This window comes from Notothenia rossii (genome assembly GCF_949606895.1).
Source record: "Notothenia rossii genome assembly, chromosome: 2".
NCBI lineage: Eukaryota > Metazoa > Chordata > Actinopteri > Perciformes > Nototheniidae > Notothenia > Notothenia rossii.
The window spans coordinates 68,663,104-68,735,192 of NC_136904.1; the positions used below are offsets into that span (position 1 = coordinate 68,663,104).

The 72,089-nt window shown below is 42.3% G+C and overlaps 2 protein-coding genes across 5 annotated transcripts; both read right to left on the minus strand.

Moving 5' to 3' along the window:
- Window positions 1–8,080: 8,080 nt before the first annotated feature.
- LOC307028491 (uncharacterized protein) lies at window positions 8,081–49,466 on the minus strand. Of its 4 annotated transcripts, none has more exons than XM_079663560.1 (3): window positions 47,085–48,210; window positions 14,242–14,350; window positions 8,081–8,373 (listed from the first exon to the last, which is right to left on the minus strand). In XM_079663560.1, exons 1-2 carry the CDS (start codon window positions 47,608–47,610, stop codon window positions 14,295–14,297), a joined length of 582 nt encoding a protein of 193 aa, XP_079519686.1. In that variant the 5' UTR covers window positions 47,611–48,210; the 3' UTR covers window positions 8,081–8,373; window positions 14,242–14,294. The 4 variants fall into 4 exon arrangements, with proteins under 4 accessions (XP_079519686.1, XP_079519687.1, XP_079519685.1 ...); XM_079663561.1 differs by lacking the exon at window positions 8,081–8,373 and adding an exon at window positions 34,629–34,750 and having other exon boundaries at window positions 13,626–14,350; XM_079663559.1 differs by lacking the exon at window positions 8,081–8,373 and having other exon boundaries at window positions 13,626–14,350.
- Window positions 49,467–68,831: 19,365 nt separating this feature from the next.
- On the minus strand, window positions 68,832–71,098 carry LOC307030578 (general transcription factor II-I repeat domain-containing protein 2A-like). Its single transcript, XM_079667080.1, has 2 exons — window positions 69,270–71,098; window positions 68,832–69,100 (listed from the first exon to the last, which is right to left on the minus strand). Exon 1 carries the CDS (start codon window positions 70,968–70,970, stop codon window positions 69,276–69,278), a length of 1,695 nt encoding a protein of 564 aa, XP_079523206.1. The 5' UTR covers window positions 70,971–71,098; the 3' UTR covers window positions 68,832–69,100; window positions 69,270–69,275.
- Between the last annotated feature and the right edge of the window lie 991 nt (window positions 71,099–72,089).

Below are 72,089 nucleotides of genomic sequence, written 5' to 3' on the forward strand. Positions count from 1 at the left end.
AAGAACTCATTGATTTCAGTATTATTTACACACCTTTTAGGTGTGTAAGGAGGGAATGTTAGAAATTAAAATCAATGTTTTATGGCATAATTTAGTTAAAACATACCGTCAGTTTAAATGCTATTTTATTCTGAAAAAAACGGAAGTTCTCGCACAATCTTAATACCAAGCTTTTATTCTGAAAATCCTTCATGACGACATCCGGGACTACCGTCCATTAGTATCATTAAAGTGGCTATTGATGCCGTTAACATTACCGCCGTTGTATTACATATAAAGTTATGAAAGAGATAAGGAGGAGAAAAGGCATGTGGAAGTAAGCAATGAATGTAAAATGTCGAAATCCTCTGTTTAACGCAATATCGGACACAGAAGACCGAGGGGGAAATCCCAGCCCCAGAGAGGAGGAGCGAACAGCCAGCAAGCGGGAAAGACTACGAGAGGGAGCTTTTCTCTCTTTCTCACTGAACAATATTCTGCTTGTAATATTCCCGCGCCTTTTTTAATTAAAGTACCCATTCGATCCTTCTCAAAGACTCCATTGGTCTACTTACTTTTAAAGCTTCTCTCCTGGACGCGAGAATAACGAACAAAGCTATCACAAACTAATGTACTAATGTACTAATGTACAAGCATGACCTTATTTTACCAACTTCACGAGAAGCCTTTTGTTCTACAGTATAATCCTTCTGAATAATTTACACGTCTCTATTATGTTTCAACTTGTATGCTACGGATAGCATTGTTAGCACAGATGTAGCTTCGTCTCGCTCGTTAGCTGAATAAAAAGACCAGTAAGAAATAAAGTGCTTGAATTTCACTTACCGAAGAAACTGCATTCATGGACGGTCTCTTAGAACCGCCAATCAACCAATCTTTATTTTTTTCACACTCTATCCAAGCTGCACATTTGGGGCGGGACACAATAAATAAAGCTTCGCCAGTTTGGGTCCTAACAACTGATCAAGATGGCCAAACGATTCTCTGCTCAGAGGGCCTTGCAAATGATTTTGGAAGAGAGAGAACCATTTGATGATGATGTAGAGGAAGAGGTTTCAGAATGTGAGGATCACATTTCTGAGAATTCTGAGTCTGACAGTGACTTTGAAGAAGAGGATGAGATTGAGCATCAGCTAGTTACACAAAAAAGACGAGCCACAGGACCAGCCGGTCAGCGGGCAAAAAAACAAGTAGCACTTTAATTCATTATGTGATCTTAGAAATGTAAAAGGGCAAATATTAACCATATTTGCTGCTTATATTGCTTGAATAATAGACCCTCCAGAAAAACGCGGGCAAAGATCCTTGATTATGTGGGCTAAATTCCTTGATTATGCGGGCTAAAATCCTTGATTATGCGATTAAACATGCAGGGTTTTTATGTGATTTTATGCGGTGAAATTGCGGGAAGTTGCGAAATATGCGGAAAGTTGCGAAATATGCTAAATATGCGAGGAAAAAGAATAACAATTTTTAAATATTGGGCTATCTTATTTATTCTCTCACACACAACCTGCCACTAACTGCCACCCCTTTACTATTCAATTAAACACATTCAATGTTTATTTATTGTAAAAGCAATTGGGCTATTTTAATCCCCCCCCCCACACACACACACACACACACACACACACAGACACACACTTCTCCGCCTCATTCTGTTTTTATTTACTCCTTCGTTATCTGACCAGCTTCAATCTTGTAGGCTACTCACTTCGTTTCTTGTAGCCCTCGAAAGGGTTTTGGAGGTTGATGAACGTGAGTTGTTTGGCTTTCTTGTCCGCAGCAGCACAAAGCATTTTCGAATGTTTGAATGAATCAAAGTGAGTCGTCACCGTCGATTTTCTCTTATGCTCCAACACACAGTTGCACGGGGTGCAGAATAGTTTCCCCCCACTTTTTGCCCGGTCTTTAGTAGAAATGTTCGTCGGTAAATGAGATGGATTAGATTTTTTCATCTTGGAGTTTTCTCTATCGTGCGAGCTCCACACGTTCACTCTATACAGTGTTGTTTACATTCTGTGATGCGCGAGCTGATGACGTCACGTCAAGACGAGTTAACCTTTTTTTATTTTTCAACTTTGTGTGGAGAAATGCTGGGATTATGCGGCCTTTTAAAAATCTGCGCCATTTTGCTGATTATGCGGTAAATTCTGCGATCGCAGAATCGCGTTTTTCTGGAGGGTCTAGAATAAGGAAAAATGTGCACTCTCTATGGGCCAAGATACAGGTAATTTGGCTCTCAAGAAACAGGCTATTTTTGCTTCATGGGCGGCGGAGCAGCTCTCATAGGAATGAACGGGGTCCTGCCTCCAGTGCTGTATCCAGTTGTCAGGGTGAGTGAAGCAGGCAGGACCCAAATGCAGGAACATATACAGGGTGGCCAGGCAGAGGCTGGGTGTGTGCAGAACTTGCAGCAGAGGAACTCAGGGGGGTCAGAGACGTGAGCGTGGGCAATCGGGGGGTAACTCAGAAGGCTGGGCTCGAGGGTGAAGGAGGCGGTGGTGAAACTCAGGAGGCCGGAGACAGAGGCAGAGGCCGGGCACAAGGAGGGCGGCAACGGGACAGCTCCGGAGGACTGGCAGGATTTGTGACCGGCTGGACCACCGGCGGAATAGGATCTGGCAGGACAGAGTTTGTAGCCGGCGGAACCACGGGCGGGACCACGGGCGGGACCACGGACGGGACAGGAGCCGGCTGGGCCACCGGCGGAACAAGAGCACCGGGAACAGAAGTTGGCGGGCCCCCAGACAGGAAAGGAGATGGTGTTGGAGGAACCCCAAACAGGACAGGACATGGTGTTGGCGGGACCCCCGGCGAAACAGATTTCAGCGGGAACCCCAACAGGACAGGACATGGTGTAGGCAGAACCCCGGCGGAACAGGACACAGTGTTGACAGGACCCCCCGGCGGAACAGATGTCTGTGGGACCCCCAACGGAACAGGTGTCGGCAGGACCCCCAACGGAACAGGACATGGAGTTGGCAGGAACCCCCGGCGGAGCAGGTATCGGCGGGACCCCCAACAGGACAGGACATGGTGTTGGCAGGAACCCCGGCGGAGCACGTGTCGGTGGGACTCCCAACGGGAGAGGACATGGTGTTGGCAGGACCCCCAGCGGAACTCCCAACGGAACAGGATATGGAGTTGGCAGGACCCCCGGCAGGACCCCCGGTGGAGCCCCCGACGGAGAAAGGACTTGAGTCGGCGGGACCGCCGGCAGGACACGGGAAGCTGGATTGGGCCGGAAAGTCGTCAGGACACGGGGGGCCGGAGTGGGCCGGGGACCCGAAATTGGAGGCTGGAACCATTGCTGCTGGGGCAGGAACTTGGGCCGGAAGCATGGCTTCTGGGGCTCTTGCTGGTAGTCTGGACTTGCGTCTCCTTCTCTTAGGAGCCTTTTGGAGAATCTGTGGACCTCCAAAAGCCAGAACGGCTCCTGGACAGGAGCAGGAAATGGGGAAGAAGCAGGGGCTGACTCCAGAAAGAACACACTGATGCGTATGGTGTCAGCGTGGCAACTGGGAGGCAGGGGGCTAGCATCCCTAGCACTAGCAGGACGGGAATCTCGTTTTACCTTGGTGTCAAACAAAAACTATTTTGCCAACTCTGACATAGGTGGATTTTGCGGGGGGCAAGGGGGCTAGTGGCTGAAATATGTTACAGCATTATTACGTCTAAAACTGTTCCAATACAAATATTTTGTATATCAATATTTTAATAAGGTAGGAAACTGGTTAATAATATTGTAGCATGTTCAAGTAACCAAGGGATATAGTAGTTATCAAATAAGTATAAGATGTGCACAGTTATAATACGTTTTACAGTTATGTAATGCACTGTTGTTGGGGGGAGAGACCGCCCCTTCCATATGAGTGTGAGTGTACAGCGGGCCTGAGGCGTGCATGACGGGACGAGTTGTGTTCGTATGTGTAAAATTCATACTCAGTGCGGTGAACGCTGGCTTTATTGCTACTGTATCCGTAGCACCCCACGCAATAGTTGGGACTGTGTACTGACTTCAGTAAAAAAGGTTTGCCCCCCCAAGCGCAAATGTCAAACTCCGCTTATGCACTCAGGTAACACGTTTTTCAACCAGGGCCTCGAGGTAACTTCTCTTTGGGCAATTGCCAAGATTGACTGCCTCTCCTCTCCACTTGAGGCTTACCGATATTCATTCTTAAGGCAAATTCAATTGAGTGTTACCTCGTAAATTAAGTAAGTTAAATTACCCACAAATCTTTGCGCACGGACCAATTTCCAAAATCTTTGGCTGAAAATGGCTGAATCCAGGCAGTACACATTTAAATGTAAGTATGTGCACATGACTTGTGTTTAAAGTGTATAGTCCGCTTTAGTTTTGCCCCGTGTGAACGCAAACCAAACCTTCTGAAAAATGAAACAATGTAACAAACTGTCGTCTGGTGCGCACCAGAGAAGCGGACTATTACGGCCCGTCTACACTACAGGCATAAAAAAATCTTGAACCTGGGCGTGTCTGAAGCTTGACGATTTTTTGCGAGCAACGCGACCAACAACCAATCACATGAATCTCCCGCCCCCGACATACAAAGCAATAGCAATGTTAAAACGAAGTAAACTGGATATAAACTCTCCAAACAGGCGAAAAACCTACCAGTTTCACCCACTGTCTCTGCCACCTCCCTCCATGCCTGGTTCCTCCGGTTTCTATCCCGGTAAATAGTTCTGGTCGGAAAGAACCGGGTGATTTGCTACCGTAATATCTCGTTTGGAATATGAGGAAATGAACTGCGGTCTGGCTCTCCCAGCTTGCACGCGGTTTGATTGGCTGCGCTTGCACTGGCGGGATTTGCATAAACTGGATTTGATTGGCTGATGCCAAGCATCGAGCCTCAAAAGTTGAACATTGTTCAACTTTTGATGCCGATAGATGCTCGTGATGCTAGCAAAGCCATGCCATGCTCCCCACAATGCAGTTCGGCGAAGATTAAAAATCTTCTACGTCACCCCATTCAAGTGAATGGGCGAAGCGTTGAAAGCATTTTTCGATGCCTGTAGTGTAGACGGGCCGTTAGGTTTGAATGAGACCTTGGAGTGTTTTGCAACTAAATAAATAGTTCAAATGAACCTTGTTTTGACTTTGCCTCTTGTTGACATGTGTGGTTTATGCTACAATGTGCACCAATATGTGTAAAGAAGGTTTGCAGACATCAAGTATGATATATGAATACACATTTAATTATTGATTGGGGATGGTGATTTTATGATTTTCTTATGGCTGCTTATCCTCCAGGACTTTTTCAAGGCTGCGAACAAAAGGAGAATGTTTAGTTTAGTGGTTCTGTCCTGGAGAGATGATCATTTTACAAAATACAGTTACTCACTACGCCTTCGATCTTCACAAATCAGTTATGAGTCTTCAAACACATCGCGCTCAATTTAAGGCGGTGCCTCTCATATGACGCACACCTGCACACTTGCTAGCCTGTTCCATTCTTCGTTCTCCGAATGCAAGGAAGGATTCTTGACTAGCCTCCAAAGGACCTGACTCGGAAGAACATGTCCTACCAAGGAAGCGTCCTCGACTTTGAGAAACAGCCCAGTTCTCTTCAAACATCCATGATGTGGACGATCGGATAAAACACTTCTTCTTTTGTTTTAATTAGGGTAGATTATTGTTTGTGTTCTGTTGCCGCTTCCTCGCATGGTAAAGAGTAGCTATTGGTGGCTATTGATAATAAACTTCAGTGGCTGCAGCCCTGGGAGCCCACCCCTCCTTCTGGCCTGCTTTAGCCTACAATATGCCTCTTACTCACCCATTCAGAGAGCAATCTATGTTTAAAGGACAGCAGCACAGTCAAGTGTCCTCAAATGTGTAAGTATCATTCTGTCTAGTCCAGTGTAAGTCCTCCGAAAGAGCAGCCATTAGCCATTAATATGACTAAGCAAAGGGTTTTGTTTGGTTTTTTTCAAAAAAGATCTTTGACCTTGTAGAGTTTGTTGTGAATGGTAAATGGACTGCATTTATATAGCACTTTTCTAGTCTATTAACCACTCAAAGTGCCTTTAAAGCAAATGCCAACATTGACTGACACACACACACACACACACACACACACACACACACACACACACACACACACACACTAGACGGTAGAGGCTGCCACCCAAGGTGCCAACCTGCTCATTAGAAGCAGTTTTGAGGTTCAGTTTCTTGCTCAAGGACACTTAACACCTTTTTCTCTCTATGAGCCTTTTTTTGCTGGGCTCCATATAAGTATAAAAGCTCTACTGAGTCATTTCATGTCTTTCGATACACAATAACATGTTAACGAGCCACTTATGCTTCATTTCGACCGCATGGTAATGGTTTACCATTAGCAAAAGTAGGTCTAGTATTTGGTGCCATCTTTTGGTAGAACCTTTTTCAATGTTCAAAGTGAGCTGAGAAAAGAAACGTCTGTAAATCAGCGAGTCATTTTTTTTAGCTAAATGAACTACCCAGTACAAACACTGTTATAGCCCTTATTTAAATCATTATGTTTTGAATGTTTTAAAATGTTCTGAAAGCCAAATCCACAGATATTTTCCCTCGAATAATTTGACTCAGCCGAGAGCGGGAGATTGGTTGCTCAAGGAAAACTCTTAAGGCCCCAGGTACTTCCTTTCTTTTTTACTTTGTATGTGTAACTCTGAACCCCTGATGTCAATGTTTCATGTATATATATATATATGATGAATGATTTTCATATATTTTCTGAATAAAAAATGTTAGCCAAGATATTGTCAATCGCGGCATGAACAAGGTGGTAGCCTGACCGAACAATCAACATTGCCATCAAAGTGATCCAATAGTGTTCTGTGCACTGTATTTGTGTACAATGTGTAAGTATTATTATGTAATTATGTTGTATTTAAATAATAGACATAATAGACAGCTACACAGGCTTTAACATTCTCAGCTTAATTCTTAGTTGAGTGAGGACATGACAGGATTTCAAAATGTTGTTAATGCTTGTGCTATTTTTGCCCAGTTTTACATTGAAACTATAACAAATATGCACCACAGAGGTCCTTATTCAAAAGACTATAATGTTAAAATGGTTGAATATTTAGGTACATACTGCCTTGAGCAGCATTAGTAGGAAAAACTGAGATGCCTTTTTACAAACGAATCAATATGAAATGTGGTCTTCCTATATTCAATGAATTCTGGCACATTCTAGATTTGGCCCAACACTCAGTAATTGCATTGGATCCACTTGACCTTTAGAGGGAATATCTTCAAGTAATATGCCGTCACGGCATATTGCATACTTGTTTTAATGAACTCAAACTCAAAAACTCAAGGAGAGCCCTTTGACTGCTAACTAAATGTCATCGGACGTCATAAAACACTGGGGAAACTGCATGTCGTGCTTAAGGACTTTTAAAACAAGTTTGTCTTTTCTTTTTTTTTCTCTTTCCTAACTGATGAAGTCTGCAGCAGATGCCGCTTGAGCAACACTGGCCGTTTCTCAATGTCGAGTATACCTGCTGCAGAGCCACTATTTCAAGTATACTGCGTCATCGAGTGGCGCCGAATGCTGGGCATTTAACATGCATTTAAAAAGTCCTTCGGCGCCACTCGATGACGTAGTATACTTAAAATAGTGGCTCTGCAGCAGGTTTACTCGACATTGAGAAACCGCCACAGTCTCACTCCCTGATAGTCCAATAGCGACGCTTGGTCAGGGTCCTTTGGGGTGCAGTTGTGACGCGCCAAGTCTCCTTTAGCTTCATAAACGGACGAAAAAGAGCTTTAAACTGATTGCAATGTATTCCCATTGGCGGCGGTATTTGACGCTCAGGGAAGCACCGCTGCCGTCCATGTTGGTGGCAGTTGAAGGCAATGTGAGCATCCATTCCCATTGGATAACGGAGAATTTTACACCCGGAAGTAAGTATTCTCCTTACTGTCGATTGATTTTACAGTGATATCTGCACTACTCATCAACTAAAAAACACCAGATTATCCTTGTTAATTACACAACTGTGTAAAATGCTTTTGTATTTCTCCCCTTCGATTTAGAGAAACAAATATTTGTTTGGAGTTTAGGATGGCACAAGACACTACACTGCTGTTAGCAATTATTGAACCCTGAGAGCAGGAGAGACTGAAAAGAGTCAAGGGAAGCTTATAAAAGTTAACAGCATTTAATTACACAAAAGATGCGGTGGTGTACAAATGAAATTGCAAGCGGAGACACTCTCCCCATGTGTTGGTCAGCCCAGGTCAGCAGAAGAAGAGATCGATTCTTGGCTTGCCCTTCCTGTTGTCATCTGAGGTCTTCTCCTATTGGCCGGCGTCGTAGGGGGCGGGTCCAATGCGATTCCTGCCTTTTTCTGTTGCTAAATTACATCATTCCGGTGTCTCTGGTTATTTAAACATTCCCTAATAAACGTGACTTCAGCGTCAATAGATGAGTGTTAAACCCTGTGTGTTTAGGGTACAACATCACACCATTTCATCTTCAATTCACGGTTTGAAAACGTAGCATTTTGCCACATGCTAATGCTAACCGGAAATGAAGAATTTTCAGAATAAAAGTGTTAAGTTAATAGTTAGTGTGAACTTCCGTTTTTTTCAGAATAAAACCGATTTAAATTAAATACAGTGTTTTTAATTCAAATTACGCCGTATCAACATCGATTTTAATTTCTAACACTACACTACCCATAATCCTCAGCTATCGGACTACTCCATGCGCTTTGCTTGACAAACCCCGTGATTAGTCCTCAAGCTCTGCGATTGGATGTTGGAGTGGCAGTGCGCAAAGTTTACACCGAGCGTCAAACAGCACTTTGAAATGGACTGAAACCCATCGACGGCACACTATCCAAAACTATCCCCCCCCCCCCCTCCAACAGTGCAACACAATAAAACCGATACACAGTAAAAATAGTGCAAGTAAATACAAAAAGAAAAATAGTGAAATAGTGCAATAGTGCAATTAGAGTCTATATACAAGTGATTGGAATATGATATATTAAATAAACAATTTCTAAGAAGCAGCCAGATTAATGTTATGGATGTTGTTTCAAAGTTCAGGTGTTTAACAGTCTTATTCAGGAGCGGACTGGCCATTGGGAATACCGGGAGTTTCCCGGTGGGCAGGTGCTGTGCATGGGCCGCCCACACCCCCTGTTAGATTGGTAAGTGTTCCGGCCACTCCACTGGGCTGGGCTGGGCCGTTTTGATAGGCTACCTATGTTCTATCTATCAGATAGTTTCACTTTCACACCCGCCCGTAGAAGCTGTCACTGCGCAGTGAACGATCAGGAGTGAGTGACTGAGATACCTAGCTGGCAGTTGCCAATCTCCAAAGCGTAAAGGGCGTTTTTGTATAATTTGTGTATACAGTATTGAAGCGAGCCCTGGGTTCAGAGGGAGGGGCTTGCATGGGGGGGGGGGGGGGGGGGGGGTTGACAGGGAAACGGGGTTCTGGGTGGGTCTTATTGCCTGTGGGATGAAACAGTCTCTGAGTCTGGTGGTTTTAGTTCTGATGCTGCGGTACCGCCTGCCAGACGGCAGCAGACAGAACAGTTTGTGGTGATGGGGGTCTTTTATAATCCTGAGGGCTTTCTTTAAGGTTAACCTGCTATTTTTACTCCACTACATTTATTTTATTTACTTTACAGATTTGGATTAATGATGTGAAATATAAACAACCCTTAAATCAGACTTTAGTTACACCTGAGTAAAATTCAGTGAAGGTGATTGTCAAGTGCCAACAATCCGGAGAGATATTTGATAGTGGATGCTTGAGAAGACTAAACTCAATTTATCTGCAGATACAGTACCTATAAAGCATATTCATTTCTCGTTATTCTCTATTAATAGTTAAAGAGCCTGTGACAGCCTCCCAACAACTGTTGTGCAATGAAATATTGGGCTACTAGTCATCTCGAACCGTTAGTTTAAAAAAGAAGGTGCGATACCGTTCCGATAAATATCAATAATTTCAAACATTGCGGGGAAATTCCTTCGACTCATTTTGAAGTTTTGGGGGAAACCGGAAGTGACGTCAATGCGGGAACGCTTCACTGTGCGGCGAGAGAGCCAAACACGGATAAAGTGTGTTGTCATGCGTAGAAATTGTGAATTACTGAGTTTAGGCACGTTAATAAAGTTTTAATGAAGTTGACTACAGTATATTCATATTTGTCAGTGCTTTCATGTCAATTCGGCGAACATAAACATAAATGATCGTGGTCAAGATGATGATTAAATTAGGATTACAAATCGGTAGTGAGAGCTGCTGAATTTCCTCCTGTCGGATGTGATATAAAAACAAATCGATTATTTTTGTAGTTGTAAACTCAAGTGGATGAAACTACATTTATTAGTGCTTTCATGTCAATTCGGCGAACATATGATACATTAAATGATCGTGAGGATGATGATTTAAAAATCGTTTGTTTGAGCCGGTCTGCATTTCCTGATGAGAAAACAAACTGATTCTTTTTGTAGATGTAGTACACAATGTTGGGGAAATTAATGGATAAAATGCACGGATTACTATTATTATTATTATTATTATTATTATTATTATTATTCCCACTCCGATTGGGACACTAGGTCCACCGTTTCCCCGCAGCGAGGCTCCCCCCGTTGACAGTTTACGTGGGCTGGGCTGGGTGTAGTGGCGGACTGGCCATCGGGACGAATCCGGATGGGCCGTTGCCGAAGTGGGCCGGTCGGATAAGTTACTAGCACATCCCCCACTCCCCCCGTTGACAATTTACTAGCGGTACCGAAGTTGGCTGGTCGAGAGTCCCGGGATGATTTTTAGTCCCAGTCCCAGTATGATCGCCCATATTGACGCACCTAATTCCTAAACTTCTAACAGATACAACATAAACCGATCCTTCAGCCTCATATGAGCTCTCAGACACGTTCAAAATTAAACTGTCATCGCTGTCTGAGCTTGCTGCTGTGTGCGCCATCGTGCGTTTACATGCAGATGCTGGGATCCTGAATGGTGCAGCTGGAGCGCTGTGCCCGCAATGACGTCACACATAATTTGGCGGGACTTGAAGAATCCCCGAGAAGATCCAGAAAATGGTCAACATTGAAGGGCAGATTAATGGTTATCAAAGTACAAATATCCAAACTCAGTTCAGTAACGGTTTTCAAGGGGACAATATTTACTCAAATTGATGGGTTTGGATGATGGGGGAAACTCGTGTCACATGCTCTTTAATTAAAGACTGTATATAATGGCTATTTTGCACATCCCTTTCAAGATTTTCAAAGGTTTATTGACATATCATATACACAACTAGTTATGCAATGAATTAAAAACTTGGGTCACAGGTTCCTCAACAGTGCATTACAAGACATCTATCAATATGTTTGTACCTCCACCATTAAACTGTCATATTCTGCACATTTCTTATTCTATCTACATACATCTTATAAGAGTATAATTAATATACATAATATCGGTTAAAATAAGTGCTTCAACATAGTTAACATAGCAGGAAAGTTGATTGTCAAGTCCCAAAACAAACCATGCAATCTATAAGACTTTAAGTACTTTGTCAGGCTTAATATTTATCTTTAGATACCCCCAAAGCTTTTTGCTTATATGTATTTAAAAGAAGACCTTAACCTAAAGTATTATTCAATGTTTTAATAAAGCCTAATTAGTTTGTCTGTTTTGCACATCCTCCTATTAATATCTGTGTACATCCGGAACTAAACTGTTTTATTCTAGATATAATTTACAGTATCTTCTTGATATTTTCTATTCTATATTTCTATCATTGACCTTCTACTTTCCCCCTATTTTGTATGTACTCTTAATATTTAAATGTTTTCATCAAATATAACACATTCAACAAAACATGCAGCAGCCCTTAGGCAAGGCAAGTTTATTTATATAGCACCGCTCAGCCCAAAGCAATTCAAAGTGCTTTACAAAAATGAAAGGCATTAAGAAAAAGGCATTTTAAAACAGTCATTAAAAAGCAACACAATCTACCTGCATTGCAATTACTCTAAACGTGTAATAACATGCTTTAACCAGTAGGTGGTTTGGGTTAAAAAGCTTTATGTTTACAGTGTTAACACAATAAGTTATACTGCTGTTTCCGGTTTAGTTTACAACGGATATATTTTGTTATTATTTTGATATTTGTAACACAAAAACGATGGAAAAAACCCACAGCAAGACAGAAAAGATGGTCTCAACACGACCCACAGTCTAGTTTAGGGATGCACCGAATATTCGGCCGCCGAAAATTATCGACCGAAAATTATCGACCGAAAATTATCGACCGAAAATTGTTAAAAAGGCCCTTTCGGCTTTCGGCCGAAAGAGTTCTAGCACTGAAAAAATATCACCGAATGTCAGAGAACAGGGTTACGTTGGTAAGCTAACGTCTTGTTGTGATGACGTAATCAAAACAAGGCGACAAGAACGGCGCGCGACCATGCTCGCGGCTGGCTCACAACCAACATGTCTGCCGCTTGGAGATATTTAAAAATATCAGCGAAAGAGGCGCGGATTGCGATTTGTAAAACGTGTTCAGCTGACATTTCTCGAGGGGGTGTAACTGTAAAGACTTTCACCACTTCGGGATCACTCCACCACTTGAAATCAAAACACCCGGACAAATATGCGGAGTAAGATCAAATCACAAGCACTGACAGCGAGAGACTGCCTCTCATGTGCTTGATGAGAAGAGGAACAGACTTATGGCTGATAAAGCAGAGAAGCTAATGTTCATTAAAAAGAACCTCCCACTTTTCCTTAATAAGTAGACAAGGCTGGCTTATCATAAGCTTATCTAGTTCTACATGTCTACTCTATACCCACTTTCCTGAACAATTTTCATTGTGAGTTATAATTCACCATCTGAGGTTATCATTAGGGGGAAATGACAGCAGCACACTGTTCAATATATTGTACTTTCGGTATCTAAATGATACAATGTTGTTTACATTGCTCATGAGGACAGACCACCTTATTTGCAGATTCTTGAAATTGTAATTTAATTTGTAATTGATTGTGGATTTTGTATCCAGTTTTCTCTTTATGTATCTTTATACAATGTTTACTACCGTACTTTGCTTATGAGGACAGACAGCCTTATTTACAGATTCTTGAAATTCAATTGTAATTTAATTTGTAAATAGTTACATTCATGTGGATTTATCCAGTTTGCACATTTGTATGCATGCACTTATAGGTGCATTTGTTGTTGTTGAAGGCCCGGCTGTTACAGTCTTTATTTACACTATTTTGTTGTAGGCCTACTGGCCTAGATGTTTATGCAGTTTTAGAGCACCTTGGCTTTGTTCTGAATGCACTTTGTTGTAGTTATCCTACAGAGAAAAGAAAATGCACTTGACTTGGAATTAATGTACTGTATGCATTCAAAAGTGCTGAATAAATGTTTTATGGACCCATAATAGTGATTATTATTTAAGTTAAGTTTTGCCATAATCATTTATTTTTCCATAATCAGGCAGCTGAACAACATTGGTAAAAAATGTATACATTATATATATATATATATATATATATATATATATATATATATATATATATATATATTCTATTAATCATTTTCGGCCTTTCGGCATTCGGTTTTCGGACAACTGTTTCCTATTTTCGTTATCGGTTTCGGCCAAGAATTTCCCATTCGGTGCACCCCTAGTCTAGTTAATAAAAAACAATAATATCAAAACAAAATATTACTACTAACTTTATTGTGAAATTAAAACAGAACGGTAAAATAATGTTTTCCGGTCAATTCTGAAGCCCAATCTCTGTAGATGAATAAAGAACTAAGCTAGATAATATTTAATGCAGCCGAACCATTTACTACAATGCATTTATGTGATGACTTTCAAAGAGCAAAGCAAGCACTGCTGAATAAAGTATGATTTTATCTTTTACGAAACGTTTTTTTTCATATGGAATGCAGTCGGAGGTCAACCTATCACAGAGCCTGAGGACTAATCACAGGGTTTGTCGAGCAAAGCGGAACGATAGCTGAGGATTATGGGTAGTTTAGTGTCTTCGGCCATCCGAAATTAAGAAAAAAAATGTGTTTTTCCAAATCGAAGGGGGAAAATACAAAAGCATTGTACACAATTTAAACCAATCAATGTTGTGTAATTAACAAGGATAATTTGGTGTTTTTGAGTTGATGAGTAGTGCAGATATCACTGTAAAATAAATCGACAGTAAGGAGAATACTTACATCCGGGTGTAAAATCCTCCGTTATCCAATGGGAATGGACGCTCACATTGCCTTTAACTGCCGCCGACATGGACCGATGCGGTGCTTCCCTGAGCGTCAAATACCGCCGCTGATGGGAATACATTACATTACATGTTACTTGTTAGATGCTTTTATCCAAAGCGACTTACATACTCAATACTGTGGGCAATCCCCACAAGAGCAATTTGGGGTGAAGTGTCTTGCCCAGGGACACAGCGACATGCTGACTGCAGTGGGGTTTGAACCTGTGCTCCCTTGATCCGAAGACCAACGCTCTATCCACTGCACCTAGCACCACATGCCTCCTCATTACATTGCAATCAGTTGAAAGCTCTTTGCGTCCATTTATGAAGCTGAAGGAGACTCGGCGTGTCACAACTGCACGCCGAAGGACCCTGACCAAGCGTCGCTATTGGACTATCAGGGAGTGAGACTGTGTTGGCCTGAGGCATAAGCCAATAAACTGCTGTTCAGGGCCATCATTCAAATGTTATGTGAACTCTCGTTGGCTTCCTTTTGGGGCCAATTTCCAGTACAGAGATTAGGCTTGGCACTAGAATAAAATTGTCTTTAAATCCAGATTAACATGCATTGCCTTTGTCAGCCATGATTAAGAATAGGCATGAGTATAGACTATTCTGAAATCAACTTTAATGATTTCCAAGGAAGGTTAGAATAACTCCATTACTAAATAAAGGCTTACGTTTGATATTTTTTTTAAAAAGGTTTTTGAATGTTTACAGTAGATTGAAACTCTGTGGAGACAAATACTTAATTTGATCTTAAAAAACAAGCAACAAGCCTGCACAATAATTGTAATCAAATCCCTTTACAGAATGTTAAAAGAAAAGATATTAGATAGTTGTCCTGATGGAGCCAAGCCTTGCATACAGTATGGTCAGAAACACAGGGATGCACTACGAACTCATGTTAATATGAAAGGAAAACTTTCAGGACATCGATTCAGTTATGTAAGAGATCAGAGAGAAATATCCCATTAATACAATCCATCGAAGGGATTTTACTTAAAGATTCCTTGTGGAGTTTTCTTGTAAAGAAACAACTACCTTATTTTTCTTAAAGAGTTTTAAAGGGGCCCTATTTTGCTAATTTTCAGGTTCATTTTTGTATTTTGTGCGTGTACTGTGTCTCCATGCTTTAATGTTCAAAAAGCTATTTATTTTTCTCACACTGCCTGTGCTGCAGCACCTCTTTTCACCCTCTGTCTGAAACCAGAGCCCAGTCTGCTCTGATTGGTTAGCTGGCAGGCTCTCTTGTGATTGTTCAACCGTTTGTAGATTTCCAGCCCCTTAGCCTGTCACATACAGAGTTGGGTGTAACTTTTATAATTCAGTAATCACAATACAGTTACTAACATTGCCCCGACACGCGTTACTTCGTTACTTTTATAAAATAATCACACTCACTGACAGACAAGAGGGGTTTCCGCCGCAGGTTTGTATACATGTAGGCCTATGTAATCTGCGTGATAAGCACGTCCACATCTCCACGTACAGTGCTGCATAAACATGGTTGAGTCTTTTCATCTGTAAACTTCCTCAACGGGGCCGCTCGCTCTCTTTTCTTGATTGCCCTCTCACGGGTGAACAGTTTAATGTCCCGCTTCATTGTAGGAGTTCTGCCATGTCTCTACCACTTTAGTTTGACCATCTCTGTTACTAAGTTATGGAAAACTAAATAAATAAGTAATTAGATACCTTACAGTTACTGCGCTCATAAAGAATGATAAGAATAAGAATAATGCGTCTTTACGTTTCACAGACTGTTAGCTTGTTGTGGTAGGCTGGTAGCCTATTTTATTAAAGAGCATATCAAAAGAAAGACTTGTGTTATGTCTTCCTTAATGCAATAGTAATTGGGGGTGCAAGTGGAGTCTCGCAGAGGCAAAACTGTGACGCGCTTACACTGTAGGTGCGCCACAGTCTGCGTGATCTGCCTGTAGGGAGGGGCGGGCCGGCCCTGCGAGTAAAGTAACGAGTAAAGTAACGAGTAAAGTAACGAGTTACTTTATGTAGACCGTAAGGAAGTAGTGTAATATATTACTTTTTTTTTTAAAGTAATATGGAATATGTAATATATTACTTTTTTTTAGTAACGACCCCATCTCTGGTCACATACAATATGTTTGAGCGTTAGCCAATAGAAGCGTGGGTGTTACACAATTATTTAATTATGTTACAAAAGTAACCAAAGGACTCCAATCGATCAGGGGAGCTGTAACTCCCCCTGGAGGGAACTTTTGGATTTTAGCCTTTGCAGACAATTTAAATACACAAAAACCTATATAACACATGACAGGAAAGGGAAAACCACAAGAAAGGCAAGAGTTGGAGGAAAAGATCCACTAATTTATGTCTTTATTCTTATGTAAGAAGAGGTCATTCATAAACACATAAATGGAGAGAAAAAGAACATTACAAAAAGTTATTTAAATTATGTTACTATCTGGGTGCAGTTGTGTAGCGGATATTTCTTTCTTCTTTGTGTTTGTAATATTTCCTCTATATATACTGTATGGTGCCAATCATTTTCCATCAATGTCAGCTAAATTTCCTTCTCATCTCACATGCCATTCTTTAAAGCATTCATTGCGCTAGGAGAAAAGAGCATTAGTTTCATGATGTTGACCTTTGACCTTTAGAAAAGTCATTGTCATTCCCATCACATCCACAGATCTCTGAGTGACAGGGTGCATGAGTTAGCTGCCAATGTGTTCAAGATGAAAAACAGAATGCATTCCCGTTGCACATTTCTCCCTGGTTCCATGAAATGAAGAATGAAACATGGCCTGTTTATTGAATAAAAGCTTCGATGCTTGTGGCTAAGTACGCTTGCGATCTTTCAAATTAAACTGATGGATCGTGACAGCACGTGGCATAACAGATTTGGGATGTCAGTGTAGAGGCTCGCCACCGCCATCAGACGAACAGTTTCCATAACAAAAACTCGTAAAATTATGATAATGATTGGGTAGTGTAATAAAATCTGTATATATCAAATCACCTTTTGTATTGCCATGCTGTGCTGCGGGTTATCGGTAACTATAGCAAAATGTAGAATAGGAGGGATTGAGCACTTGAAGCACTGTATGTAGAAAGGAAGAAAATAAATTATAACAATTCCTATGCGAGTGAAATAAAAATGTCAGCTATTATTTTTGTCATGGTGTGCGGGCTGCAATCACAGCTCCTTTTTATGAATGCCAGACCTCGAAGATATGAAGTGGAAAGGTTTTTTTCTTTCTTATATAACATCCCATATAATATTTTTATTGTGGCAGAAATAATAAAAAACTACAGTGCGTGTTTGACATGGAGTTAGATCACTCTCAATATCAAAAAATGCACACAGAAGGACTAACAAATGTATTTGTGACTTATATATAAATTACTCTAAATATATTATTATACTCTACAATATTTAAGAATAGTTTATTGAACATAGAAATTAGGTTCATTTGGACGTTACACTACTTTTATTACAAACTTGCATCTACAAACTGCTTTTTGCATGTAGTATTCTCAAGATTCAAGGTTTATTGTCATAACATATACACAACTATGGTGTACAGTATGTAATGTATGAACAACTTCGATTGCAGATCCCTCAACTCTGCAAATATATAAAAAAAACAGTCTCATGGCCTGTGGGATGAAGCTGTCCCTGAGTCTGGTGGTTTTAGTCCGGATGCTGCGGTAACGCCTGCCAGACGGCAGCAGACTGAACAGTTTGTGGCTGGGGTGATGGGGGTCTTTTGTAATCCTGAGGGCTTTCTTCCTGAGCCGCTGGGAGTAAAGGTCCTCCATGGATGGCAGCTCCGTCCTGGTGATGTTCTGTGCAGTTTTCACCACCCTCTGTAAAGCCTTACGATTGAGGGCGGTGCAGCTGCCGTACCAGGCCGTGATGCAGCCAGTCAGGATGCTCTCTATGGTGCACCTGTAGAAGTTGCAGAGTATCCTGGAGTCCATGTTGAACCTCCGCACTGAAACATTGCATGATAATAATTATATGTAGCCAATCAGATTTCCTTTCTTTACAGTCAGTAAAAGAACCCACTCCCACCAGAGGCCTGTACTATGAAGCAGGATTTTCGCTTAACGGGCTAACTTCAGGGAAAACTCGGGGTTTCCGGTCCTACGACGCTGGTTCTCTTTTTAGCAGGCTAGATCTCCATGGTAATTTATGCTGAGCGGCTAACCTGCCCCAGGTTAGGTTGCAGGCTAAGAGATCAACTCAGTGAAAGCACCACCTGTTAACAATTCAGAGCTCCGTGTGCGGAGTTTAAAGCTATCAAGTCATATTACAGGATAGAGGAAATACAGAAAAAATGCCGTTGCAGCAAAGACGGCCGGCAAAAATCACCAACTGTGTGAACGTGAAAATGAATAGAATATCACCTCCCATCTTCAGAGCAATCTGACGATTATAACATTAGCGTTAAGAAAGCTTACTTAAATATCTGCCACAACATAAATAACCTGATCAAAGTAACATTAAGTACAGTCCGCGGCACTGTGAGTGCAGACGTCGATGTGTCCCATTATTAGGGATGCACCGAATATTCGGCCGCCGAAAATTATCGGCCGAAAATGGTTAAAAAGGCCCTTTCGGCCGGAAGGGTTCTAGCACCGAAAAAATATCACCGAATGTCAGAGAACAGGGTTACGTTGGTAAGCTAACGTGTTGTTGTGATGACGTAATCAAAACGCGGCGACAAGCACGGCGCGCGACCATGCTCGCGGCTGGCTCACAGCCAACATGTCTGCCGCTTGGAGATATTTAAAAATATCAGAGAAAGAGGCGCGGATTGCGATTTGTAAAACATGTTCAGCTGACATTTCTCGAGGGGGTGTAACTGCAAAAACTTTCTGCACTTCGGGATTACTCCACCACTTGAAATCAAAACACCCGGACAAATATGCGGAGTAAGATCAAATCACAAGCACTGACAGCGAGAGACTGTTCAGCGCTGCCTCTCATGTGCTTGATGAGAAGAGGAACAGACTTATGGCTGATAAAGCAGAGAAGCTAATGTTCATTAAAAAGAACCTCCCACTTTTCCTTAATAAGTAGACAATGCTGGCTTATCATAAGCTTATCTAGTTCTACATGTCTACTCTATACCCACTTTCCTGAACAATTTTCATTGTGAGTTATAATTCACCATCTCAGGTTATCATTAGGGGGAAATGACAGCAGCACACTGTTCAATATATTGTACTTTCGGTATCTAAATGATACAATGTTGTTTACATTGCTCATGAGGACAGACCACCTTATTTGCAGATTCTTGAAATTGTCATTTAATTTGTAATTGATTGTGGATTTTTTATCTAGTTTTCACTTTATGTATCTTTATACAATGTTTACTAGTTTGCTTATGAGGACAGACAGCCTTATTTACAGATTCTTGAAATTCAATTGTAAATACTTACATTCATGTGGATTTATCCAGTTTGCACATTTGTATGCATGCACTTATACTGTAGGTGCATTTGTTGTTGTTGAAGGCCTGGCTGTTACAGTCTTTATTTACACTACTTTGTTGTAGGCCTACTGGCCTAGATGTTTATGCAGTTTTAAAGCACCTTGGCTTTGTTCTGAATGTACTTTGTTGTAGTTATCCTACAGAGAAAAGAAAATGCACTTGACTTGGAATTAATGTACTGTATGCATTCAAAAGTGCTGAATAAATGTTTTATGGACCCATAATAGTGATTATTATTTAAGTTAAGTTTTGCCATAATCATTTATTTTTCCATAATCTGGCAGCTGAACAAGATTGGTAAAAAATGTATACATTATATATATATATATATATATATATATATATATTTCTATTAATCATTTTCGGCCTTTCGGCATTTGGTTTTCGGCCAACTGTTTCCTATTTTTGGTATCGGTTTCGGCCAAGAATTTCCCATTCGGTGCACCCCTACCCATTATCATTCATATCACATCATATCACATCATAATGTATCATATATTTCCTTATCATAAACCTGTTAATGTACGCATTCAAACACTTTTTCTTTTACCAGCTGTATTCACCTTGCAGGTGCAGCTATGTGGCTTTTATCCTGGATAAAATGTTTAAGTCATGGATGTTTAAAGTTTAACTTCTTCAAATTTGACTAATATTAAAGTTCACTTTTCTTTCAGGAAGTATGACGCTGCGCTGTCAGTGCGCTTCTCCATGTTTGTGATTGGTCGAATGCTCCAAATACCACCCCTTTCATGTGAACACGCACCTAACTAGGCACGGCTGGCTTGAGCGATCCACTTGATAACCAGCGTCGTAGGACCGCTTAGCGAGAGCGCGTATGTTTTGGATTAGGCCAACCGGCTAACTCAAACATATCCAGGTTATGTTGAACCGGCTTCGTAGTACAGGCCTCTGGTATGATTTAATACATCAAAGACTGCGAGGGAGCTAGGAACAGGGCATTACCATGAATCCCAATGGTAATGACCCGCAGCATTTTAATGTTTCTCATAAGCTAAGTTAAATTGACACAACATGTATTTCCTAGCTAAAATTGTAATAAGGGTTCAATGCCTTTGCTTGCAGTGTAGATTTTACATTTAACTATTTGGCAGAGGAATAGTTACCAGCCAGTATTTGTTTGATAATATGACAACTGGCAAATCATAGCTAACATTTGCTAACATTTGTGTTTGTTTGCCTGGTGATGATAATAACAACAAATATAATAATAATATTAAAACATGTTATTTAATTACTTTTTTACTAAGACGCAAGATAAAACTTATTTTTTTTGATGGAGCCAATTACTGTATATATCACTTACCAAGTACAGGTGTGCATCCTTATGTGAGCATTCATTAGGGCCCGAGAACGGGGCGCTAGGACCCAACGGCGTCCTAGCACGAAGTGCGACGAACCTATTGTTGGTATTATTCTTATTACTCCATTTCGGTATCCTGTTTTTGAGGGCTTTAGGTTGTTTCAAAAGCGGTATAATTTTGCACGGATTCCAGGATCGTTGAAAAATTCAATATTCTGGAGTCAATGTGTTCAAATTGTCCAACATGCTCTCTAGCACCACCTATGGCCATTTCCATTTTTGGAAAGATGTACAAAGTCGTACCGTAACTCCGAATGACCTGACATTTTGGACACATATTCGGGTGGACCTGCTCTACATATAATCTCCTTGAACCCCTAAGCTCCGCCTACTTTATTTATTTTTTAATTAGCATAATTTTAAAAACAGTTAAATATTCACTTAAATTTCAAATTGTTGTTTTTCAACACCAAACTTAGTATACAGCATCTGTGGAGGGTCAGACATATTACCATAGGAAATGAGCATGTTCAGTTGATAAATATGGCCGTCATTACAACGTGTTTGCAAAAAGGCGGGGCTTAGATAGAAATGCTCATAACTCATCAACAATGTATCCAAAAAACACACATTTTGGTGGTAAGGTTCAATATGTATTGGGGAATAGGCACAAAAAGTAATTTTCATTTTGGACTCTAGGGGGCGCCAAAAACATGACGAATGTATAACTCAAGAACTGATAGACGAAACCATTTTTTTTTGTTTAGACATACTCTGGGGTTGAGTATGAACTTATATTTAAAGTGTCGCAATGAATGACAAATGTGGGCGTGGCCTGTATCTTTTTTTTATGACTATGTGCTAAAATGTGCTTCGGAACGCAAAACTTGGGACACACGTCAAAGCCCACGACCTTTTCGAGAATGTATAAAAAAAAAAAAACAGCTCAGTAGCGCCCCCTATTGTTTGGTAGTCACATATAGTTTATCAGAAGTTCACGAATTTTGGCACAGACATTCCTCATGGAGTTGCGGACATATTTGTAGATAGCTTCCATTAGCCTTGACCTCCAAAAAGTCGGCCATTTTGAAAAATGTGCGTTTTTCATGCATTTTAAGCACATTTTCGCAAACTCCTCCTAGGGAAATGATCGAATCCAACACAAGTTCAGCCCATATCCAATGTGATACTAAATTGCGAAGGAATAGTTGATCGCTCGAACGTGTAGCTCGTAAGCTAACGGAGAATGTTCAATATTCGACGATTTACATGCCACAAATTACTCCAAATTACTCAAAACTACTCGCATATAGTTTTTCCAATATTCACGAAACGCGGTATACACATTGCTCTTATGAATCTGGACATATTTCAACTTGCCTTTAATTAGCCCCGCCCCCCCAAAACTCGGTAAATTTCAAATATGTGCGTTTTTCAAGCATTTTAAACTCCTCCTAGCGAAATGTTCGGAAAAATTCCAATCCAGGACAAGTTAAGCGCATATCCAATGTCATGCTACATGGCTGACTAAATACTTTTTTTCCCCACTGTAAGTCCAGCCATGCGTCACGCCTCTTTTAAACATCACTGTTGGCTGAAATCGTCTCCGGAGAATACTTCAGTGTACCCTCGGTTATAGCTCCTCCAGAGAGACTCCTCTCTCCTCTAAATCAGTGTGTCCTGGGTTACGGCTCCTCCAGACAGCCTCCTCGATAATCGATCCTCGACGAGCATTAAGATAAATGTTTTTTTTTGCTTTGACGCGGCGCGCCGACATCCATTTCCGGGTCGCTGCCGGAGGATCTGGTGCTGAAGTTGAATAGTCCATTTAGCTTAGGAACCTTCCTAACGGAGTGAAATGACCCGGAAGTCCCTCAGTGGCAGCCATGATAAGTGCCGTTCGAATTCTCTATGATAGGAAAGGAGGTTTCAAACTTCCTTTATAACCTCCTTTAGCTTAGGAACCACTGAACCTCCCTTGACGAAAGGAGAGGAGACAATGCTGCCCCACAATGCTTTGCGGCCGCAGCATTTGCCGTCACACAACTGTCGGCCGCTCACGGAAACAACCGATTATGACCAAGAAATGATATCATGAAAGTTACGGTGCTTATTAAGCATTTTAAAACATGTGGTAAGTTGCCAAAGTGCTTTGTTTTGAACGTTCATCAGTATTATAATCAAAAAGAGAAATATGAAAGTTAGTTTTTACTGAAATGATCAAATAAAGTCAACATTACACAGTCTTTACTGAGCTGTGTGGGGTTTGTTCAACTTTTAAAAGATGTTTGAATGGTGATACACAATGATAGATGTTAATGACTTACGTTTATAATAAATACATCTGTATTGATTTTAAGATATTTTCATAGTTCATACAATCATACGTATTGGGATCATTTGTATTAATGTGGACCGGAGGGAGAGGGTGACGAGCATACGTTTCACTTTCCTTTTTTATTTCAATTCCAACTTTGGTCATGAAGAATATGTTTATCTGTTGTCCCCGTTCATAAAGCATAAAACAACAGCATCAGAGTACGGTGCAGTGTCTCTAGATGAGTTTACAGTAGTCCGTCGTTCTTTTTAAACATCCATGTTGTAGTCCGCTGTATAGAAAACTATAGGTTACTTACGTAACCCCAGTTCTCAGAGTAACATGTAGTGAGATGTCTCACTATGGGATGCGCCTAATCGCGGAGCAAACAGAAGCATCAATCTCATTACGCCAATCCTGATTGGCTGGTGATCTTGACGTCAGCGTCAGGGAATCCACCCCCTATAAGTAGCTTGCGCTACGTCGCATGCGTCATTCAAAATAAGCACCTCTTCTCGCTTCACCATAGCAAGGAGGGCCGTCTGGTGAGACATCTCACTACATGTTACTCTGAGAACTGGGGTTACGTAAGTAACCTATAGTTCTCATTCATTACATTACATTGCATTTAGCTGACGCTTTTATCCAAAGCGACTTACAATAAGTGCATTCGACCAGGAAGATACAACCTTGAAGAAAACAGAATCATATAAGTACATCAGGTTTCATAGAGCCAAACATTTCAAGTGCTACTCAACTGGCTTTGGAAAGCCAGCCTTTTATTAGTATTTAAGTGCTTTGTTAGTAATTCAATCGCTCGAAGTGGAGTCTAAAGAGATGAGTTTTCAGTTTGCGCCGGAAGATGTGTAAGCTTTCTGCTGTCCTGATTTCAATGGGGAGCTCATTCCACCATTTTGGAGCCAGGATGGCAAACCCACGTGTTTTTGCTGACGGGAACTTGGGTCCCCCTCGCAGTGCGGGTGCAGCGAGCTGTTTGGCCGATGCAGAGCGGAGTGCACGTGCTGGGGTGTACGGTTTAACCATGTCCTGGATGTAGGAAGGGCCAGATCCATTCACAGCATGGTACGCAAGTACCAGTGTCTTGAAGTGGATTCTAGCAGTTACTGGAAGCCAGTGAAGGGAGCGGAGGAGTGGTGTGGTGTGGGAGAATTTAGGAAGGTTGAAGACCAGACGAGCCGCTGCATTCTGGATGAGCTGCAGAGGTCGGATGGCACATGCAGGTAGACCAGCCAGGAGGGAGTTGCAGTAGTCTAGGCGTGAGAGAGCCTGGACCAGAACCTGCGCTGATGTCTGGGTCAGCTGGGGACGTATCCTCCTGATGTTGTAAAGCATGTATCTGCAACAGCGAGTTGTTGCAGCGATGTTTGCAGTGAAGGACAGTTTGTTATCTAGGACCACACCCAGATTCCTTGCAGTCTGAGTCGGGGAAACAACAGAGGTGCCGATGTTGATTGTTAGGTCAAGAGTGGGACAATCTTTTCCCGGAAGGAAAAGCAGTTCAGTCTTGTCAAGGTTGAGCTTGAGGTGATGAGCAGACATCCACCGAGAGATGTCTGCTAGGCAAGCAGAGATGCGTGCGACGACCTGGGTCTCTGAGCTGGGAAAGGACAGAATTAGTTGGGTGTCGTCAGCGTCGCAGTGGTAGGAAAAACCATGCGGGCTAATGACAGACCCGAGCGAGTTTGTGTACAAGGAGAAGAGGAGGGGACCAAGAACAGAGCCCTGAGGGACCCCTGTAGTTAATTGACAAGGGTCGGACTCGGACCCTCTCCAAGTAACCCTGTAGGTGCGGTCTTTGAGGTATGAGGTGAGGAGGGAAAGTGCAGTGCCTGAAACTCCAAGTTCTTGGAGAGTGCGAAGAAGGATCTGATGGTTCACCGTGTCGAATGCAGCAGACAGGTCCAGAAGGATGATTACAGAGGAGAGGGAGGCTGCTTTAGCAGTGTGCAGTTCATCAGAGACAGCAAGGAGAGCAGTTTCTGTTGAGTGACCTGCCTTGAAACCAGACTGGTGCGGATCCAGAAGGTTTCATTCATAACACTCCGTTCGAGGTCTCACTATGGGATATTGTAGTTCCCGTATTGCCAGACGAGCTTATCTCGAAATTCACCAAACCAACCAGAACTTAACAGGTAGAGCTCTGACTCAACAAGGTGCCCAGCACTGCTCGGGCCACACTAGGAGCAGAGACGTCTAGCCTGTAAAAGCGGACAAAAGTGAGCGGCGAGGACCAGCTCTCTGCTGCACAAATGTCTTGGATGGAAACACCCTTGAACAAAGCCCAGGATGTAGCCAGACCACAAGTCGAATGAGCACGCAGACCCAAAGGTGCCTGCAAACCCTGACTCGTATAGGCCAAAGCAATTGCCTCCACAATCCAGTGGGAGAGCCGTTGCTTAGTAACGGGCATGCCCTTCTGAGGGTTAGCCCAGGACACAAAGAGATGGTCATTATGACGAAACTCTTTTGATCTGTCCATATAAGGCGTAAAGCACGGACTGGACACAGCAAATTCGGCTGCTGTTCCCCGGAGGGACACAGCGGCGGAGGAAATGCCTCAATGTCAATGGGGTTACATGAACCAACCACCTGAGGTATAAAGGCAGGGTTGGGCTTCAGTAACACTCTCGTTTGCCCTGGGGCGAACTGAGTGCATGAAGGATGTACAGATAGCGCATGAATGTCACTGACTCGCTTGGCGGATGCCAGGGCCAGTAACAGCACTGTCTTGAGTGACAGGTGCTTCATGTCAGCTTCTTCCAGGGGTTCAAATGGGGTTAGAGTGAGCCCATCTAAAACCACTATCATGTCCCATAAGGGCACTAGTGACCTGGAAACAGGGAGGAGCCTGCGAGCTCCCTTCATAAAACGGCAGACCAAAGGATGTTGGCTGGCCGTCCTACCCTCAAAGCCCACATGGCATGCAGCAATAGCAGCCAGGTAGACTTTGATCGTGGAGTAAAGCTCTGTGTTTTTCAATTAGTTCCTGTAGAAATGATAAAATCACTCCGACAGGGCATTGAAAAGAGGTGTGCCCTTTTTGAAGGCACCATTCCTCAAACACCCTCCACTTACAGTCATAAAGAGACCTGGTAGAGGAAGCTCTCGCACTCTGAATAGTGTTTATCACCTTCTGTGGGAGACCCACTGTATTCAGATTGTACCACTCACGGGCCAGGCCCATAGGGCCATGCGCTCCGGGTGTGGGTGAAAGATCGTCCCCCCCCGCCTGAGACAGTATGTCTCTGCGTAGGGGGAGCTGCCACGGCTGACCGCACAGCAGTTGATACATCTCCGCCAGCCAGTACATTGCAGGCCAGTGCGGAGCTATCAGGATCATTGTGTGGCGCTGTTCCCTCACTCTGGCCAGAGTTGGGGGTATCAGAGCCAGGGGTGGAAACGCGTAAAGGAGGACCGGAGGCCAAATGTGCGCGAGCGCATCCACGCCGAATGGTGCGTTTTGATCGCGCATTGAAAAGAAAAGCTGACAGTGAGCATATATGCCATAAAGCTGACAGTGAGCTATATGCCATACATTTTTGCACACATTCAAAGTAAATATGTATTCAGTATGATAGCTGTCTAACAGAAGTTAAATCCATTTCTCACTTATTCTGACAATGTACTTAACCCCAAATAAAAGAACCCAATAAAAACAGTTGTTAAATAATAGTGAAGTCACGTTGTAATAACAATAACTCATCTCTCTCTCGTTTTATTTTTGAGCTTTGCCAAAAGCCACTGTGTCAATGTTGTCCTACTTGGGTTGCCGTCCGGAGTTGTCCAATATGGCGGACCATCTCGCACATGCGCACTGCAGATCGGGCAGAGCTGCAGATCGGGTAGTGACACTGGCTTCCAAGCCAATATTTCAAGGATGCTACGTCATCGAGTGCCGCCAAAGTACTGTTCCAATCTCCAGGATACTTGGAATTCCATCGAGGCCGCGTCCTTGGTTTGGGGGAAATTTCGAGGCTGCACATGAGTAGACTTCGCGGAGAATGTCTGAACCGACGCAGCACACATTTAAATGTAAGTATGTAGTTAGGTAGAACACTTTGTTACATTTGTTATCACCAAAAATGTGTTCCGTGAAAGTAAAGCAAGTTCATAGACATCGTGAGGTATTTATTTTCGGTACGGTTTATGTTGAAACCGTTAGAGAGAGTGGCACACTTGTTAGCCTGTTACATTCTTCTTCGTTTTCCGAAGCCGTGCGGCTTGGAAAGGAAAATGACTTGGAAGTACGCTACTACCAAGCCAGCATCCTCGAGATTGAGAAACGGCCGGATTCTCTAAAGTACCACAGTCTCTTCTCCTAAATCCTTTTGAATTATCCTATCCACTATCCCTTAATCAGTTCCTAACGTCTAACCCTATCGTCTATTCCTTGACCTCTGAGTGAACACTCAGAGGTCAAGGAATAGACGATAGGGTTAGACGTTAGGAACTGATTTTTGGATTATCCGACCGCAACCTGGGAGTCTGGGACGCGCTAATTATACAAATGACAAACGGCTCATTTCGGAGGACTCGCGCACGTCTGCTTGACGCCGGGACGACCGGCTGCCCTCCCCGACAGGCACACGGACTCGAAGACCCGCTCATCACTGCGCAAACATCTGTGTGACCACAGTTTTATTTAATATTGGGACTGATCTAAAAGCATAGTTTGATCAGATGTGATATAAGAAATAAAAATGTCTGTACATTGCATGGAATACAGATGAAGAGGAAGGACAAGAAAATAAAATAAATATATATAGAGCAAATCAATCAATCAATGTTTATTTATATAGCCCAATATCCCAAATGTTACATTTGTCTCAGTGGACTTCACAGTTTGTACAGAATATCTGTATGACAATACGACACCCTCTGTCCTTAGACCCTCACATCGTACAAGGAAAAACTTCCAAAGAAACCCCACAGTTTAAAGGGGAAGACGTGCAATAGATTCCGTGTGTAAATCGAAGAGATAATACATTTTACAGCATAGGTAGACCCATAGCCGCGGGAAGTCATTTTTCTCAGGGGGTGCTGCCAAAAGTGGGGAGGGGGGCCGCTTAAAAAAGAAAAGAAAAAATGTGGTGCAGGGCCGGGCCCGGCTGTCAGCGATATGAGCCGCATAAATTGTTTTTTAAAGGCGAGACACAGCAGGCAAAAACCTCGTTTTTCATGCACTGGTCAATTTTGAGATTTAGTGCTATTTTGATTCCATAACATGTTTTCTTTCAGGCTTTTGGAAGGAAAACGTACGAAATACACATTTAAGTGTTTATTTTACTATAGTTTGTTTATTGGCGTCAGTAGATTTCTCCTAAATTCACCAAAAGTTAGCATTCTAACCTAACATAAAGTACCGCGACCGCTGTGTGCACCATGTCAACAGAGATATCCAGTGGCGGCTGGTGGAAAATATTTTTGGTGGGGCTGTTGATATAGTGAGTAAAAACATTTTTTGGGGGAGAAATGACCCCTTAAATTGGGACTTCTGGTGATGTAATGGCCCAATAAAATCGTGGTTCTAGGGCCAGGAACAACCAGGCTGAGTCGGGCTGAGTATGCTAAACTAGAGAGAGAATCGCGGGCAAGGGGGGCTACAACTACAACAAAATGAACATATTTGACCGTGATTTAATTGTAATACACGTTTCAAAATGATGCCGAAGTAACAACATACTGATACCAGATAGTAAAAACCATGAATTAAGGCTTTGACATGTCTGCAGACAGATGGCAGGCGAAAAACCTTTTAAAATGCGTCTTTTCTAATGGAGATTTGGCTAAGCTAACGTTGTAAATGCTCCGACCGTCCACACTCACAACAACGGCCTATACAGACATAAATAAACCAGCGACTGTATTCGCCATGACACAGACAGTATGTGGTTTGTACTTGTTTAACTTTTGTCTAGTTTCTGAAGAGATATGAAGAGCTGTGAGCTCTGAGTGCTAAGAGCTAACAGCTGTGTTGTTTTTCTGGGGAGCTCATTGAAGATGACGTCACGGCTCCGCCTACACTGCGTTACTATAGATACTACCCCAGTTCCTCACGAGTCTAAAAAACAACTCACGTCAACGCACGTAAGCAACGTGGGCGCCAACGTGGGCGCCAACGTGAGCGCTCTCGTGACCAAAATATTTGACGGCGCTGATTGGCTGAAATTATGTTTCGGCGGCACAGTTTACTATTGAGACTTTTGCAACGTGCTGGTTGCTGCTGTTTGGCTCGGGGGCAGCGCCCCGTAATGATAAACTAATGCCAAGGGCAAGGCCAGGCAGGAAACATGTGACTTATCAGTAACTTTAGACATCGTAACACAATTTTAAACAAGATTTTATTGTAGATTATACATTTTACTGATACCAATTGTATGATATTTACCTTGTTCATTAAAAATAAAAAATATAAAATATATATATTTTTTAAATATATATTTTTTTAAATATTTTTTTTTAAATGTAATATTGTTTTTAATTTTTTTTTTTGTATGTGGGAAGAGGTGGGGCAGCGCTCCTAGCGCCCCTATGGGCCGGTCGCCACTGGAGATATCGTTGGAAAGCTCCGTCTCTCTTGCACAATCTCATCGGATCCAAATATGGTCATTTCCTTTGTATCAGCAACCAATCGTGAAAGTACAAAAGGGTCTTAAACCAAGAAACGAAATCTCATTGGCTGGTGTCAACTTCTGACAACCTGATTCGTTCAGATGCGTCACGTGGTGTGCTAAAACACTTCCTGGTTAGCTTTCCGCTAGAAATGTAAAACTCAAAATGGCAAAAGAACGGCGAAAAAAACGTTCACAGAGAAGACAACAACAATTGTCATTTGCATGAAGCAAGATTATACAAAAAACAAATGACCCCGAACATGAAATACCTTCACGGAGTGCGTCGAGGCGCAAGGAGTCATCCAAAGAACAGGAGGGTTTAGCTAGCGCCACACTGCAATCTTTAAGGTCGTTTTCTCCAAATGAGTTTTTTCTCCTACTCTGAGTCCGAAATGTCCACTTCAGTTGAACTTACATACTCCAAACCTTTCAGTTATATTCCTATCAATATTATGAAGGCTTTTACAGAAGGGTTTGTTCATATGTCATTCATAGCCTGAATTATATAAGATGTTATACCTAAAAACATGGTGAAAATTTATATTTTAGGGCTGTTGACAGTATTTTCTGATTTCTGGAGTGTTAAAAAGAGATATCCGAAATCCCTTCTGTAAAAGCTTTAGATGCTAATATGACTACAAAATGAAACAATTATTTTGAACCTGGCTTTATCCAAAGTTCAGATTTCGGTTCCTGAAATGTGTTAAAATATGCGCATATTTAATGAGATAATGGCTCATTTGCATATTCAGAAAACTTGTAATACAAGAAACAATTGGCTTATTGTAGGTAATTAACTGGAGAAATTTCTAGCTGATATCTTGAAGTAAAAAAAAAGTACCCTATTCACCAGGGGTGTCTCGCCTTACTGTTAGGCTTAATAAACCATTATAGACCTACATCACTTAGCAACAGCTGCACATGCCCACATGCTAACTATGGGTCTTACAAACCTACATAACATTACAAATAGTCAGACAATATTATTTACAATATTAATAAAGCTATTAATTCAATTTTAACTGATTGACAAGGCAAAACACTGTACAGCGACAGCATCATTAAAGGAAAAATATCGTCTTACCTTGTGTTTGGGCTTCACAAAACTCCAAATGTAGCCTGGGGTGGCACTAATGAAGACCCTCATTAGAGCAGATACATCCACATTGTCCAAAATGTTACTATGGACATGCATCAAAGTCAGATGTGTCAGTCTCTTCTGTGTCATATTACTCTCAAGGTGGTGGGCTGAGGAGTAGCTGGTGGTCCACTCTTTTTATTGGGTTGTTTGTTGGAGAAAAAAATCTAAAATCCTTTTTTGCGCCATCCTAGAAATGTGTCACTCTGCAGTGTGTGTGTCGCGTCAATTACGTCACTCTCCCACGACCTAAGACCTAGATAACTCGGATTTTATTTATTTGGAAAATAAATTCAATACAAATATATACTATGACTATTATATGCTACTGTATACAGCTAATTTTATTTTAAGTAAGATCATAACTATTTTATGTAGTTTAATCATTTTTATTTAGGTGGTCACTCAGTTTTTAAAATGTACACCACTCGCCAACAGGGGGTGCTGCAGCACCCCCAGCACCCCTACTTCCCGTGGCTATGGGTAGACCAAACGTTTGGAAATACATGTGTCTAAAATAAGAAGATGAATCCATGACAGTGTTTCCCCTATATACAAATAGTGGCAGCGCAGCGCCGCTGCTGAAATATGCGTGCCGCTGCTAGGGGCCAGCCAGCCAGCCAGGGAGTTCACTTTTTTTTTAATTTAATTAAAATAATAATAAGTGGCGACCCTTTTTTCTTTTTGATTGTTTGTTATGTGGTTTTGTAGTATTTTTGTTAATGTATGTTCAATAAAGGTGTATTTTTGCTAAATCTTGAGACATTGCCACTGTATGTATAGGGCGCCAGACAGGGACGTGCACAGACATTTTGCGGGGCAGGAGCTCAAGTGAGGAAAAAGGGCACTTCCCATAATAATTTATAAAATACTTACTGACACATTTATTTTAATACCCTCACACTCACGCAATTGTTTAATACTCAACATAATTCTACTAACACTACGCACAAGAGCAGACAACAATCACAACTATGAAGTTACTGTTTAAGGACATTACAGGCAAACATTTCGTTTTTTCATGTACTTGTACATTTTGGTCTATTTTGCTTCCATGTCTTCTTTCACTAATGGAAAGAAAACTTCCAAAAAACACATATAAATGGTGTTCGTTTTACTACCTCTCTGAATCAATCTATAGATTTAAAGCTAATCTGCATATTTAAACATAACATTTCTGGGGAAAATACTGACTTGACTATCTGGGTATTTTGTGAGGTACGGAGCCCTGGAAGGTTCATAGAGAGAAAAATAAGCGTCAAAAGCGTGGCCTCAATTTAAATAAAACGAGGCCACGCTTTATTAACTTTTGCGCACGCTTTATTAACTCGTGCGAACGAGAAAGTAAAACGTGGCCTCGTTTTATTTATTTTTCTCTCTATGAACCCTCCAGGGCTCCGTAGTGAGGTGATATGTGTATATTTTATTTTTGTATCCTTTTCCCCTGCAATGCCTTGGTAATTGCATGCAAATTGGCGCAATTTAATTAGGCTATATGTAATGCCTAATTTGCAATATTAGATACACATTTTACTGTATTCACCTGTAGTGTCTCCCCTTAAGTACAGTACATCAGCCTACCTACGCCCATGATAAATTGCCATAGCTAAACCTTGAGCTAACTAATCCATTAGCCACCACCTTAGTTAACTATTTGTTTTTTGGCTTTTGGCTAAGCTCTGTAAACTAGAGGCACTGGAAGTTTACTCATTTGTTCATCACCACTCACGTTCAAACAAGCCAAGAAAAGCAGGCATAACATGGGACTGTGAGGTGGGAGGTGCTGCTACCTGTCTGTCTGAGGTGACTGGCGATGACTGTCCGCACTGCTGTGCGCGAGACGTGGAGGGGGTAGGGTAGAGAGAGCATTTGTTATTCAATCAATATATTTTTGGAAAGGGAAACTCTATGCAAACAGGAGTAGATATATATTCATTTATTAAAAATAAATATTTAAAAAAATTAAAAAATAACTTTTTCTGGAGGAAGAAAAAGGGCAGGGGCTCAAGCCCACTTTGATGTCTATGTGTGCACGTGCCTGGCGCCAGATCTGGGGGGCGCTGCGCTGGTAGCTCTGGGAGGGGAAAAAACATTTTTGACTGTTGGCGCTCATCCTAATTTTCGGCCTTGATGTAACAACATTCATAATTAAGTAAATGTAACACCCTTTTCACCCCGGTTACACTTTTCATTTGCCCTGTACGATGGGCACTGTAAGTGATGAAAGTGGGGGATGTTGGCTTATCAGGCGCCCGCAGCTCACAGCTAAAGTGCGAGCGTGGGAGCGAGCGAGGGAGAGAGAGAGAGGGCGCACCGGTACCGGCGCTGTTGTTATTAGAATCTATTGCTAGCTGCGCTAACGGATTTAAGAAGTAGATGTTTCTACAACCAGGATGGAGGAGAGCTCTCCTGTCAGACTGAGAGGCTCAGTGAGGTAAAGGACTCTCTCAGTGTTTAGATAGTTAATTTTAGTCTAAAGGCCCTGACACACCTACCCGATTTTGGGAGTCAGAGGCCGCCAGAGGCAGTCGGGCATTCGCGGCGCCCCACTCAGGTTGGTGTGTCCCGCAGCGTCGTTGCTTTACGGCACATTTTCACACCTCACGCGGTGAAATCACTCTGATTGGCTGTTGCCTCTTTTGAATGACGAATACACACTACCGCTGCCTGCTGGTAAAGGACAGTTATTGCCACTCGTCGACTGAAGGCTTTGCGGTGTGTTCGTAGGCGGGCGACGTAGCCGACGTAGCGGACGTAAAAGTCGTGGGACGCCTTCGGTACGCGTTCTTTGGTCTCAGGTTGGTGTGTAGCGGCCTTAAGTCATCTCAGTGGGTCTCAAACGTTTTGACCACAAATTATGTAAACACATATTTCCAAGGCACTCCTTTATAATTATTAGGATAAATAAAAACAGGTTTGAAATCATTCCAATGTATACTATAGGAAAGTAAACCAAAAATATCGTTTAAAGTTGGAGAGATAGAAAAATATGCATGAATAAATAAATGTTAACTAGTTAAAATAAGATATGAATGAACAACAAAAATAAAATAAGTTACATTTATTTGTTATTGGCTATGGTAGGTTATTGGTTATGTTCATATACTTATTTGATTATTAAAATGTAAACCGATCTTTTTCATATGGGTGTTTTAGAGTTGTACCTACTAGATCAGGTCTGCGTCTATCATTTTTACAACCCAGTTTAGATCCTACTTCCGCATTACGCAAGCATCGACGCAGCGTTACGTCACAGCATAAACCTGGTGTTACATCCCTATGGTTACATCACTGCCTCACGCGGCACACCCGCGAAATCTGAATCTGACAAGCGAAATACCGTTCTTTTAAACGCCGCATAATATACAATATAATAGTGCTTCTTTGTCAATATGACTGACGACCACACTTATGCATTGCTGAGGTAATGTTAAATCATTTAATACCTCCTGCAGTTGATGCAAACAGGTAAGTGGATCATGCAGTCAACTTGGGATTGTATCCTGGGACTTCAGCATTCAGCAGTCCCCTGTTCCTACCTCACCCCTCCCACTGTCCCAGCCTTGACCTGGTGAGACATATACACCAATTCAAAAGCATGATTATTACACAGTCAACCCTTATTCAGAGTGCCTAATAAATGTATATATTTATTTTACAGTGCAGATTTTGGCGTTTTTGGGACCATCGCACATGTGTGTAATAATAATAATAATAGATTTAATTTGTTAGCGCTTTTACAGGTGCTCAAAGACGCTTTACAGATAATAGTTAAGAGAAAAGAAAAGAGAAGAAAGGAACAACAAATAAATATATAGTTAAAGTTAAAGTCAAATAATACAAAAACAATCACACATTAAAAGCCAGATTGAAGAGGTGAGTTTTTGTGAGTTTTTTTAAGGTGGTGAGGTCGGTGTAGTCTCTGATGGGTTGTGGGAGTGAGTTCCAGAGGGAGGGGGCAGCGACGGAGCAGGCTCTGTCCCCCCAGGTCCGGTGATTGGTGCGGGTGGGGATGGATAGGAGGTTGGCTTCTGATGAGCGGAGGCAGCGGGAAGGGGTGTGGTGGTGCGGCAGGTCTGTGAGGTAGGGGGGGCCTGATTGTTGAGGGCTTTGTGAGTAATGAGGAGGACTTCGAAGTGGATTCTTTGACGGACGGGGAGCCAGTGGAGGTTCTGGAGGATGGGAGTCATGTGGTCTCGGGAGCGGGTGTGGGTGAGGAGGCGGGCAGCAGAGTTCTGGATATGTTGGAGTTTATTGAGGAGGTTGGATGGTATGCCATAGAGGATGCTATTGCAGTAGTCGAGTCGTGAAGTGATGAATGCATGAATCAGGGTTTCAGCAGCAGAGGAGGAGAGTGATGGGCGGAGACGGGCAATGTTTTTGAGGTGGAAAAAGGCGGTCCTGGTGATGTGATTTATGTGGTGGTTGAATTTGAGCTGACTGTCTAAAATGATTCCGAGGTTGCGGATGTGAGGGGGGGGAGATAGAGTGTGGCTGTCAATGGTGAAGTTGAAATTCTGGATGTCTTTGATACGGGATGGGGGGCCGATGATGATGATGTCTGATTTGGCACTGTTCAGTTGGAGATAGTTTGTTTGCATCCATGCTTTTATTTCTGAGAGACAGTTGGTGAGAGTGGAGTGTGTTGTGGGGGTGATGGTTTTTGTTGACATATAAAGTTGGATGTCATCGGCGTAGCAGTGAAATTGAAGGTTGTGGCGACAAATTATTTTGCCAATGGGGAGCATGTAGAGGATGAAGAGGAGGGGGCCAAGCACCAAACCCTGGGGGACGCCTTGGGACAGAGGAGCAGTGGAGGAGGTGTAGTTGTTGATGTTGATAAACAGATTTCTGTCGGTGAGGTAGGATTTCAGCCAGGAGAGTGCAGTGTCAGTGATGTTGAGTGATGATTCGAGGAGGGACCGCAGGATGGTGTGGTTGATGGTGTCGAATGCTGCGGTGAGATCGAAGAGGATGAGGATGTTCAGGTTGCCGGAGTCAGAGGAGAGGAGGAGGTCATTTGTGATTTTGAGAAGAGCTGTTTCGGTGCTGTGTTTTGATCGGAAACCGGATTGAAATGGCTCGAAGAGGTCATTGGAGCTGAGGTGGGATTTTGGTTGTGAGGCAATGACACGTTCAAGTATTTTTGACAGAAAGTGGAGATTTGAGATGGGCCGGAAGTTGGACATGATGTCAGGTGTGAGTCCAGGTCTTTTGAGAATGGTTGTGACAGCAGCCAGTTTGAGAGAGTGGGGAACTGATCCAGATCTGAGGGAGGAGTTAATGATGGTGGCGATGAGCTGGGAGATGGCAGGGAGGCTCTCTTTAACAAATTTGGAGGGCATTGGGTAAATGTGTGCAGGTGGAGTTAATTCCAGTCATGAAGTGGGACAGTTGCATGGGGGTCACAGGGGAGAAGTGGGACAGGGGCTGTAAGGTGAAGGGGGGGAGCCAGGAGGGGAGATGGGGGGTGCTGATGAGGGTGTCAGATTTCTGTAAATGTTGCTGATTTTGGTTTGGAAAAACGAAAGGAAGGAGTTGCACTGTTCGGTGGTGAAGGACGAGGTGGCGTTGTCACAGGGTTTGAGAAGTTTGCTGATGGTAGACAAGAGACGCTTGGGGTTGCTGGAGCCAGACTGAATGAGTTGTGAGTAGTAATTCGACCGTTACTGTACTGCTGGAGATAGTCTTTGTAGATTTGAAGACGGACTGTTAGTGTGGTTTTCTTGTGTTGGCGTTCAAGTTGACGTTTCCTTGATTTCATTTGGCGGAGTTCGGGGGTATACCAGGGGGCGGAGTGTATGAAAGAGACATTTTTAGTTTTTGTGGGGGCAGTTCATTGAGACAGAAGGAGAGGGTGCTGTTATAATAGTCCACAAGTTCAGATGGGTTTTCAGAAAGTGGGGGGGGGGGAGACAGACATCTTGCAGGTAATGGAGGCAGTGATTGCTGAAGGTGAGATGGATTTGAGGTTTCTGTAGGTTATTGTGCGTTTTTGCTTTTGGGCGGGGATGAGGATGTTGATGTCCATGATGATGGCCAGGTGATCAGAGATGTGGAGATTGAGGCAGGACAGATGATGGATGGTGAGACCAGTGGAGCAGACCAAGTCCAGGATGTGACCACGGCTGTGTGTTGGGAAGTTGATGTGTTGAGAGAAGTTGCAGCAGTGAAGGGTTTCCTTAAATTCAGAGGCATATTTGCAGGTCGGGTCGTCAACATGAATGTTAAAATCACCTAAGAGGAGAACAGATGGGGATATGGCAGAAAGCTGAGTGAGAATGTTAGAGAGGTCGGAGAGAAAGGAGGGGTTTGACTTCGGGGGACGGTAGATGATGGCTGTGACCAGGGGAGTGGGACCAGAGAGTTTAAAGATCAGGGGCCGTATTCACAAAGGATCTTAGGGCTAAAAGTAGCTCCTAACTGGCGAATTTAGGAGAAACTCCTAAACATAATGAGCGTGTCAGTCTTAAATTTAGGACTCCTAATTTTATTCACGAAGAGCAATTCACAAAGTATTTTAGGCCTAAAAGTAGCACCTAAGTTTAGGAGAGCTTAAAAGTCCTCGAGAGGACTCCTAACTCAGTAAGACCTATTCACAAAGAATCTGAAAATGGCTGCGAGACTAAATGTTTTGGAGACAATGGAAGACTGTGAATTGATCAAGAGATATAGGCTAAATCGTGAGGGTATCAAACTTGTTGTGGAATTAGTGCGGGATGCAATAACATCCCCGACTAACAGGAATAACCCGATTAGTCCGGAAATAAAATGTTTGGCAACACTGCGATATTTAGCAACAGGGAAAATGCAACTTTGCAATGCCGACGATTTAGGAATATCGCAACCATCAGTCAGCCGTGCCATAAACCAAACCATCAACACGCTCTCTCGACCACATATCATCCAACAGTTTATCCGGTTTCCTTTGGACAATCAACAACTACACAGGATCAAAGCCAACTTCATGGCAATTGCAGGTATGCCCGGTGCGGTCGGTGCTATTAACGGGACGCACATAAAAATAATTGCGCCATCAAAAGATGAGGACGTGTTCGTCAATAGAAAGAAAGTACATTCCATCAACACGCAGATTGTTTTCATTCATCATGATAGGGAGGCTTGAACGGCGGTATGGGCTGTTATTGAAAGTGTTTAAGTGCTGGAAATATGCTCATTGGATAATAGTTTGCGGGGTGCTTTTAATTGCCTCCTTGATTTAATGCAATTTATGTCACGGTTTGTGAAACAAGCAGGACCCAAACGCAGATTTAAACTGAAACTTCCTTTATTTCAAGGCTATGAGATATATGTACAATGACAAACAGAACACTCACCGCAGAACTAGTCTGGGAACAAGACGAACCGACCAAGACAGACAGACAACCCAGAACTTAAATACACACAAGACTCAATCACACAACAACACACAGGTGAGGAGGGAGGAGAAAACACAGGGGCCCAGGTGAACATAATCAGACAATTAGACACACCAGGGAAACTAATGACAAGAGGAAAACACAGGGGAAAGGACCGGACAATAACCCAAAGGAAAACATGACATGGAAAACAGCAAAAACACCCAAACCTACAAAACTATAAACGTGACATAACATGAGAATCGTGACACAATCCCCCCCTCAAGGGACGGATTCTAGACGTCCCAAAAAAACAAAAATCCAGCAGGGTGGGTGGAGGGGGTCTGGAGGACGGGTCTCGGGCGAACGGCCCGGGGGCAAGGCAGAGTTCAAAAAAGGGGGAATTCGGGCGGACGGCCCGGGGGCAAGGCAGAGTTCAAAAAGGGGAATTCGGGCAGACGGCCCGGGGGCAAGGCAGAGTCCATGGAGGGAATCTCAGGCGGACGGCCGGGGGCAAGGCAGAGTCCGAGGAGGGGTGAAGACCAGACAGGTCAGGAGCCGGTGTCGGCAAGATCCCCCATGGAAGAGGACACAGGACCGGCAGGACCCCCGGCAGGAGAGCAGTTGGCGGAATCCCCAACGTGACAGGACATGGAGTTGGCAGGACCCCCAGCGGAAGAGTAGTCAGCGGGACCTCCAACGTGGCAAGACATGGAGTTGGCAGGACCCCCGGCAGAAGAGCAGTCTGCGGGACCTCCAACGGCTCAGGACATGGGGTTGGCAGGACCCCCGGCAGAAGAGTAGTCTGCGGGACCTCCAACGGGACACGACATGGAGTTGGCAGGACCCCCGGCAGAAGAGTAGTCTGTGGGACCTCCAACGGCACAGGACCTGGGGTTGGCAGGACCCCCGGCAGAAGAGCAGTCTGCAGGACTTCCAATGGCTCAGGACATGGGGTTGGCAGGACCCCCGGCAGAAGAGTAGTCTGCGGGACCTCCAACGGGACCAGACATGGAGTTGGCAGGACCCCCGGCAGAAGAGTAGTCTGCGGGACCTCCAACGGCACAGGACATGGGGTTGGCAGGATCCCCGGCAGAAGAGTAGTCTGCGGGACCTCCAACGGGACCAGACATGGAGTTGGCAGGACCCTCGGCAGAAGAGTAGTCTGCGGGACCTCCAACGTGACGAGACATAGAGTTGGCGGGACCCCCGGCAGAAGAATAGTCTGCGGGATCTCCAACGGCTCAGGACATGGGGTTGGCAGGACCCCCGGCAGAAGGGCAGTCTGCGGGACCTCCAACGACACTTGAGTGGGTTGGTTCGCCAACAGAACCCGGGGAGCTGGCGTCGGACGGACAGCCAACAGGAGACGAGGTGCTGGAGTCGGCCGGTATGCCGACAGGACTCGGGGAGCTGGCGTCGGACGTACAGCCATCAGGACACGGGGAGCTGGCGTCGGACGGACAGCCAACCGGAGACGAGGTGCTGGAGTCGGCCGGTACGCCTACAGGACTCGGGGAGCTGGCGTCGGACGAACAGCCAACCGGAGACGAGGTGCTGGAGTCGGCCGGTATGCCAACAAGACACGGGGAGCTGGCGTCGGACTGACAGCCATCAGGACACGGGGAGCTGGAGTCGGCCGGTACACCGACAGGACTCGAGGAGCTGGCGTCGGCCGATGAGTCAGCAGGTGACGAGGAGCCGGAGTCGGGACCATGGTTACTGGAGCCGGCACTGAAGCCGGGAACATGGCTGTAAGGTCCGGTTCTGGAGCCGGAAACATGGCTGTAAAGTTCAGTTCTGGAGCCGGAAACATGGCTGTGTGGGCCGGCACTGGAGCCGGAAACATGGCTGTAAGGTCCGGTTCTGGAACCGGAACCATGGCTCTTGGGGCTTGAGCTGCTAGCTTGGCCTTGCGACTCCTCCTCTTAGCAGCCGCCTGAATACTCCGTGGACCTCCATAAGCCAGACGAGTTCCAGAATATGACTCCTGGACAGGAGCAGGAACTGGGGCAGAAGCATGGGTTGACTGCAGACGGAACCCACTGAGGCGTATGGTGCCAGGTTGGGAATTGGGAGGCCGGGAGCTAGCATGCCTGGGGCTAGCAGGCTGGGAATCACACACAGGGAGGATCTTTGGAATCCAGCCAGGTAAGAACTTCACCATACCTGGTTTCTCTCTAGCCATCTGGCGCGCCTCCGACAACACAGCCTCCCGCTGCTGAACTCCGGGTGCTCTCTTCCATCTATCCGAGCAGTTAGCCAAAAAAAAGGAAAAATTTAATAATTCCAACTCGAACGGATCTGCTGGACCCATTTCTTGGTCGGTTCGTAGTGTCACAGTTTGTGAAACAAGCAGGACCCAAATGCAGATTTAAACTGAAACTTCCTTTATTTCAAGGCTATGAGATATATGTACAATGACAAACAGAACACTCACCGCAGAACTAGTCTGGGAACAAGACGAACCGACCAAGACAGACAGACAACCCAGAACTTAAATACACAAAAGACTCAATCACACAACAAGACACAGGTGAGGAGGGAGGAGAAAACACAGGGGCCCAGGTGAACATAATCAGACAATTAGACACACCAGGGAAACTAATGACAAGAGGAAAACACAGGGAAAAGGACCAGACAATAACCCAAAGGAAAACATGACATGGAAAACAGCAAAAACACCCAAACCTACAAAACTATAAACGTGACATAACATGAGAATCGTGACAATTTACGTATTTTTATTGTTTGCTCTCTCTCTTTAACGTGCATATACAACGTCATTATCGTGGTCTGCACAAACTTGTCATCATGCGTGTATTCTGCTAACTGCACTGTCCATAACTATTTGATAGGAATACATTTCTAGCCAATCAATCAATCAATCAATCAATGTTTATTTATATAGCCCAATATCACAAATGTTACATTTGTCTCAGTGGACTTCACAGTTTGTACAGAATATCAGTATGACAATACGACACCCTCTGTCCTTAGACCCTCACATCGTACAAGGAAAAACTTCCAGAGAAAACCCCACAGATTAAAGGGAAAAATGGGAGAAACCTCAGGGAGAGCAACAGAGGAGGGATCCCTCTCCCAGGACTGACAGACGTGCAATAGATGCCGTGTATAAATTGAAAAGATAATACATTTGCAACATAGGTAGTCCAAATGTTTGGAAATGCATGTGTGTATAATAAGAAGATGAATCCACGAGGATATCCATCCAGGACTTATGATCCAGGACCACAGCCACGACTCAAGATCCAGGACTCGCAATCCATGACACAGGACCGCAGGATCATCCATGACTCCGGATCCCGGCGTATATAGACACCAAAAAGAAAGAAATTTGGGGAAGCTGGGTTAATCGGAACATGAGAGTACACAGGTATAGACAGAGAGAAGGAAGAAGTAAGATGTCCCCCGACAAACTAAGCCTATATTAGCAAAACTAGGGGCTGAATCTAATCAGCCCTAACTATAAGCTTTATCAAAAAGGAAGGTCTTAAGCGCACTCTTAAAAACGGATAGGGTGTCTGCCGTCCGAACACAAACTGGAAGCTGATTCCACAAAAGTGGAGCTTGATAAGAAAAGGCTCTGGCTCCCATTGTACTTTTAGAGACTCTAGGAACAACCAACAACCCTGCATTTTTGGAACGCAATGCCCTAGTAGGACAATAGGGTATAATGAGTTCTTTAAGGTAAGATGGCGCCTGCCCATTAAGGGCTTTGTAGGCGAGAAGAAGAATTTTAAATTCTATCCTGTGTTCTATAGGGAGCCAGTGTAAGGCAGCCAGAACAGGAGTAATGTGGTCCCTTTTCCTAACTCTGGTTAGTACACGAGCTGCAGCATTTTGAATCAGCTGAAGCGACTTGACTGACTTCTTGGTACACCCTGATAATAAGGAGTTACAATAATCCAGCCTTGAAGTAACAAATGCATTGACTAGTTTCTCTGCATCGTTTTGAGGCAAGATATGCCTGATTTTTGCAATGTTACGTAGATGGAAGTAGGCGGTCCTTGAAATTGATTTTATGTGGGTGTTAAAGGATAAATCCTGATCAAATATAACACCAAGATTCCTTACAGTCTCACTGGAGGCCAAATTAATGCCATCCATAGTTAATATATCTTTAGATAATTTGTTTCGTAGATTCTTCGGGCCAAGTACAATAACTTCAGTTTTGGTCGTGTTTAACATCAAAACATTTAAGGTCATCCACGTTTTTAAGTCCTTGAGGCAGTCTTGAATTTTATTTAGATGATTAATTTCATCAGGCTTGATTGATAAATATAGTTGAGTATCATCCGCATAACAATTAAAGTTTACAGAATGATTCCTTATAATATTGCCTAACGGAAGCATATATAGGGTGAACAAAATAGGTCCAAGCACTGAGCCCTGTGGCACTCCATGGCTAACTTTGGTTTGCATGGAAGATTCATCGTTGACACGTACAAACTGAGAGCGTTCAGATAGATAGGACCTAAACCAGCCTAAAGCAGTTCCCTGTATGCCAACTAAGTGCTCTAGTCTTTGCAATAGGATATCACGGTCGATAGTATCAAATGCAGCACTAAGATCGAGCAAGACAAGAATAGAGACAAGTCCCTTGTCAGAGGCTATTAGAATGTCATTTGTGACTTTAACCAGAGCTGTCTCTGTGCTATGTTGTGTTCTAAAGCCAGACTGAAAATCTTCAAATAAATCATAGTTTTTTAAGTAATCACACAGCTGTTTTGCGACTGCTTTCTCAAGAATTTTTGAGAGGAACGGAAGATTAGAAATAGGTCTATAGTTGGCTAAAACCTCTGGATCGAGGTTGTGCTTTTTAAGAAGCGGTTTTATCACTGCTACTTTGAATGATTGTGGAACATAGCCTGATAATAAAGACATATTCATAATATTTAATAAAGAAGTGCTAATTAATGGAAAAACTTCTTTTAACAGCTTAGTTGGAATCGGGTCTAAGATACACGTTGATGGTTTAGAAGAGACAATCATTGAATTTAATTGTTCAAGGTTTATGGCTGAAAAGCATTCTAGTTTACTATCTAGTGTAATATTAGAACTTACGTTTCCGGGAGCTGTTGATAACACTATACTGGTCAAAGGCAAGAGGTCATTGATTTTGTTTCTAAGGAGTAACAATTTTATTGTTAAAAAAGCACATAAAATCATTACTACTGAGTGCTATGGGAATAGAAGGCTCAGTCGAGCTGTGGCTCTCTGTCAGCCTGGCTACAGTGCTGAAAAGAAATCTTGCATTATTCTTATTCTCATCTATTAATGAAGAGTAGTATGCTGCTCTCGCTTTACGCAGTGCTTTCTTATATTCATTGAGAGTAATATGCCAAATTAAACGAGATTCTTCAAGTTTAGTGGAACGCCATATCCTTTCAAGTTGTCTCGACTTTTGCTTTATTTTGCGGGTTTCGGCATTATGCCATGGAGCTAATCTATGTTGTTTTATTTTCTTCTTTTTCAAAGGAGCAACAGAGTCTAATTTTATTCGCAGCGCATCTGTAGCACTATCAACAACATGATCAATTTGGGGTGGTGTACATTTTGTATAAGTTTCCTCCCCTACATGCAGACATGCTATCGAGTTAAGTATTGGTGGAATCTCTTCCTTAAATTTGGCTATAGCACTAACAGATAGGTTTCTGCTGCAGGAGCTTTTGGCTAATGCTTTGTAGTCTAGTAACAGTACTTCAAAAGTTACTAAGAAATGGTCGGATAAAGCAGGATTATGCGGTTCGACTAATAGTTGCTCAATTTCAATACCATAAGTCAGAACAAGGTCAAGAGTGTGATTATAGCAGTGGGTTGGTTTATTTACACTCTGACAGAAACCAACAGAATCTAATATAGAGTTAAATGCAACAGTAAGGCTATTTGTATCATCGTCAACATGAATATTAAAGTCACCTACGATAATTACTTTATCTGTTTTAAGTACCAAAGCTGATAAAAACTCAGAGAATTCTGATAAGAATTCTGAATAAGGACCTGGTGCACGGTACACTGTAACAAATAAGATTGGCTGCAAAGTTTTCCAGGTCGGATGCGTAAGACTGAAAATGAGGCTTTCAAAGGAGGTATCATTTAATTTTTGTTTAGTATTGATAAGTAAACTTGAGTCAAAGATTGCTGCAACTCCACCTCCTCGGCCCGTGCCTCGGGCAATATGAGTATTGATATGGCTGGGTGGAGTGGCCTCATTTATGCTGACATATTCTTCATGTCTCAACCAAGTTTCAGTGAGACAGCATATATCAATATTATAATCTGATATTAAATCATTTACCAGTATTGCTTTAGATGCTAGAGATCTTATGTTTAAGAGACCACATTTAATCTTCCTGTTTTGTTGCACTGTAGTAGTTGTTACATTTACTTTTATTAGGTTATTATGTATGACACCTCTATTAGGTTTTACCTTAAATTGTCCTTGGCCAGACACACACACCGTTAATATTGGGTATTTTATTGGGGTCGGGATTCCTATGGATGACTGCCTAGGAGAGAGCGCAGAGAAGCGTGTAAGACTGCGACTCTGCCTCCTGGTCTCAACTCCAGTTTGTCATGGATTAAGTCCACAGAGCCCTGAAATGTTTGCCGAAATGAGATTTGCACCTTCCAAAGTAGGATGAATGCCGTCTCTCTTAATCAGACCAGGTTTTCCCCAGAAGGCTGTCCAATTATTCACGAAGCCCACATTGTTTGCTGGGCACCACCAAGACAACCAGCGCTGAAATGATGACATGCGGCTATACATGTCATCATTGATCAGATTGGGGAGGGGACCAGAGAAGATTACGGTGTCCGACATTGTTTTAGCATAACTACACACCGACGCCACATTAAGTTTGGTGCATTCTGATTGGCGTAAACGAACATCATTACCACCGACGTGAATAACAATCCTACTGTATTTACATTTATTTTTAGCCAGCAGTCTAAGATGCGCCTCAACGTCGCCCGCTCTGGCCCCCGGAATGCATGTGACTGTGGACGCTTCGGTCTCTAAATTCACGTGTCTCATAATAGAGCTACCAATAACCAGAGTTGGCTTCTCAGCGGGTGTCTCGCTGAGTGGGGAATATCTGTTAGATACGTGAACGGGTTGGTGGGGACCTGCGGGTTTCGCGTTATGCCCCTTCTGAACAGTCACCCATTCTCCCTGCTGCTCGGGAGTTGCCGGGGGACGGCTAAGAGGAGCTACCTTTTGCCGGTCCGCACCGGCTAACATGGGCTTTTCTGTAGCTGAGTTATTTTCTAAGATGCGGAGCCGGGCTTCTATGGCTAAGATTCCCGCCTCCAACCTAACAACTATACTACATTTAACACATGTATCGGTACCAGTAAAGGAGGTAGGGGAGTAACCAAACATGAGACAGTTAGAGCAGGAAATAGCACCCGAGGGTGGGGAAAGAGCCATGGCTAGCTATCAAGCTAAAGTAGCTACCGTTAGCAAACCCGAAAAGAGTGTAGGCAACTGTGGAGTTACAGTCGCTAAGAGAAGGAGAGTTTGTGAGTGCTTAAGCTGTAGTAACGTGTGATTACAACGTCAGGCAGTTGCCGTGATCAAGAGTTTTAAAACGATCGATTAAGTTAAGATAATAAGCTATCAGCAACAGAACAGGCACACGGGATACCCGAAGATGACAACAACAACCGGAAGTTACAACATGCTTACCGCAATAGTGGTCCGTGTAGAAAAAGTGTATGAAATGAAGATTGATGCAGGGCACAGAGAAAACCTGACATTGACACAAAGCTTGAAACTCTGTAGCCAAGGATATTTCCTTGTTTTAGTGGGCTCGTTTGTGGGATGTTGCGGATGAGTTTCACCGAGACCGCCTGCTCTGAACAACCAATCACCGTACTGACCGCTTCTAAACTCATGCACGAGAATCGACGTAATCCATAGCAACGGCGCGTCACTCTTAGTTCACTCTTAGTGATTTATCCTTAGTATGAGTAGGTCTCAGCGGCTTTGTGAATAACTTTTAAGAAAAAACTCCTACTTAAAATGTTTTAGCGCGAGTTAGGAGCACTCCTAGCGGTAAGATAAAATGCTTTGTGAATACGGCCCCAGGTGCTCAAATGAAGAAGCATCAGGGGTGGGGATTATGGTAGCTTTTATTTCCTTTCTGATAATAGCAGCTATACCACCACTCCGCCCTTGTGGGCGAGGTTTGTCAATGTATGTGACTCCTGGTGGGGTGATTTGATTTACAGAAAAATAGTCCAGGGGTTTTTGCCAGGTTTCGGTCAGATACATAAAGTCCAGGTTATTGTCTTTAATGAATTCATTCATAATGTGGCTTTTATTGTGGATGGAGCATGTGTTGAGCAGGGCTGCTCTGAGGTGACGTTGCATTGGGGGGGGTTGTGTGGACCGGGGGAGTGGAAGGACATTGGTCCGATTCACGTGTTTTTTGTTGTGATGGCGTAGTGTGGGCGTGTGACAGGACCGAATGGACGGGATGGAGTGTGGAGACGTGGAATGAAATAAAAACTTACGGCCAGAGCCTCTGTGTGGAGGACGGAGTTTGCGGAGTATTTCATTATCTGCGAGGATGTCCATGCAGTCCGGAGGCAGGCGGTTATTAAAGGAGTGGAGATCTGACAGGGAGTAGAGCGGCGGCATGATCCCGTGAAGTGGCGCTAGCACGGAGCTAGCTAATGCTGGGGACCCGGGCAGCAGAGACCAGGAGCCGGATGACCGTGGAAGAAGGAGCGGCGTGAGTCCAGATAAAATGAGAGTGATAATCCACAGCATATCAGGAGAAGGATTCCAGTGGTTTCCGGAGGAGAATCGTAGGAGGGGCTGACAGCCTGGTGCAGAGTGGGAGCAGGGTGACCAGCCTACTAGCTTGTTAGCTAGCTTGATAGCCACCGGCTGTAGGCGGCAGGGAGAGACGATGTCAGCGGGGAAGCCGGCTGATTGCAGCGGGATGGGAAGACCCACACGAGCCGTGGAGTTAGGGTGGAGTTGGGGTGGAGACAGAATTGTTAACTCAGCAGACTTCAGGGAGCCGAGGAGCATCTAGGTAGCAGCTGCTAGGTCCGATAATGCTAGCTAGCTAGCGGGCTAGGGACCGGTGAGCAGGAAAGAGCCAGCAGGTAGGAGATAACAACACAAAGATCTCTGTCGATTCGATATAGAGATGCTGCTATTTTTGCTGATGACTGACGTTTCAAAAGTAGAGAACCAGACAGGAGAGGTTCTGATCTGGACTAAAGAACAATATTTGGGGCGGAGGAGCGGCGAATGAACAACGCCAGCACCCTCGGCGACCTGGGGAAAAAATCCTGTGTAAGAAAAAAAAGTGTAAGTAACAAGTATGCTGTATAATCTGCAACAACTGTCAGGTGGTGTTATTGATTATCTTTGCAAAAGAGCCCCCACCAATATTGATTTTGAAAAATATCTTTTAATTGAAATATGGGAGCAAAAACAAAAGGGTAGAATTGATCATACCATATTATGTTATTATTGCAACTGTTTTTATTATATTGTGTTGTTTTGTTTATATATGTACAGTATATATATGTATGTGTGTGTGTGTACAAATGAATTAATATAAAGTGTATATATGTGAGTGTGTGTATAAATGAATGAATACATCTGTGTGTATAAATGAATAAATACATGTGTGAGTACATATAAGTGTTTGTTTATATATATATATATATGTTTATAAATTAATAAATGTGTGTGTATATATATATAAAATAGTATAGATGAAGTACACAGTAATAGACATATAAGTGTGTGTTTATATATATATATATGTTTATAAATTAATGAATGTGTGTATGTATATATAAAATAGTATCATTAAATAATGCTGTCAGATAAATGAAGTACACAGTAATAGTCAAGGTTATATTCAATATTCTGCACTTACACCAGCTGATAAGATATTTAAACGTCTTTTGTTTGTCCTGAAAACGACATTTGAGGATACACACAGGCTATTTATAGATGATAAAACACCAGTAATACAATCTCAGGACTCTTCGATATGGCTTTGATTACAGGATGGTTTACTTTCAGTCAACAAATCCTTTGGAAAGACGAAAAACCACTATTCAATATCCTGCTTTAACGCGACCGCTATAACTGCCGAAGATGAAGTCTATGACGCTATCGCGCAGAGCTATGTCGATCCTTGCGTAATGCGGAAGTGGGCATGGTTAAATCTAAACTGGGTTGGAAAAACGATAGACGCATCAGGTCTCTAGTAATTGTGTGCTCAAAGTGCAACAGATTGAAGTATTTTACTTTAAAATGTTCAAAAAAATCTTCCCGGGGGGGCACACCCCCGGACCACCTTATAGGATATGACGTCCACCCCCCAATTCAAACATATTCATACTATACGGAATATATTTGAAGCCATTTTGACGTATATTACCTATGTCAATAAGTTTCTGTTTTTGTAGAGATTTTTCATTTATTCTTTATAAAATCTCGCCTAGGGCAGCAAATTGGCTAGAACCGGTCCTGGTACTAGGCCTCAAGAGCCTTTCTTGTGCTGGCAGACACATAGAAACAAATTGGCGGGGCGCACTTCGCACGTGCACACACTAAACAATTCCATGCGCTCCACGCTCACATTATGCTGGGCCCACGTGCCTTAGCACCGCTGCTATGACTCCATCCTCGGGGAAACACTGCACGAGGATGTCAACAATCCTGTGGGAGCCATCAGGGAAGTAGTATGATGAGAGTCAGGCAGGACCACAGTGACAGGTTCAGCCACGACTCGAAGTCCAGGACTCAAATCTAGAACTCAGGATAGAGGATCCAGGACACAGGATCCAGGACTCAGGATCCAGGACTCCGGATCCAGGACTCAGGATGCAGGATCCAGGAAACATGATTCAGGATCGAGGGCACAGGACCGCAGCAACAGGATCAGCCACGACTCAGGATCCCGACATGGATAGACACCAAAAAGAAATTTGGGGGAAGCTGGGTTATTCGGAACATGAGAGTACACAGGTACAGACAGAGAAAAGGAAGAAGTAAGGTGTCCCCCGACATTCTAAGCCCATAGCAGCAAGACTAACGTGTCTACCGTGGTGTCTACGTACATGGACTCCCTTAGGATAGGTTGAGGGAAAGGGGTAGCAAGTAAGAAGTAAGAAACAGAGGTGGAGACCCAGAATGTTTGCTTCAGCTGAGTGACAGTTCTCATACATTTTTATATTTTATCTCCCGAGAAATCGAGTCCAGGCAGGTGTCAAAAGAATACGAGTGAAGGAGAAATAAGTGTGAGGGTGGGGGGAAGTAGGAACTCCATATGCAGGCTAAATGCACTGAATTGCTAAAGGACTTAACCACTTCCTATAAATGTTTATTTATGAGATTTAAGTCTCAGTGGGTTGCCCTTATATGTTCAGACAACAGTCCCGCCCTTTGTATGCCCTCTGGTACGGACCACCCTATCGACATGACAACGCCTTTTGTCAATTATCGATACGGTGAAAGTTGGTTAGTTTTAGCCACAAAACTACTTGGTTATGGTTATAATGACTACTTGATATTTAACCTGATACTGTAGGCTCAGAGGAAATTGCTTTTGTTTGCTACAGGGGAATAACTAACACCAGTGTTATTTTGGTGAGCTTTTGACCATCCTGACCAAAGTAACAGGGAGGGTGCCAAATCCGGCAGCCATAACTAGCTGCAATATTTAGAAAGCCCCCTTTAAAGGGACAGTTCAACCGAAAATGGTAACTCTATAGTACTATAAACCAATTTATATATTTTCTTTTTGGTGTGAGTTGTCGAGTGTTTTCGAGATATCAGCATTATATATCTCTACCTTCTCTTTCATATAATGGAACAAGAAAACAATCCAATATGTGTAACTCAAAGCACAAAAAACAACATTAAAATAACTCATTAGAATTGCCTCTTTCCAGGAATTATGACACAGTTACTCAAATAACCAGCAGATCTTGTGTTTAGGAGTTTCAGGAACTATTTTCTTTCTGCTGAAATACAACCACCAACCGTAACACATCTCCTTATGGTTAAGAAGCTTGTGACAGCATGAGATGAAAACGATAATGAGGTTCTTCTCAGGTGAGCTGAACTTGGTAACTAACATAAAACAATTAGATTGAAGAATAGCACTGCAGTTAAGAGGAAATATATTGTATTTTTTTATTTTGGACTGAACTGTCCATTTAAGGTTAAGAGGCAATTAGGGTGATAAAAGTAACCAATGTTGACTCATCCTTCCACCCTGACCTCTCTCTTCTACAAACTGTGTGCCTCTATAATAACGCCTCATTATCTCCCTCTTTGCTCTCAGTGGTGATAAATTCTATGGCCACTATAGGGCTTTGTGATTTGAATGTTAATGTATGTCTGACATTTTTCTTACGAGGACAGTCTTGATCATAAAACCCCACTGTGTGTGTATGAGAAAAACTACGATTACTAAATCTGTTTTTATACTGGAACCAACGAGTAAATGGCATCCTCGTGGATCTTATTACATTGTTAAACATTTTCAGATGTATTGGGATCAACCTATGAATTGTACACTTTACTAATTAATGTATGTATGTTCAGGTTGCGTTATGCTTTGTATTTCCCACAGCAATTATTTTTCATTTACATCCAGCTACGTATCCGTAAACCCCCGAACGGAGACATAAGACCACGGATTCCCCCCTTTAAACGCCTCATTGGTTAACTTCATCAGTTCCGCATCAGACATACATCTTTGCTTCCAACCAAGGCTTCGGTATGCTGGTGAATAACATGGTTTCCTTCATGAGGAATTCTACCGAGTGTAAAAGTATTTAGTTCATTTCAATTTATGATCATTGCAGCAGACCATGAAAATGTGCCATTGACTTACAATATCAGTAAAATGACTATAATATTATACAAAAAGTATGAATGGCAAGTGCAGAAAACATCGGTTCTTGCAGAGCATAATAGTAACAGAGTACAATGTTGTAAAATGCTTCCCTTCATCTTTGTCACGTCATTGAGAGCAAATGAAATATATTTTACTTTGATCGGCTCTCGCATGAGATTTTTGAGCACCTTTTAAAATGATGTTGCTCTGCAGGGAGCCTTTGAACATGCCCGATTCATTCCCGGTAAGATCTCAGAGTGAGAAATAGCAACAAAGCTGCTATTGACAGGAGGAGCTGCTGCTGAATTTAAGAAAATGTCAGGGCTGTCAGGAATCAAAAGCATACTCCTCTGTTTGTGGAAAAAGACAGGATTTGGCTTGAAAGAGTAATGTTCCTTATTGTGAGCACTTGATCTTGCACAGTAATCAGCTCTTGTTCTGTGAAGGAGCTGCGCATAACACTTAAAATCCTAAACCTTCAGTACTTTCTCATGTAGGTAACTGTTATCAAAAAAGACAGGGATTTTTTTTTACTTTAAATTGGGTTTCACTGGTGAGAATACACTGATGAAATACGGACACATCAGTGGACTTAAACTTGGGTTTCGGATATAAATCAACAGTAATTAATTATACACTTATCCGGCTTTTGCTGTACCCGAGACACATCAAAGTCTGTTCGTGATTTAAAAATGTGTCTGTGAACACTACTGTAACCAAATCCAAATGTTGCTAGGTTCCTTAATAGATGGATTTGCACTCATGCTGTCCAGAACATTTTATCAGGCCATACATAATATGTCAGACTGCTTTCAAATGGCCAAAATTATTCAAAGTTCAGACCATAATAATAACCTGATATACTAACAAATTCACAATATGTTTGTTTGTCCTGACCATAGAATCAAATAAAAGGCTGAAATTCTAAATAATAATCTAATAAAAATAAATGAATATTGTTATTTTGAATTATTTTATTAAGAGTAGAAGATTGGTTTGGAGTTCATCCCTCCGACAAATGCACTTTGTATTTTGACCTAAATGTCTAGACGGTTGTGGAGCCTCAATGTCCGAACATCAGCAGTTCAATTTACTGATCTGTGCGGGCACATATATATACTTGTTAGCATGAATGAGTTTTCCACAAAGGATATAAGTGTGTATCTTTAATGCAATCTGTATCAATTTGTATATCCAACTTATATCAAAGTCAGGTTTTTGTATGGTGGTCCTGAAATCCCATTTCACTGCAAATAAAAAAAAATAAAAAAAATAATTTAAATAGACATTGTTACAACTTATGATTCAGACTCCTGAGTCCTGACACATTACAACCGCTGATGAAAACAAACCCAAGTGTTATTTAAGACGTCAAATAATAATAAATTGAAGTTTTCTTTTTAAGCTCTCACTGAACTGCTGAATGAAATGAAATGATGACTCCTATAATTAATTAATGTTAAAACCACTTTTAATTGTGATGCATAAATTAAACCGAATTCATGTACAGATTAAAATGAATATGTTCTGAGAGTTTCTAAGAAAACATGGCAATGTAGTCAAAAAAGAAAATGAAGGATCATAGTCACAAGTTCTCATTAAGGGTGCATTCACACCTAATAGAGCTCCTGCGGTCACGTGACTTTTGGTTATCAGCCACCATTTTGGCAGTAAACATGACGACCGGCGCCAGCGTTTTCCTACCGTGCGAGTATACATCTCATTTTAATTCAAGTGAAATTCGGCTTTATAGTACAAAATTAGAAAGATTAAATATAAGCGACCCATATAATGCACCCGGTGTGCTTTTCAAGAGCATAACCTCCTGCTCTGAAGACGATGTACCCGACTTGCGCTACGCGGACATCCACAGCTATCTTGTAAGCTTTCCATCAGTGTACTCAGGAGACTCCCTCAGAGCTTACAAAAGCTTGGAGGCTTACAAATGGTGTCAGTCCGGCTTCGTAAACAACATTCAACTGTGGAGTCTTACATCCAAAAACTTCGGCATCATCACTGCAAGGGTAAGTATTAAATTATTCCAGTTTGATAGGCAGTGTCACGTTAGCATTGTTTGTTTATTAGCTTGTCTAGCTACGGCAGTGTCACGTTAGCATGTTTGTTTATTAGCTTGGATAGCTACTGCAGTGCGTCTGAAACTAGTTTGTATTTTTGAACGTACTCAACCAAAGTGGCTGGCGTTTTTAACCTTTATTTATCTATTTTTGTAGCATTGTACTGTATTCCTTCACCCACCTGATATGAAGTGATCACTGCATAAGCGAAAGCAAACGGCCGGGGGGTCCCATCTTTCAGTCTTGTTCAGACGGCTCCTGGCTCTTTTAATCGCTGCGATCCACTTTTCCCTCCTCTCCGCGTCTTTTGGAATGCGATAATAAGATACACCTTTCTTCTTCCCACGCCTATTTGTGCAACCTGGTGCACAGCAGTTATCCACCATCCTCGACAGTCTGCCAGTGCCTGCCAATGAATTTACTGACGCGATTACTGCCAAAATGGCTGCCCCCTTCGTTTCTCGTCACGTGACCAGCATATGTGACATCATCCGCAGGAGCTCTATAGTCGGCTCTCTGGTGTGCACCAGACCACAGTTTGTTACATTGTTTCATCTTTCAGAATGTTCGGTTTGCGTTCACACCAGGTTCACACGGGCAAAACTCAAACGGACTATAAACTTTAAACACAAGTCATGTGCTCGGAAATGCTGTTCAACCATTGGTCAGACATTAAGGGGGTAAAAACGCAAATCCCGGCAATTTCTAGTGGAGCCTCCGCCATGGAGCATCAGCATATTCGGCAGGTTATTCTCATGCTGCTGTTAATCTGGAGATCAACAGACACTAGCGGCCCGCGCATATGATTATATAATCAGACAACGTCCGTTAAAAAACAGCGGAGAAGTAACGGGCAGAAACCCTCTTTTTTACGCAGCGGTCCAGACATAGACATCAGACGGCGACACATATTCAGTTGCCAGTTACTTTGGCATTAGGGCAGGGATATCTAGATACTTCCCAAGGTTTGACATAATGAATTGTGCTACTTTTAAAGCAAGCAACGATGTTTTTAAATCTGTAATCAAAAAGCTCCTCAAAAACGCTATCGAAGCAGTTCATGCCGTTGCTACGTTAGTTCAAACAGTAACAACGGACTATTTTTCTTAGCGGATGCATGTCAATTTAAATCAAAACTTACAACTATTTTTCAAATCAATAAAATAATTTTCTAAATCCACAAAAGCATTTCAATTAATATTGGGAGTCATGTCGTTACTTTGTTGAGAATGTGGCCATGTAATAAGCGGGATAATGTGCAGCCGCGCGGTCATTATGGGGAAAATAACACCGACAGGCTGATCAGGAGCCCAACGTGAAGCGGAGGGATCTAGATTGGTAAATGGTAAATGGACTGTACTTATATAGCGCTTTATCCAGTCTTTAAGACCCCTCAAAGTGCTTTACATACTACATGTCATTCACCCATTCACACCCATTCATACAGAGCAGTGTACCTTACTCTATAGGACCTAACATTCATACACATTCACACACCGTTGGCCATGCCATCGGGAGCAACTCAGGGTTAAGTATCTTGCCCAAGGATACATCGACATGTTGACTGCATGGGCTGGGATCGAACCCACAACCTTCTGGTTGAAAGACGACCGCACTCCCTCGCAGCCACAGTCGCCCTGGCATGTTCTTGTTCATGAGAGACGTTCTGCAGTAAGGAGGGGCGTTTCACCGACGACAGGTGTTCTTACTTTTATGTAGCTGACGGAGAATTTTTACTTTACACAACACTGTTCAACACTTAATTCTGATTTACTCTTTAACTAAACAACCGTGGATGTCTTGAAAGACTCTTTCGCTAAAGATTTTTGAAGATATCCGCGTTCTTGTGACACGTAAATACTGCGCTTCCTATGTTTTGGTGCGGACTGCGTTCACACCAGCAATGAACCGCTCCAGAGTTCGCAAGCAAGCGCTCCGAGACCACCTATTTTAGCGGACCAGAGTCCGGTTGTTTAGTTCATTTAAGAGGTCTCGGACTGTGTTCACACCAACCCAAATGAACCGCACCAAGCGGCTAAACGCACCAGGGTTCGATTCAACCGGACTATACAAGGCAGGTGTGAACGCACCCTAAATCAAGAAGCCATTTTGCCCCAACATTGGATATTCATATCAAGTCTAATGGAGGACTTTGGATGTTATCCTTTCTTGCTAACATCGATCCAGGATGTGTGATTGTAGAGAGTGGGTGTTGGTTGCAGAAAGGAGCAGAATGTGTGTGCGTTATAGCTTTGGCATGTACAACGAACCTGAGGGGAAACAAAGCAAGTGCACTCGCCTTTCTCCAACCTCTACCCAATTAAGCGGAATGAAAAATCCATGAGCGCTCATTAGATGGGTTTACAGGTGGCTAATGAGCTGATATTTAAAACGTGTCACATGCAGTCTCTCCATCTCTCTCCCCTTTCTCTCTTTTTTTTCTATCTTTGGCTGCCCTCCAGGACAGAACACCAGAGGGTCCACTGGGGTGCCAATACTGCTCTGCATCAGCAAAATGTCAGCCAGGAACACACACTCACACACACATACACACACAGGAGTCTGGTGAGGCTCAGGATAGGGGAGGCAAACATTGAACAACTTTATTCTTTTGTTTAAACACCACCAAAGACATCATTCTGTTTATAACGTTCATTTTATGCGCCAACTGACCAACAATAAAACACAGCACAGGAGCTAAAGAGGGCTGGGTTGTTAATACAAAATAAAACGAGATATGAGAAGGCTGTGGCACAGTGGAGTTGTGCGCTGAACTTCGAATCAGGGGGTAGCAAGTTCGAGTCCCACTGCAGTCAGCATGTCGTTGTGTCCCTGGGCAAGATACTTCACCCCAAATTGCTCCTGTGGGGATTGCCAGTCGCTTTGGATAAAAGCGTCTAACAAGTGAGATGTAATGTAATATGAGGATGCCATGCTAATATAATAAGGCAGGTTACTTATTGTTTACATTATACAACATCAAACAATCTGGATTTAGAATGATCAAATGAAATGGATACACAAGGCTTATGACAACAAGCATGAACACAAAACCACTTTCTGACGCCATACACAAAAGGCAGCTACAGCTGTTTTCTGCAAGCCTCCCTCTGCTCATTTTGACAGAACATAGTAAGAGCTCTGATAATGCTACACTTATTATACACTTTGAAACCGTTACAGCCAGATATTTGGAGTTGCTGGATATAATGCATCATAGCCAAGCACCGAAAAAGTGCAACTGGGTGTTAAAGAGGCCATATAATGCAAATGTTCAGGTTCTACTCATGTTGACATATTTTAATGTTCAAAAAGTGCTTTTTTCTTTTTCGTACTGCAGAACGTCTTTTCACCCTATCTGAAACTAAATTATGGTGGGAACTTTAGGATTTTAGCCTTTGCAGACAATTTACATGCAAAGAAAACCTATATAACACACTACAAATAAAAACCTAAAAAGCATGAGAGGACCTTTGTGTTGTGTTCGAAAGCTGTTACCGTTCATGGTGTTCACGGGCACATTTTGACCCATGATTTATCTCAGTCCAAAACAGTCAAATATAATGACTATCATCCAATATTGTTTTAACTACATCATAACTAGCTTATAATGCATTCATAACCGTACAATCCTGTTGTTATTGTATTTTATGGCCCCAAAATACATTACACCACATATTGCACACGTGCATGTGTGTGTTCAGGTTCATGTGTTAGTGTACATATTCTTTGAGAAAGAGAAAATGGTGAAGCAGTCCTGTCTCTCAGGCCTGTCCTTTTTTTAACAGAAATATCAAAAAACATAAAACATATTATTGCAGAGCAAGTGTGTTATTTAAGAAAGAGGTGTGTTTGTTTGTTCAGGGGCTATAGATATAATGATTTTTTTTCTATTAATGTGTTTTTTTTAATTCAACACTGTACTTCAAAGATAATCAGGTTATGAATAAACCGTTCTAAATTCATAAACATTGAAATAAATGTATTATTCAAATAATATTTAACTGTTATCAAAACTTAGTGCAACTGTAGAAGCTTGCTATTTTTGGTTGTCTCAGTGCAAGAATCACTTTTAAAATGTTTTTTACAGTGTTAGAAATTAAAATCAATGTTTTATGGCATAATTTAGTTTAAACATGCCATCAGTTAAAATGCTGATTTATACTGAAAAAACCTGAAATTCTCGTGCACAAACAGTTAAGCTTTTATTCTGAAAATCCTTCATCTCCGGTTAGCATTTAGCATGTGGCTAATATACGATTTCCTAAAGAGGTGAATTTAGTAGTGAAATTACATGGAGTGGTGCAAACCGAAACCTACTGATTTAACATTACAACTACAGATGTCGGGATACTACCATGCTGAATATTAAATGAAGGTACAGTTTATTTCAATACATTATTGTTTACAGACGAGAGTAGCATGTGACAACATCCGGAATGACCGGAAACCAAACCAGCCGTGAAGTATTTTCTGTATTTTTTAGAGTATTGATTACAGCGTTTAGAATGTGTTACATGAAAAGTGATGAAAGAGAATATGAGGAGAAAAGGCGTGTTAAGCATAAATTGAATGTGAAAAGTACCAATCCTCTGTTTAAATGCAACAACGGACATTAGAGACGAGGCGAGCCGGCTGGCGGGAAGGAGCCAGCAGAGGATATATATAACAGCACCGGACGAGGGATTCTCTCTCTTCTCTTGCTCATGAGAGCCGGATCACAGCTGTTTTCTGCCTGAACAATATTTTGTCTGTAACACTATCGCGCCTTTTTTAATTAAAGTATCCCATTTGAATCTTCTCAGAGACTCCATTTAGTCTCATTTTAAAGCTTCTCTCCTGGACGCGAGAATAATGAACATATTTAACAATTGGCGACCCGGCCGACGTGATCTCGTTTCACCGGGAGAGCAGTTGCAGTTTTCAAAGGAGCTTGAACAAGGCTGGCAGACATACACTAGGGCCCATACCGAAATGTAAAGAAGTACCTGTTTATTCAAAATCTTCAATAGATTACATAGTGAACAATAGGTGTCTTTTGTTACGTTTTAAGTTAACGTGAATGGTTTTAGGCCATTAAGCAGTCGGGACTGCTTGAGGCAAAGACACAGCCAAAGTTGGAAGCTGAGGTTATTGGAGTGAGTGTTTGTGTTAACAACAGTGTGAGGCTGTTTTAAAAAAGTCATTTTTCGAGGAAAATGCCTGAGGAGTTTGAAGCTTTCAGTGGTTACTTTTTTCTGTTTTCAAAAAGACATTGCATGTGGATTACGACGAGAAGTGCGACATTCGTGCGTTAGATTGACGATATTCTTCTGATTGTGTGTGGATAGCGTCCCATTTTGTCCCATAATAGCGTGTTTAAACAGAAGAGATGACCATACTGGCTCTTAAAGTCAAAACATTTACGTACATGGGTAGAGGGCTATGACGTAAGGGTATAAGGCCCATTTATCATTGTAAACTAAATAGAAATGTTTAAACTACAGTGTTGTGTGTTGAATTTACTAGACAAAATATCACCCCACCATTATTTCAACTCCACTGTGAGAGGTGTTTTTTCAAATCCCTTTGTTCTTCAGGTCAAAGGTTGGAAAACCAGTTGTCATCTTGTCTTGACCTCATGTTCACAGTGAACCACACGGCAGTCGCCATTTCATGAAATGCTAATTGAAGTACTCTGTTTGCTTTAACACACTGAGGCTAGGCATTCCATCTTGTAAAGAACATCATACTTCTTGTCAGAGTTAGAACTATTGGAAGTACTTCTGCTGGTAAAAGTGTATTGGCTGGTTTTGGGATATTCTTGGTTGCAAGTGTGTATTGGCGGTTTTGTGAATATTCTTGTTTACAAATGTGTTTTGGCGGTTATGTGCTGTGTTGTTTAACCATAGTGTAATGTTCTTCCTATTTTAAAGATATTTTTAAGGAAAATAAGTTTCTCCTTGTTAAAAACAAGTCAGTTTTGCAACAGCTATTCCCTAGTGGATTAAGCTGGAAATTAAAATAGCGCACTCTGGTGGTAGTACAGAATTATTACACAAATAGAAGAAACACCATAACATTTTGAAGTATAATTTTAAGTGTTATAAATAAACACATGCTTGATCGCCAAGATAGAATTGCAAGTGGTTTCTAATTATAAGATAAGAAACTTTACATAATATTTTTTCAAACACCAATTTATTGAAGCTAACACAAGTAGTGATATTGGCATAATTTCATACACTTCGGAATGCACTGTACACAGGAGATTTAGATTTGAACCAATATTCATATTTCAAAGTCAAAACCATACACGGTACAATTTTTATTTTAACATTTCATATTTTAATTTTACATAATTTTTATATATTAATGAACTTTATTAATATTTTACCTAAAACTTAAAAAAAAAAATCTATAGCTTAAAAAAAAAAAAAAAAAAAAAAAAAAAACCTTGAGCAACTTAAAAAAAAAAAAAAAAGATTTAAAGTTCGGACGAACAGCAACGAAGGTGCTAGTCAGAAGATTAGTGCTTCATCTTTGATAAGTTAATAAATAATTAGAGAACATGTCACCAAAACAAACTAAGTTGAGACTAGACGCAGAGCCAGGCTCAACAGCAGATATCAAGGGCAGATGCTATAACAGCTCCAAATCTTAGACAAAAGACATGGAACCACATGGAGAAACTGTTGGAACAGTGGCAAATGAGAGGACTGTTTCCAGCAGATGATCAGCCTGGACCAACGAAAGCCGATAGAAAAGCTGTAGTTGAACATGAGAATGCTGAATACCTACAACAGGAAAAAGCATGGATCAAAGCCGGACAACCCTCTTGGTATGGACTTGAAAACATTGCTATGAACAGAGCTGAAAAAAGAAAAGTTATGGTTGCAAGTCTGGTATTCCATCTGGAAGATGCCAGCCAAGGATTGACAAACAGCTTACATGTGGTAGAACTCAGCAGAAGAATAGAAAAGGAACTCAACAGAAGAATGGAAGAGCAGCTCAACAGAGGAATGGAAGAGAGGCGAAAAGCAGATGAAGCACATAATGACATTATTGAAGAGAGACGAAAGGCAGTTGAAGCCCATAATGACATTATTGAAGAGAGACGAAAGTCAGTTGAAGCCCATAATGACATTGTTGCAGAAAGACAAAGGGAGGAAGATAAATACCAACAACTTGTGGCGGAAAGACGACAAGAAGATGTAAGATTCCAGGTCATGATGGCAGATAGACAACGGAGAGAACAAGAAGAGCGAAGAACCGGTGCATATACCTCCATGCCATTCATAGCGGCTGGAAGAGGAGGATTTCAATACCAACCATGGACTCACAGGGACATGGAAGCATTAGTGTCAAAGCTACCTCCATTTACGAAAGGAGGTCAGAAGTGGGTGAATGATCTGGAGAGATACACAGCCCAAGACCACCTGTGCTTGGGAGACATCAGGGCCCTGCTCGGACGGATTGAAGGACGACTTGAAGTGAGAGCAATAGATTCCAAGGCCAAATGCACCAACTCTCCAAATTACATTTCCTTCAACAAAGTCAGGTCGAGGTATTGGGCTGCCATTCAAATCTACCCAACAACACAGAGTTTACATGCCCTCAACAGCCTGAGAAAAGAACCGGGGGAAGACATGTATGCCTTCCTGAAGAGATGTGAAGGAGTGTGGGAGGACTGCACTGGAGAACGACATGACGTTTCACCGTCTGTCGTAATGCTGTGGAAGAACGCGGTCATTAACGCCCTTCCCCAATCAGTGCAGGCAAGCCTGGGAGATATGGTGGCATTAGACGCTATACCCATTGAAGAATGTAGACAACATCTCATTTACCACGATATAAAATACCAAGCAACCCAGAGGGAAAAAGACGAAGAAATTAAAACATTACAACTAAGACTCTTGAAGATACAAATAGCTGAGAAAGATACCGAAGCTAATTAAAAACAAGAAAGCGGCAAGGCAAATGGCAGCTACATCAGAGAAGGCAGGGCAGATACCTCCAACAATTCAAGCTCAGGAAGAACCAGAGAATGCAGGGCAGACATCTCAAACAGTTGAATCTCAGATAGTGCCAGAGAATCAGATGGAGAACCAACAACCAGGAGGTTTCCGAGGAGGCAGAGGCAGAGGAAAAGTTCTCCGGTTTGAGGGATGCTACATATGCAATCAGCTGGGCCATTGGGCTAGAGATTGTCCACAATAACAAATGAAATACCCACCACATGCACCAAACAACGGCCCACAATGCAGTTTCCATGATGCCGACGGACGCAGGGGGTCCCAGAGATGTCAAAGACGTACAGGATTTCCAAACATGAACCAAATGCCACTGACAGCCTGGTATCAACCACAACAATGAGGAAGCTTCGAGGACCAGACCATCAGGTGATGCATCTTCAGCACTAGAGTATTTTGAAATCCAGCTACATGGAGCCACATATGTCACCACAGGAGGGAGAGGTTGAATGTTATTTAAAAGATAGTGAGTAGAATATTGCATTTACACATAAAGCATGCACAGAGTAGTAGAAGATTAAGACATAGTAGAATATTTAGCAGACTATTTTTGTAATTATAAGAAGGAAAATACATTACGAGTGATGTTGTTCCCCCACACAGAAAACTATTGTGTCCACACAGCTAGTGAGGTCAAGAAGACGGGCTTCCACCCAAAATATGCAAGGGGCGGCGATACACCTGACGTGAAGCTGTCCAGACCTGAAAACAGAAACTCGATTCTGCTGTGGTGAAGTCTGGCTACAAAGGGAGGTGTTCCAATAGGGTCGCTTGTCTCAAACCAGTGAAGAAGTCAACAAGAACCCAGCTGAACTAGAGAGTGACTGTTGGCGGGAGAACTGTGACGGAGCGACAGAGACTGGCCCAACATTTTCCAGCCAGTACATAGATAGACCCCGTCAGAAGACCGGGCCCGTCAGAAGACCGGGGCTGTGTTTAAAGGGGAACTTCATTTATTCTTAGCCAGAAGTGCAGTGTTTAATCAAACAAATTATGTGATCTATGGAGTCAGATTACATTTTTCTCATAAACACAATTTTATAATCGGTCTGAAGTATCTGTTTTAAGGCATGAGCGGCAGATTAAATAACATAACATTGATTGAGAGCTTGGATGAAGAAGTTGTAGGGTTTTTACAACAGTTTCAAGAATCAGTCTTTATTTATTTATTCTTGAGTAACTTTACTGATTTATAGTGTAGTGCGTAAGGCAATATCTCATTTGAGTGAGGGGCACCAGCCCTTCATGCAGGTCACCCTCTGTGAGAATAGTTCATATTTTCCCTCCAGTTTGGAGAAATATTATTTTATCATATGTTAGTTCAACAGTGTCAACCAATCCTCTAATCCTATAATTATTGAGACGCATTAGCGACATCAGGGGTATTGTTTTTCGTAGCAACAAATGCATAATACCATGACAAAAGCCATTATTGAAACAAGTAAACTATTAGAAGTGCTAATGGCACATTTTTTGTGAATATGCATTTATACCATCAGAAAGCCATACATCATACGATATTTGTGTACGCCTTGTGGGTACACGGAGAAGTTATAATTTATTTAATCCAACGTTATGTGTTTTACATGTCCTGTTCATAATAGGGTAATCATTGCAATATTAATTGAGCATTTTCTGCTCAAAGGAGGGAGTGTCATGATTATACAGATATGTTGATTTCAGTGACGTAGTTAATAAATAATAACATGTAGTCAACAATAGGTCTCATAACAACAAGAGGTATGCCGAAGCTTGGGCCTTCTCCAAGGACGGAGTGGTCCAGTTTTAGATATTAGACAAATAGAAGTGGATGAATATGTCAGAACTCTGAGTAATATTATGCAAGTTTTGTCTACACAGGCTAGGAAAACTACAGAGATACCAGACGAGACACCAGAAGAGACTCCTGTTCGGCCAGGTGAATGGGTGAGGGTGAAAATCCACAAAAAACAGTGGGCTCATCCCCGGTGGACGGAAGTGTGAAAAGTTGTAACAAACTTCACACGCGCTCCGGTTTAAAGGTAAAGAAAAAGGAGCAAATTGACACCACCTCACACATTGTCACCCTTCACTGGCAACTTCCAGAACATTATTGGGAGTTAGGACTGATTTGGCAGAGCTGGAACAAAACAATAAATAGAAATAAGATAAAGATAGAAAAAGCTCAAAAGACAAATTGTCTATAGATTTTTATAGATTGTACATTAATGTGAAAACCTATTTTTTGTTTTACATCCGAAAAAGAGTCAAATTTTTTGTATATGTTATTTTTGTACTCATTATTTAAATTCTGTAACGGACACAACCAGGGATAAAATAGAGATGATGACAAGAACAAAGCCAAACCAATTGTAGGGTCCCCTAGGGATAAGAGCCAGAATAGCATTGTCGATTGTGCTCATTACACTTGGCACCTTTCTGGTTGGAAGGGGAGTACAATATCAAGTAAAACATGGAACCATTAGTTCACTCATAAAGAATGCCCACATCACTAACGAAACTCCAGCTGTGTTTCAGAGACTTTCACTTATCCCCAGAGCCAAAAGATCAGCTGAGCAACAAAAGGAGGAGTTAGAAATACTCGTTCCCAAAGGTGAGGCGGTTATAATCAAGAAGATTCACCCCCCCTACATGCAGTTCTTGTATCAAATGATGAGATGGGTTTAAGTGATCGGGATATGTAAGTGATGGGGATTTGCAGATTAGGGAAATCTTTAAATACACTGGATCCATGTTTTAGTCTGTACCAGAAACACCCCCTGTTAAGCTATGAACAACCAACCGGTGACCTATCTGAGCACAATTATTGAAAATGATTGTTAGACACAGGCTACTAACCCACAAGTACAGCTTTGTATGTACAAACTCTATGAACAAGATTCCCCAGCAGATAGTGGCGACATTGCAGATATGACCAGTCACAAAAGTTACTAAGGTTCTAAATAACAGTGGGATTAAAGTGATGGAGAAAATATGGAGACGTTCTTTTATAGTGTGTGAAATATGTGGTGCTTGAAACATGTAGGTATTTAAATGTATAGAAGAAAGTGGTTTCCTGAAAGAGTTAATTGGAGTAAACATGTTACAGTGGGTGAAAGCAATGTTTAGGGATATGGTAAAATTATTAGTAGACATGAATTGTGTTTAGATGACATTTAACAACTAAGATGGATAGTAAGATTAGGAAAATAGAGTGGAAAAGGTTGGATTTATTTTACCTCGGTGTGTTAGAATTTAACTATACGTAATGCCTCCCGAGATCTCTCTCTCTCTCTATCTATCCGCCTGTCAGACCGCTACGATGCCATCGTCCAAACAGACAAAAGACCTCACCACGGAAGACTCCTCCTCCTCCATCGAACAGACAGAGAAGCAGAGCTGAACCATCTCCTCCTGAGGCATCCAGAACTACAGGTGACATAAAAAGGCACACTCTCATCGGTCCCCCACAGGACATGAAGTTCCAAGCTGAGCCACAAGATTTGGGCACAAGAGCAGAGTGTGGGAAATGAGAGCGGAATACGCCCTCCATGCAACCAGTAGAGACTGTAAAGGAGGAGATGAAATGCAAAGCAGATGGGACACTGAAAAGGGTTACAGCGGAAGGATCCAAGACCAGATGGACTGAGGAGAAGGTGGACGGAGGAGAGGAAAGGACGGAGGAGTTGGCATGGTCCGGCAGAACGTGAGGGGGTCGTGGCTTGACAACCAGAGGGGGGGAGAAGGAAAACGGGAGTGAGTGAGTTTACAGATAAACACACTTATTCACCAACGAGAAATACGTAAAGAAAAATATTTATTAGCCATGAATTAATCAATTGGTGTATTTATAAAGAACGAAAGAGGAAACTATTAAATAACCCTAAAAACACACTGAGGGTAGAACATATTATTCAATCTGTTCATCATATGAACAAATTATTCTTTAAGAGTTTTTTATTCATGTGTGAATTTGGGGAAGATTTAATTTGTTACAGTATAGACCTACAGTTTAAAGGGATGGTTTTAGTAACCACTCTATAAAAGCAGACAAATCTTTATTTGTATGGAAAATGTTAAAGGTAGAGCTAGTACCAAGCCAAAGATAGTATTCCAATCTAGAGTATTGATTTCTCCATTGTAGCATGGTTATTACCTCAGGAGGGAAGATTAAGGTGGAAATAACATTTGTTTTTCGTCCAAGATGTAGAGTTTTAAAAAGACACTGGGCAAAGAGAGATTGCACATTTTAATTTAAAAAAACTAATATAATTGGGAGTAATACATGCGGGGCCTTGGATCACTCATTGTGATGGTGCATATTTTACAACAAATATCGTTCAGGCAGAAGGGGTCGCTCAACCCACCCTGCAGATGTTTTAAATCTTACTTGCAGTTTCAGAGGGAGCGCACGGCACCAGAGTATGAGTTTTTTAAAAGACAAGCGCCACCAGCTCCATTTAATCAGGGACGACCTGACATTTAGAGATGTTATTTAAAGGAGAAACATACCTGCCATAAGTGTAAATTCCTGAATTGAAATACAAACCATTAATGAAATGACTTCTGTTTTAAAGTCCTTGTTAAAGGAGGGAGTAATTATCACATGCTCGGCACCCAAGGTTCCACACACTGTTAAAGGGGTTAGCATAGTTATTTAAGTAGACCATAATTGAAAATAAATTAGTATAATGCGTTATTGATATTCCACCGGTTCTCACACCATTTCAGGGACTTTATCACTGCATTAGAACAGACCACCCAAAGGTACTTAGTAGGAACTTTTAAGTGATGAAATTCTACAACTGTTGTAACTGACCAAAATCTTCTCCCAGAAATGACTGTCTAGAATGGCGTACCCCAGAGTAGAACGCCACCCCGTATACAGATGTTGATGACAATGATGAGTTAGTTTGAATGATATGAGATGGATGTTCGGAGATGAGATCATAGCCGTGGGAACATGTTTCAAATGGGGGGTGCTGTGGGGATGACACCAGGGCCGGTTCTGACCCATTTGCTGCCCTAGGCAAGATTTTAGCTGGCAATGAAAAACCTCTACAAAAGACCAATACACTACAAACAGAGAAACGTATTGATATGGTGGACAGCTTATATAAAAAGGCTTCAAATGTATTTAGTATTGCCTGAACATGTTTTAATTGGGGGGTGGACTTCACATCCTCTAGGGGGGTCCGGGGGTGCCCCCCCGGGAAGATTTTTTTTAACATTTTAAAGTAAAATGCTTCAATCTGGTGCACTTTGAGCGCCCAAAATAGAGACTGATCTACGGAATACAACTCTAAAACACCCATATGAAAAAGATCGGTTTGCATTTTAATAATCAAATAAGTATGTGAACATATCCAATAACCCATAGCCAATAAAAAATAAATGTAGGCTAACTTGTTTTATTTTTGTGGTTCATTTATATCTTATTTTATCAGTTAACATTAATTTATTTATGCATATTGTTAAATATCTCCAGTTTTAAACAGTATTTTTGGTTCACTGTCCTACAGTACATTGGAATGATTTCAAACCTGTTTTTATTTATCCTAATAATTATAAAGGAGTGCCTTGGAAATATTTGTTTACATAAATTGTGATCAAAACGTTTGAGACCCACTGAGATAACTTAGACTAAAGTGAACTATCTAAACCCTCAGAGTCCTTTCCCTCACTGAGCCTCTCAGTCTGACAGGAGAGCTCCCCCTCCACATTATTGTAGAAACAGCTTCTTATATCTGTTAGCGCAGCAGAAGCTAACAACATTCCCCGCCGGTACCGGTGCACCCCCTCTCTCTATCTCTCTCTCTCACGCTGGCTGTGAGCTGCGGGCGCCTGATAAGCCAACATCCCTCACTTTCATCACTTACAGCGGCCATCGTACAGGGCAAATGGAAAATGTAACCGGGGTGAAAACGGTGTTATCTTTACTTAATTATGAATGTTTTTACATCAAGGCTGAACTTTTTTTTTTTTTGATTATATTTGTATTTAATCTTGTGGAAGTGCAGTTCCCCTGTCCTCCACCAGGGGGTGCTGCAGCACCCTCAGCACCCCTACTTCCCACGGCCCTGGATGAGATTGTTCAATGAATTTCCAGCCGATGTGATTTTTCAAATGATATCATTTGAAGAAGTGAGCAAAATAAAATGCTAAAATGGAGTGAATCCATTTCAATTTATTTTATACTATTCCAAGATAGTATATTTTTATACTTCCAATTTATTTTACACTATTCCATGATAGTATATATTTTTACTTCCAATTTATTTTACACTATTCCAAGATATTTTATTTGACTTTATTATTTTATACTATTCTAATATGGTAGATTTCATGTTGTATAAATCATTGCTAGTCTAAAATGGTTTGTTTCTTTTCACTTTGTAAAAACAAGTGCCTTAACACTGAGCGTGGTATGAGAACGGTTTCTGTGAAAGGAGGGGGGAAGAAATGTTCTGATACCAAGCCATTGCTGCTATTTTGAAGAATGATATTGAATGTAAACACTAGAAGTTATACACAAGGGAAAACTTTTATGTTTGAGCACAGGCAAATAATTAATTTTGTATTTTTGTAAAGTTAAGCCTATTGAACCATTCCATTTAGATTGTATGTTTGTAATATGAGCAGTGGCGGCTGGTGGAAAATATTTTTGGTGGGGCTGTTGATATCGTGAGTAAAAAATTTTGGGGAGAAATGACCCCTTAAATTGGGACTTCTGGTGATGTAATGGCCCCATAAAATCGTGGTTCTAGGGCCAGGAACAACCAGGCTGAGTCGGGCTGAGTTTGCTAAACTAACTGCGGTCAAGCCAGCCTCCACTCGGGAAAACCTAGTCAAGCCAGCCCTCACGTAATATTGCGGTGCGCGAATATCCTATGCATTACGGGAGAGTCAAAAAAAATCATCGCTCTGTGTTTAGATGAGAATAAAACAAAAACTGTCCAATATCAAAGACTCATATCACCTCAGGGTGATAGCAGGACATCCCATCTAGTCACTCAGAAAAAATCAGGACATTCTAATGTAGAGTTTCAAAATAAAAGACCTTTGAAATCTCTATTGTATGAGCTATCATCCCTGTTTTTAGATGAGAATAAAACTAAAACTGTCCAGTATCATAGACTCATCTCACTCCAGGGTGATAGCAGGACACCCCATCTAGTCACTCAGTCACGCAGTGTAACGCCTACACTGCGTTACTATAGATCAGGGGTTCTCAAAGTTTTGATGAGTGAGGGCCAATTTAGGTACCCAATATTGGATTGAGGGCCGCCCAAGAACAAACGGAACACAAAATTCCAAAACAAATCTTTTCTTTATTGCACACACACACACACACACACACACACACACACACACACACACACACACACACACACACACACACACACACACACACACACACACACACACACACACACACACACACACACACACACACACACACACACACACACACAGAGAGTATTGCGCTGGAGTTAGTGATATGCTGTGGATTTCCTGTCTTATCAGCAGGGCCCTGTTTCAGAACCAATTCCAGCTACTCAAGCACCACAGGATAGTCTCTGCAAGACAAATACAGAGAGACAGAGAGGGGGGAGGGAGAGAAAGAGACTTTTAAAATAGAAGCTTACCAAAGACCACAATAACACAGTATTCATCATCATCATTGTTATTATTATTGTTGTTGTATTTGTAACACAAATCGGCTATTATTGCCTGTCATCAACATACCTTTTCCTACTTTGAATGGGATTTATGGTGCTGTCGTCTGTTGGCTACTATTCCTTTGATGTCCGGTTCCATCTCCGTTGTTGCTATACGAAGGACAGCATGTAGATGGGCATCCGTCAGCCTGGATCTCAGCTGGGATTTGTTGATGGCCATGGTGGAGAAGGTTTTCTCACAAATGTATGTGCTTCCGAACAGAGAGGCCATTCTGATGGCATGTTGGCGAAGTGCAGGGTACGTAGATGGGGAAAGTCCTTTGTAGAACTCGATGAGATTCTTGTCTCGATATGCTGCTCTGGCCTCAGAGCTCTCCTGCAGGTCGATGAGCTCGAACTGCATTTCTGCAGGCTCTTCTTCGGGTGCACATGTGAAGGGATCTTGGAATAGGTTGAATGACTTCTCGTGGTCACTGAAGTCCGAGAAGCGGTGGTGGAATTCCTCTTGGAGTTTTTCCATGAGGTTGTGGTTCTTGTCTGAACACAGGTGATGTAAAACGTCACATTCACCTGCGAGCACCTTGCAGGTGGGGAAATGGGTTAGATCCCCCTCTCTGAGCTGTCCCTGCACTAGTTGAAGTTTTCGCTGGAAAGCTTTGACGCTTTCAAACAATGTGGAAATGAGCTTCCCATGGCCCTGCAGCTTCACATTGAGATCGCTGAGAAAGGTGTTCAGGTCAACAAGGAACGCTAGGTCACAAAGCCATTCAGTGTCACTTAACTGTGGCAGATCTTGTCCTTTTGATTGCATGAACTCAGCGATTTCTTTCCTCAAATAAAAAAAACGCTTCAGTGTGGCACCTCTGCTCAGCCACCTGACAGCAGTGAAGTATATGACGTCACCAAATTCAGCCTCTGATTGCACCAAAAAAGTTTTGAATTGACGGTGATTCAGACCTCTGGACTTTATGAAATTCACTGTCTTGACAACAATGTCCATGACATGTTTCATTTCAAGCGTATGAGCAGCAAAGGCTTCTTGGTGAATTATGCAGTGATATTTGATTAGGTTCTCACCTCCGTTATTGGCCACTTTGTCGCTGAGCAAAGAGACAGCGCCCGCCTTTCTCCCGACCATGGCTGGCGCTCCATCTGTTGTGACACCGACCATGGATGTCAGCTCCACATTGTATGCATCGAGACTACGACACACAGCATCACAAAGGTCGATTCCCCTTGTTCTGTCTTTGATACTCTCCATGCTTAGCAGTTCCTCGCCTATTTCAAAGTCCTCCGTGACCGTTCGAATGAAAATCAGCAGTTGTGCAGTATCAGAAATGTCTGTACTCTCATCCAGTGCTATAGAAAAGGACCCCTTGCCTAGGCCTTCCACACGTAGTCCCAATTGCTCTTTGAGATCATTGGCCAGATCTTCGATTCGTCGTGTCACTGTGTCATTCGATAAACTTATGTCACGGAACTTTGACTTTTGTTCAGGGCATACAATGTCAGCCACTTTCAAAATGCAGTCTCGCACGAATTCTCCATCACTGAACGGCTTGCTCCGCCTGGCAATTTCGTGAGCTACCACATAGCTAGCCTGTGTTACAGCTTCACCGGATTTTGCAAGATTTGTGAAAACTGACTGCTGGGCAGTTAAACCTCTTTGAAGTTGTTCAAGTTTAGTTCTGCGCCCCTTGCCCATGAACTTGTCATACATTTTATGATTGGTATCATAATGGCGTTTTATGTTATACTCCTTGAGCATTGCATTCACCTGCTTGCAGATGAGGCATATCACTTTATCCGACCCCTGAGGTAAAACGAAGTAAGCGTTGCTCCATTTCTCCTGGAACTTCCTTTTCTCCTCACTGACAAAACGTTTTTTACCCGACGGCCCTGGCTCATCCAGCTCGCTTACACAACGAAAACTTCCAACAAATGTTGTTTCCGCTGTTCACGTGAACACTTTGCCGCCTTTGGGACGTGCATCCAATCAGGGAGTGAGTTTGGGGATGCTCGCGCTGGGGGTATTCAGTGCCTGAGTGTGGACGTTGGGAGAGACAGCTTGTTGTTTTATTATTGTATAACCGGACTTTTGTGTGCGTTCATATACTTAACCACACACGCAAACACACACACTCTTTCTCTGCCGTTACATAGCAGACACTACTTTATCTGTCAAGTTGTCTCCGATGCCACCACAACTTCCTGTCAAACACGTTATCTCGCCTTCAAAATAAAAGCATGCAAACGGAACTGGAAGTTAACCTAAATTAAATCCAAAATACACATAAAACTACAACGAAGGCAACAAAAACAATGCAACATCTCCTTCAGTCTCAGAGGACACAAAGTTGGGTTATCTACAGACAGTGACTAGCTAAAATCGCTAGCTAACTCCCGTTTCTGATAACTTACAACAGATGTTCCGCTTAACTGCAACTCGCGAGATTTGCGAGATTCAGGTTACCAAATAAGGAGTGAGAGTGACGCGTAGAGGAACCGGAAGCTGCGCTAGCCTCCGGTGGCTACCATAATGCTATCATTTAGTTTCTCCGATTTTTGCACAAAAATGGATTGATGGACCATCAATAATTTTACTGTACTTGGGGTTTAACAGGTTAACTATCGCGGGCCGCCAGAAACATTTCCGAGGGCCGCCATTGGCCCGCGGGCCGCACTTTGAGGACCCCTGCTATAGATACTAGCCCAGTAGAGAACCGCAGTGACGCGTCGTAAAACCCGGAAGTAAGTTAGCATTTTTAGCACTTCCGGTTCCTTCCTCAAAAAGCAATGCATTTTTCCCATAGGGTTTTGGAAAATAGCTCGAAATAAAGTCTGTGGTTGACACAAATTTAAGAGATAAATCACGTTTTGTTCTACG

What these genes read in the sequence shown, in the direction of transcription:
- LOC307028491 (XM_079663558.1), bottom strand. Translation starts at nt 47,610, where the DNA reads ATGCTCCTCGGCTCCCTGAAGTCTGCTGAGTTAACAATTCTGTCTCCA.
- LOC307030578 (XM_079667080.1), bottom strand. Translation starts at nt 70,970, where the DNA reads ATGCTCAAGGAGTATAACATAAAACGCCATTATGATACCAATCATAAA.